Source organism: Medicago sativa, chromosome 1 (assembly GCF_051527215.1).
Source record: "Medicago sativa cultivar Bolivia chromosome 1, Bolivia_mono, whole genome shotgun sequence".
Taxonomy (NCBI): Eukaryota; Viridiplantae; Streptophyta; class Magnoliopsida; order Fabales; family Fabaceae; genus Medicago; species Medicago sativa.
The window spans coordinates 91,693,657-91,763,428 of record NC_140749.1 but is presented as its reverse complement, the minus strand read 5'-3'; the positions used below and the strand labels follow the sequence as shown (position 1 = coordinate 91,763,428).

General features: G+C 33.8%; 4 protein-coding genes and 3 pseudogenes across 5 annotated transcripts; 2 read left to right on the top strand and 5 right to left on the bottom strand.

The window, feature by feature from the left end:
* Positions 1–9,829: 9,829 nt before the first annotated feature.
* Positions 9,830–11,442, bottom strand: LOC146959132 (uncharacterized; annotated as a pseudogene).
* Positions 11,443–18,872: 7,430 nt separating this feature from the next.
* Positions 18,873–22,615, top strand: LOC146959131 (cationic amino acid transporter 7, chloroplastic-like). Its single transcript, XM_085740638.1, has 4 exons — positions 18,873–19,520; positions 19,787–20,135; positions 20,221–20,449; positions 21,765–22,615. Exons 1-4 carry the CDS (start codon positions 18,919–18,921, stop codon positions 22,337–22,339), a joined length of 1,755 nt encoding a protein of 584 aa, XP_085596764.1. The 5' UTR covers positions 18,873–18,918; the 3' UTR covers positions 22,340–22,615.
* Positions 22,616–35,042: 12,427 nt separating this feature from the next.
* On the bottom strand, positions 35,043–38,850 carry LOC146959130 (uncharacterized; annotated as a pseudogene).
* Positions 38,851–40,672: 1,822 nt separating this feature from the next.
* Positions 40,673–45,835, bottom strand: LOC146959128 (uncharacterized; annotated as a pseudogene).
* On the bottom strand, positions 41,693–44,612 carry LOC146959129 (uncharacterized). Its single transcript, XM_085741424.1, has 3 exons — positions 43,199–44,612; positions 42,016–42,219; positions 41,693–41,716 (listed from the first exon to the last, which is right to left on the bottom strand). Exons 1-3 carry the CDS (start codon positions 44,123–44,125, stop codon positions 41,693–41,695), a joined length of 1,155 nt encoding a protein of 384 aa, XP_085597550.1. The 5' UTR covers positions 44,126–44,612.
* Positions 45,836–51,375: 5,540 nt separating the features above from the next.
* LOC146959127 (Pentatricopeptide repeat (PPR) superfamily protein) lies at positions 51,376–53,694 on the top strand. Its single transcript, XM_085740637.1, has one exon. It carries the CDS (start codon positions 51,435–51,437, stop codon positions 53,292–53,294), a length of 1,860 nt encoding a protein of 619 aa, XP_085596763.1. The 5' UTR covers positions 51,376–51,434; the 3' UTR covers positions 53,295–53,694.
* Positions 53,695–54,364: 670 nt separating this feature from the next.
* WYR (inner centromere protein, ARK-binding region protein) lies at positions 54,365–64,586 on the bottom strand. 2 transcript variants are annotated; one of them, XM_085740658.1, is made up of 9 exons: positions 64,299–64,586; positions 61,629–63,799; positions 58,382–59,666; positions 57,813–58,078; positions 57,515–57,721; positions 56,873–57,030; positions 56,450–56,538; positions 56,272–56,367; positions 54,365–54,842 (listed from the first exon to the last, which is right to left on the bottom strand). In XM_085740658.1, exons 1-8 carry the CDS (start codon positions 64,459–64,461, stop codon positions 56,339–56,341), a joined length of 4,368 nt encoding a protein of 1,455 aa, XP_085596784.1. In that variant the 5' UTR covers positions 64,462–64,586; the 3' UTR covers positions 54,365–54,842; positions 56,272–56,338. The 2 variants fall into 2 exon arrangements, with proteins under 2 accessions (XP_085596784.1, XP_085596785.1); XM_085740659.1 differs by having other exon boundaries at positions 54,695–54,869.
* Between the last annotated feature and the right edge of the window lie 5,186 nt (positions 64,587–69,772).

The following is a 69,772-nucleotide window of genomic DNA, read 5'->3' as shown; positions in this document are numbered from 1 at the left end:
TGACACATTCAAATAAAATACTAACATTTATTTCAATTAATTTTTCACTCCATTCACGATATAATAAAATTTGGAAAATAATCTTGGTCACCTAAATACTTAATCTTATTGGATCACGAGGTGAGTCTGAGAGACTACAAATATTTAGGCTAGAACAACCATACAAGTCATAGAGACACCCAAAACCTTAAGATAATGAAGTGATAGATGTGATAAATTTATGATGTGAGAAGAAGAAAAAAATATAGAAAAAAAAAAAAAAGAGTTTTTGAGAAAAGAAAAAATGAGTTGTAGAACCAGTGAAGAAAAATTTATTGTGTGCAAATGTAGGTGCTCGAAATCTAACAATTTATTTTCTCATTGTACAAAAATGCATCACTTATAAATATTCTTGAGGAAAGGATGATTGGAATTTTGGGAATGAGATTAAAATATATTAAAAACGAGGCTAATATTATTAAAAAGCTGGTTACAAGATGAACGAGCTTCGTTTTGAGTTTGAAAAAAAATATATAGTTTGTAAATTGTAGGCTTGGTGGTGGGCGATAATGAGTGCGAACCATTTTTCATATACGTAAACCCAAAGAAGACTATAGATTTATGGGTACACATACACATGTGAGAATAGAATAAGAAGAATAAATGATTTTTCAAGCCTTTCTTGATGTAACAACAGAATCAGCAGCCTCTTTGTGTTTGACCTTTCACTCAATCCCGGAATGCCCGCGAAATTCTTTGTACATTTTCTTTCTTGCAGCTGAATCAAGCCACCTTATAACTTAAGAATCACACATCTTTTGACCTGTCTTTATTTTCAAGGGAGAAATCAAAACCCATATAGTGTGGAGATTAGGCTTTATTCTTTAGTATCTAATACACTCTGCTAGGGGATCCATTAGGTTTATCCATGGATCCTCACTCTAAAAGAACACTTATCAACAACGTTCTTTACCCATGATTAATTGCAGTTGAAAAATTTGACAATAATCTTTAATGTGATCTCCTCTTCCAATCATGTTTTTAAAAGACTCAAAATCAAAGTATAGCTTATAAATTGAGGTTGATTTACTCCGACCTATATACCACCATATGCATTGGTTTTGAGCAAATTTTTTTATCCTCTTCAATCAAATAAAAATTGGTAGTTTAGGTATGTAAAAAAAGTCATAATTTGGTTAGAGTCGGATCATTAGGTTATATGAAGCATAAAATAATTTTAAAATAAAAACATATTGACAATTTACTCCACAAAATTTCTCATATTTAATGTAAATTTAAATTTAGAATTTAAGCAATTGCATCCAAAGGAAACATTTATGGATTCAATATAGGCTAAAATATGGTTTTAGTCCCTGCAAATATGCCTCGTTTTGATTTTAGTCCCTGCAAAAAAAAAAAAATTGTTTTTGGTCCCTGCAAAAATTTTTGTTTTTGAAAATAGTCCCGGGACTATTTTCAAAAACAAAAAATTTTGCAGGGACCTTTTTAAAAAACAAAATATTTTGCAGGGACCAAAAACTACAAAATGGGTTCACTCATCATGTGACACGTATGCAAATCATCACAAAAATGGGGTCAGGGACTATTTTCAAAAACAAAAAATTTTGCAGGGACCAAAAACAATTTTTTTTTTTGCAGGGACTAAAACCAAAACGAGGCATATTTGCAGGGACTAAAACCATATTTTAGCCTTCAATATATTAATATTTTGCAGTTAGTACACACACAAAAAAAAATTCACATTTTCTTTCAATCTGTCTTATTAAGAAATTTGAATTCATAAACTTGATACAATAAAACCACGTCAGGTGATTAGAAGTAGACACAAACTACAAAGTAGACACAAATAATGTATTTTGGGTTCAGTTGAATCATATGATTGATCGGGTTGGCATGTACGTGTGAACACCCTTACTAAGACCGAGTCAATGTTTGTTTTAATTGAATCATAAGCAATGGCGGAGCCAAAAAAAAAAGCTCGGGTGGACCACTAAAATTAATTATAATATATAAACATAAATTAAAGTCGTAATAAACATTAAGTATGAAGTTGAAATGACGGAGTTTGACTAATAAGTTAGGGTGGATACTTAAATAACTAGGTATTTAACAACTACTATAAATTATGTAACTTTTTTTTGTACATTACAACTGTTAACTAAGAGAATTTTCGGTTAACATGACAATATGCCAAGTATAAACATAACAAAAATCACGTAGGCAACTTTTGAAACCGCGAAAAACTATAAACGTTGAAAAATTGTTTAAACTATAATTGAATAATTTAAATTTTTCGGGTGGGCCACTACACCACTTTGCGAAAATTTGGATCAACTGAAATCTAAAATCAACACAAAATTGTATAAAATCTCGCAAAATATACCTATAATCGTTAATTTTTTAATTTTCCCGGGTGGGCCGTGGCCCACCCTAGCCCATGAAGGGCTCCACCACTGATCATAAGTATATCTAAACTAGTTAATCGGACCTCAAATACCTATACGAAGTTTTTCACTAAAACGTTTTATTTGAAAATTTTATCTAAAAACTTATCTTTTGAAAAGAAAAAAAAAAAATTATCTTAAGACCCCTACCTTAGTTATATTCTCACTTCTTTTTTTTCAATTATCGTTGGTTAAACCATGGTTAATTGCGGTTTGACAACTTTTAGGATTTTCGACTGACGTCACAAATCAACACGAGTCTTTTAACCGTGTTTTGTCCTCACTCACACGCTTTTTGGGAAACTTCCTAGAAGGTCACCAATTCCAAAATTGCTCCAAGTCAAACACGCTTAACTGTGGAGTTCTTATGGAATGAGCTACCGAAAAGAAGATGCATCTTGTTGATATAGGTAGTGCCAAACAATTCTTATAAGCCATCTTTCAACCATGTAGTCCCATACCTACACGGCCTCAGGATCCCTTTCATTCCGATGTGATTCGGTTCGTCTAGCCGCTCATTGTCATGCTTTGTGCACCGGCGACCACTCCATGCCCTCGTCAGCCTTTAGTGTTACAATTGGTGGTGTTTAATTTGCTTGAGATTTTGGAGTGTGATCCTCTGCAAGCAGGGGCGGAGCTACGTTCAGTAGTATGTGGGCTAGTGCCCCCATTATCTTTTCATTCGGTATACAAATAATAATCATAACTCACACCTATACAAATAATTACTTATATTTAAGTTTGACTAACTACATTACCCATTCGGTAAAGACATAAGCCAGGCCTTGCACTTGCAGCCCTTGACATCTTAGTTGGTGTTGGTTTTATCCCCTTTAATTATATGATATGATGATTATTATACTATATATTATGGTAAGACTTAAAAGTTTAAATTAGAAGGGATTGACAATGTTTCTAACCAATCTCTAGCAATCAAAAAACATGTTGAATGTTAATTTGTTATTTATTTTGTCGTAGAGTTATTTTTTTTTTAAGATTAAACAAGTAAATGGTCCCCCTAAATATATCAACATTTGATTTTAGTCCCCTTAAAATATTTCTTAGGTTTTTGGTCCCTCCAAAAAAAATTATCCATGAAATTAGTCCATGTTCTCAATGTAGAGCAGGGACTAATTTCATGGATGAAATTTTTTAAAGGGGCCAAAAACCTAAGGAATATTTTAGAATGACTAAAATCAAATGTTGGTATATTTAAGGGGACTATTTACTTATTTAACCCTTTTTTTAACTAGGAAAAGAAGACCATAGAATTCAAAATTCAAGAAGATAATTCTTAAATTTATTTCATAAACTATAAAATTATAATATGTAATTCTTAAACTATATAAAATATGTTTGTGCCTAAAAAAATGAAATCAGTTTCTGCTTTTGTCAACAAATAAAACATGAAATCCATCAATTTAGCTCTTAAAGTATATGAAATCAAACAATTTAATCGGATCAATTATTATATTTACATATTAAAGATTAAATTTGAAAATAGTGTGATAGTTTAGAGATTAAATTGTTGCCCCCACCACTAAAAATTTCTGGCTCCGCCACTGTCTGCAAGGTCTCAAGTTCGATTCTCCCTAGTACTAATTTAGGTGTGTTAATTGACTTTTTTTCTCGATTCTCCCTAGTACTAATTTAGGTGTGTTAATTGAACTTCTGAAAAAATGATCGGTTAATTGCCGCCGGGGTATGTTTGTGAGCAATTTTTGAAGTGAGAAGAGCAATTTTCGAGGCTTTAATCTCGTAATTCATACACCACATGGACTAGGGCCAAGGCTAGAACAGGGCCCGCCCTCGAATTCGAGTAATTTGCTATTTAAGTAGCATGGTTTACTCTCAAGCACCTCATACACACTATTTGAGTAATTTGCTACAGGAGCCTAGAACACAATCATGTTTAAAACAATAGTTAATTGTCATTGGTCCAACAATAATTAACCATCGTTGGCATCTATGTAAAAATATACATTTTTAGAGATGTAACCAAAAAATACATTTTTAGAGTTCAAACATCAACACGTGAGAAGTACACTGAGTTTATTTTATTTGTTCACACATATGAATGATGCTTTTCATGACACCCTCTTTCATTTGATGTGCTACCATTCCTAAACTCGGATTTCACCAATCCTAAACTCGAGGAAAATCAATAATATTTGCTAAATCCAAGATGCATCATCTAGGTTCTTCAGAAAGAAAAAAAAATCAAAACTTAAACTCTTTAAAACAACATCTAGATTTAACAAGCAGCAATGCTTATTTGCGGTAAAGTTGTATTTGTATTTAATGATTAACTGAATGAGTGAAAATGAAAAATGGAAACAAAGTGGAACCAATGTCTTGATGAGCTTGGTGAAGAACCATTTAACGACGAATATATCAAATTTGTTAAATTACACCACCGAAAACTAATTTCCTATAGCGTGTTTTCAGATCAAATACTATTAGTTGTTTACATTCTTTTCACTTTTACTTCAAGGTGACAAAATAAATTGAGACCTTAACCTACATTTGTGTCTGTGTCTCAATAGTTGATTAGGATATATAGTAGTAGACAGTTGGCCTGTCATGTTCATTTTTGTTTTGTACTCCCTCCGGTCCTTATTATAAGAAACAATTGACTTTTTTGGTTCATAGAATAGTTAATGTATCTTGTTATAAATATAGACTAGATACATCACTTACACAATGAACCTAAAAAGTCAACTTTTTCTTATAATAAGGACCGGAGGGAGTACATAATTAATTTTTGTGGTTGATAAAGTAGTGAAATTGGTTGATGAGACAGTGTAATATTTGTGCTAAAAAAAACCCCTCTTTAACAAAAGAAAGTATTGATGTTAAAATGTGTGTTAGAATAACATTTTGTTCTTAATTCAATATGCTTTGGCCAGCCCTTTTTTGATGAGAAAATGCTAGAGTGAGGCGAGTGTGGCCATTTACCACCTCTAATTTCATCATATTTCTAACGTACACATTCTTTTTTTTATAGATAGATGAATCACCATTCAAAAACTCACACATATAAGTGAGAGATTTGAATTCGAATTTAGATCACGGGTGAATTCTAGGGTGAGGGTGCTATCAAATCCCTCACCGGTGGACCACTATAAATAACAATTAGATTAATCAAGTCCACATATCCTATTATACACTACATACACTAGATTACACCTCTATATATTTACCATCTCGCCTCTTATGTCCCTTTTCTACTCTCTCACTGAAACCATCCATGGACATGTCCACAAACAAGATCCTTTGTTTATGTTTATTTTGCATACAAATATGATTATTTATTTGAATTTCTCTTTTGATTCACTATCTTAATTTTTTTAGAACAATTATAATCATTACACAGTTATCACACCATTCTATGCGAAGCGTTTCGTCCATGACCATTTTCAATCTTTCATTTTATCTAGATTTTGCCTGCGATAATTTTTGTTTACAAGTTTTTTTCTTCCTGAAACAACAAGTTTCAAATTTTTATAAGAAACAGAATTATCATTTATAGCGGGGCTTTTGAACTAAGAATTGAAAGATAGAAATAAAAGCATTGCTCACTCTAATTTATTTCTTTTACTAAAATGAATTAAAGAACCCATTTGCATAATTCTGAATATACAAATAAAGAAAAATCAAGAGGTGTGATGCAGTGAAACCCAAGCAGGAAACGTCAGCACATGATCGCATAAAATATAATTGTGTGAGAAAAGGAGGAGGGAAGGGATATGTGATGATGGGTATTGAGGTTTGGGAGAGAGGAGAAGTTTATTTTTAATAAGCAGATAGAAGAGAAGTTAAAAAAAATGTGTGATCTAGTGTGCGTATAGTGTATAATTAGATCTGTACACTCAATTAATCAAGTGGCTCCTAATTGTTATTCAAGGTGGTCCACCGGTGAGGGACTTGGTAGAACCCGCACCCTAGAATCCACCTAGATCACGATGTCCAACCTAACAATTTCAGCTTTTATAAGTTAAGGTAATACTTGTGAATCCAATGCTAAACATTCTAATTCTACTTTTCTCTACTCCGGTAAAGTTGTTTATTGTAGATATATGTTAGTCATCTAGTTACTAGTTAGTTAGTTAGTGCCTATAAATAAGCTTAAGGTGTCACATTTTAACTACTTACCCATGTCTTCATATTAATTTCATAACTTTTCTCTCATTCCTTTCATGGATGTCATGTCCCATAACATTGTTATTGTTATTATTTGCTTTCCCGACTTACTATATTTTATTCTGTTGTTCCTTAAAAAAAAATTCTGTTGAAAAATTATTTGTTTTTTTTTAAGAAAAAAATTATTTGTTTTGAATGGCAGCCAGGGTGTTTGTGTTGTATATATAATAATTAACTTGAATTATGAATTTATGCTGAAAACTGTTATTTGAATTCCATACATGATCACATAAAGTTGTGAAACTAAAGAAATAATTCGTAATTCTCTATGCACATTCTTTATCTGCTTTAAGTTTAAATTTTTCTTTCACAACCGACATTATTTTCTTTCACATCCGGCATCATTTTCTTTCTAGTGAATTTTACTATCAATGTTTTTTCAATTAAATTTCAATTTTGCACCAAGCTCCTGTAAGAGAATAGAATGCTTGTGTTTCTCATTCAACTGAATAGAATATATACAACTATTGTGTAACGTTTGGTCAACTATCTAATTATGATACAACATAATTACAGGAAAATAATTATAGCAAATTATGACAAAATATTCTATTCTATCACACCCCCGCAGTCAAAGCGGGAGGTTCACGGACGCTTAGACTGGTCCGAAAATCATCAAAGAGAATGCGAGGAAGCCCTTTGGTGAAGATATCTGCAATCTGATGTCGAGAGGGAACATGAAGTACACGTGCCTGACCACGGGCTACTTTTTCCCGTACAAAGTGAATGTCCATTTCAATATGCTTGGTATACTGATGTTGCACAGGATTACCAGAGAGATAAATGGCACTAACATTGCACAATACACCAAAGTGGCTTGAGGAATGGAAAAATGAAGCTCCAATAAAAGATTACGAATCCAACATGACTCAGATACAACATTAGCAACACCTCTATATTCGGCTTCAGAACTAGAACGAGAGAGAGTGAGCTGCCTTTTGGAAGACCAAGATATAAGGTTGTCACCAAGAAAAACACAGTACCCAGATGTGGAACGTCTGGTGTCAGGACATCCACCCCAATCAGCGTCAGTGTAGGAGATAAGCTTTGTGATGGGAGATGGTGATAAATGTAATCCAAAATGTATGGTACCCTGTACATAAAGGAGAATGCGCTTGAGAGCAAACATGTGTTCTGTGCTGGGTGCATGCATGTGAAGACAAATTTGTTGAACCGCATAAGAGATGTCGGGTCTAGTGAAGGTAAGGTACTGTAAGACTCCTGCAAGACTGCGATAGAGAGAAGGATCCTCATAAGGAGTGCCAGATGAAGTGCTGAGTTTCTGCTTGGTGTCGATAGGGGTGGCAGATGATTTGCAGGATGTCATTCCAGCACGTTCAATGATTTCAGAAGCATAGGTGCTTTGACTTAGAAAAATGCCACCAGGATGGCGAGAGACAGCAATACCCAAAAAATAACTCAAGGGACCCAGATCCTTCATTGCAAATTCAGATGCTAAGAGTGACATAATTGATTTGCGAAGGGCATGAGTAGATGTAATGAGGATGATGTCGTCCACATAGAGAAGAATGTAGGCCATGTCAGAGTGTTGTCGATATATGAAGAGAGAGTGGTCTGATGTGCTATGTCGAAACCCAATGGTAGTTACATAATCAGCAAAGCGTTGGTACCATGCTCTAGGCGCTTGCTTGAGACCATAAAGTGACTTCTTCAAACGACAAACGTAATCTGGATGATGAGAGTCGCGGAAACCCAATGGTTGATGCATGTAAACAGTCTCAAGAAGATCACCATGTAAAAAGGAATTCTGGACATCCAGTTGATGAATGGGCCAGGATTTAGAGAGAGCAATGACGAGTACTGTTCTAATGGTAGCTGGTTTGACCACCGGGCTGAAAGTCTCGTCACAATCCACACCTGCAACCTGTGACCTGCCATCACCTACAAGACGAGCCTTAGAGCGCTCAAAGGAGCCATCAAAATTTTTCTTATGTTTAAAAATCCACATACATCGAATAAGGTTAGCATCACCAGGACGAGGAACTAAATCCCACGTCTTATTTCTAATAAGAGCATCAAATTCAGATTTTATTGCGGATTTCCAATTCGGGTCTGATAAGGCCATTTTGTGATTTTTAGGTATGGGAGAGATGATGTGGTTTGAGTGAGAAATTGATAAGTTAAATATTTTTCGGGGTTTGATAATGCCTTTCATGCTACGGGTGGTGATGGTACGTGTAGGTGGAGGGTGATGCGGTTGGATTGGTGGGGGTGAGGTAGCGGAAATTGTAGTAGGTGAGTTGATTGAAGAGGTAAGAAGTGAGGATTGTTGGTTTATTGAGGATAGTGGATGGTCAATTGTGGTTGTTGGTGTTGGTTGGTTATGTGCAACCGGTGCGGATATTTGATTTTGCCACTGATGTATAAGGTAAGGGTGCAGGTCATCGTCTAGGAAGTTATAAGAGTGAGGTGAAGGTGAGTGTATCTTGGTGAAGGGAAATTGAGTTTCATCAAAGATAACATGCCTCGAAATTATTAATTTTCTGTTTGACAAATCAAAACACTTGTAACCTCTATGGTTCGGAGGATAACCCAAGAAGACACACGGAGTAGAGCGAGGTTGTAACTTATGAATGGTAGGTGACGGGAACAATGGATAACACAGACAACCAAAAACTCGTAAGTGTGTGTAGGTGGGATCACGACGGTATAAGAGTTGTGTTGGTGACTGATTTTGATGTGTTTTACAGGAAAGAATGTTTAACAGATAAGTTGCCATGTGGAGAGCATGATGCCAAAATGATGGTGGAACAGAAGAATGAGCTAGCATAGTGCGTATCATATTGTTAATGGTTCTTATTTTTCGTTCCGCTTTCCCATTTTGTGACGATGTGTGAGGGCAAGAGAAGCGAAAAACAAGACCATGATTAGTGCAATATTGTTGAAATAGCTCATTATTATATTCACCTCCATTATCACACTGAAAAGATTTTATATTTTGCAAAAATTATGTTTGAATAAGATTTGTAAGTGACTTGAACATTTCAAATACATGACATTTTCTGCTAATAGGAAAGGTCCACAAGAAATTTGTAAAATCATCTAAAAATAGGACATAATATTTATGACCAGCAGAACTTAAAATTGGAGACGTCCACAAAACACTATGTAAAATATCAAAGGGCATCAAAGTAGTAGTTTGAGAATCAAAAAATGGCAATTTAACCTGTTTGCCTAAAACACAAGAGTCACAAATAACATAAGAATTAAAAGGTTCACAACATATGAACTTATTATTGCGTAGGGAATTTAAAACAGACACGCCAGGATGACCAAGACGACCGTGCCAGAGACTGGACGTAAGAGAGACAAAACTGGAGGGAGTGGTGATTGAATATAGATCGCCACGGCTGTCACATCTCATGAGAGGGATCCCCGTCTGAAAATCAGATACAGTAAAACCAAAAGGGTCAAAGGAAACAGAGACATTGTTGTCAGTGGTGAGTCGCCTCACAGAAATTAAATTTTTAATAATTTTCGGGGAATGCAGGACATGGTTTAAGTGAAGGGGTTGGTGAGAGGTGGCAATTTGTGTGTGTCCGGTGCCGTGAATTGGAATTCCATGGCCACTGCCAACAATAACTTTCTGATTTGAATTATTTAAAGGAAAATAAAACGAGAGATTACCACGTGATGCTGCCGTGTGAGATGTTGCGCCAGTATCTATGTACCACTGATTGTCAGGAGTGTGGAGAGACAGGGTGTGCATAGCTGCCTCAATGTCTGTCGGTATCTGAGATGGTGTAGTAGCTGCATATGCCTGACGACGTGATCCTAGGATACCTGACTGCTTCGGAGGACCGGTAGGGCGTGTCCATTGAGATGTGGGTAAAGGACACGGACGCATAGCCTATGGTGGTGGAGTCCAACCTCATTGTTGCCAGGCTGGGTACTGCTGCTGTTGCTGCCAAGGAGGAGAGGACCATGATGGAGGGGCACTGGGAGCTCCAGACTGAGGTCCACTTCGGTTACCACGGCCCTGGTTGCCACGAGAGCGAGAACGATTGTTGGGGCGGCGGTTGCCACGCTGAGAGGTGTCTTCAGAAGGTCGCTGCTGAGTGGTGTGCATGGCAGCATGAGAACCGGTGCTTGCCATTTTAGCCATACCGGCTTCTTCCAAAGTGAGCATGGAGCGAGCCTGGTAGAATGCAGGAAGAGGATTAGTCTGGCGAATCAAGGTGGCAACACTGCGGTAAGCTTCTGGAAGACCATCTATCATTTGAAGAACCAGACGGTGTTTGTTGACAGGAGAGCCGACATTTCTCAACTGGTCAGAGACATTGGGAAAATCCTCCATGCGAGTGTTGGAGAACTCTTGCTCAAGAGTGACAGCACGAGCGTTTTGATTGTCCTGGAAAATATCTGCCAAACGATTCCATGCTTCCACCGCCGTGGAGTTGGGCTCCAAAATAGTAGTCAACAAATCAGTAGAAATGGTGGAATAAATCCACTGAAGAACGGTGGCATCAAGAGTGGCCCATTGTTCATATTCAGCGTCGGTAGGGGATGGTGGTGCTTTTTCCGTAGATGGGACGATGTGATGCAAAACTCAATGTGAGCGGGCATGAATGCGGAAAAGTTCAGCCCACGTTCCATATTGATCTTTTTCCATTTCAAGAATAATAGGAATGTGGTTCCTAATATTGGAGACGGCAAGGGCAGGATGAAACTCAGTTTTTGAACCTTTGAGTACGGTGACCTTGGACTGGCCGGAATCACCGGTGGCATCGGCGGCTGAGCGGTCATTGGTGTTGCTGTGTTCCGAATCAGACATGATTTGTAATGGGAGAGTGACTCACGAACAGAAAACACAAATTACAGTTTTCAAAAAGAAAACAGACGGTACAGTGAAACAAAATGAAACAATTGACCACGAACAGTAACCAGGAACAAAAGCACAACACAAAGGAGAGAAAGGTATGGTATGGTGTGGTGATGTAATGCTCGTCGAAAACGTCGGTTCAGCTATCGGAATTGCGAACAAGGTGAGGAACAAAAGTACACGATTAGTGAAGGGGTTAAACACGATCGGTGAACAGAGGGGTCGCCTGAATGGGTTCGGACGATCGGAACGGCAGAGAGAAGAACACGATCGTGAACGGACCTTCTGTGAACAGCGGCGACGCAGTAGAATGGGAGGCGCTGCGACGGTGTTGGTTCTGACAGGAGGCTCTGCAACGGCGATTGCAAGGAAGAAGATGAAGGGAACACGTGTTTTTGTGTTACGCGTTTCTGTCTTCTCTGTTTTGTTTTTTTTTTTTTTTAAATTTAGAGAGAGGGATCGATTAGGGTTGATACCATGTAAGAGAATAGAATGCTTGTGTTTCTCATTCAACTGAATAGAATATATACAACTATTGTGTAACGTTTGGTCAACTATCTAATTATGATACAACATAATTACAGGAAAATAATTATAGCAAATTATGACAAAATATTCTATTCTATCAGCTCCTATTCTTATATGATAAAAAGAATTTTTCGCTTTCAAAGAGAGCCTTTTTTTGTTCGAGAAGATATAGGCTTTTAGATTAAAAAAAGACTTAACTCATTCTTTTTCCACCCTATCGATTTCTTGCGCGTCCTAATTTTTTTGGATTATATAATCCAAACAGAATAAACACCCCATAAAAGACTTCAAAACACGTTAAAACATTTTGGCTTTTAGAATCCGAATAGGGTGCGCGAGAAACTTATAGGATAGGAAAAGTAATGTCCAACAGACTTATAGAGTGGGCTGTGGGCCAACAAGCCTTAGAGTGGGCTGACCATAAATGTGTTTATTAAGCAAGCCGATACATCTAGGAGATTGCTCTTTATACTTCAAATATTGCTATCACAGACATGTAAATGACATTTAATACCCTCAACGGCAGTTAATTGCCGTTCGCTCTTAGTTTTTCTTTTCAAGCGAACGGTAGTTAACTGTCCTTGGAAGTATTTTTGTCATTTTCAGGTGTATGATAACAAACTTTTTGTGTAAACATCAATCTTTATACATCCAATTTGTCTTTCTCTAAATTATTTAGATTTTTAGTGGTATACCCCATACCTGACGGGTATGCCTCCAAGTTTCTCTAAAATTCATAAGGATATAACTTTGCTAGAATAATAACATCCAGATCAATTACTAGTTACTAGCAACATGTTCACAAATTTAAAAAAATGTCTCAATTATATTCTTTTATGTTGTCTTCTCTTGATCAACAATGATAGCATCCAGATCTTGTCTAGAAATACAATTTCATTTTACGTAAAATATATATTCACTCAAAGGCATACAAGTAATATCCATGATATTTAATTACTAGTCTGAAATTAAAAAGCAAATGCCATAGAATTGTTTGCCAAATAAATGGTGTGAAATGTTGAAACTCTTCAAAATGTTCACCTCCATCCTTGGTTATTTCAGTTGACAAATTACAAATTTCAGCACTTAAAAACAGCTATTAATTTACTTTTGTATTAACATAAACGGTTGATCGGCAATTATGCATCGTTTCTTCAGGGTTTCTAGTTTTAACTCTTGTAATCTCCCATCTTCTTTGCACACTGATGAAATTGAAATGGAGTGGTGCCTGCAAAAATACTCCAAAGCATAAGGTTCACAAACTAGCTAGTTTAATTATATAGGAAGAGAGGAATGCATTATGCCAACATAACTTTCACTTCAGAACTCTTACTTTTTGCATGTACATTATAATTTCCAGTTTTATAAGGCCTTTTTTTCAACTTATATAAAGCTATTTTCTGATACATCTATTTGCAATTAAAGATCTTGACGGACAGACTCTCCAATAATTTTGTGAAAAATTGTTTATTACTGTACTTGGCGATTTCCAAAATAAGCACGTGGAGAAGTAAAATATATGTGTGTACCCATGAGCCATGAACTTCAACCTTTTGTATTTATTCTTCTTCTAGCCACACAAAGCCCCATTTCACTTTAGAATGTGTTTGGATTAACTACTGTCAATAACGCCTTTAGCAACATATCTTTAAATATAAGTTGTTGTACTAAAGTCATAAGTTAATCGAGTTAAGCAAAAGGTTGGTACAAAAATAAAAACAAGTAAGGACTAAAATTTAAACGGGCTTTAGTCATTAAAACAAAAAAAGAATGATAAGTAAAAAATAAAATAACAACATTATTTTCTAACTCGATAAGTCAGTTGCCGAGCTTGGTAACGCAGGCTTGTGACCTAAGTAGATGTTGGAAGGTCTTTGATGTGTGAAAAAAAAAATCAATTGAATTATGGAACCAAAAGATGGACGGAAACAGAAATTAGTATATAATAATAGTGACAAATTAAAGAGTTAGAACATTACATGCTCGCAGAGCAACAATATCAATTGTTAAAGAGTTTTACATAGGACAAATGACATGTGTTTATAAGTGGAGGTAAGTTAAATTACACCTCTGCCAAGTCTATTTGATGGCCCAAATTTCAATCTCGAAATAAAAAATTCTCCCTAGACACTTTGATTTTGATTGAAGGGTTTCAAAATGCTGAATAGACCTTACTCATTCAACTTGACTGCACTTAATTCAAATTCATCATGCACTATATACTGATGAAGTAGTGCAATATCAGATGTAACTACGTCCAGTTTCAATCAAATAGTTTCTTAACGATAATGATAGTATTTATAGCTATAGATAAATAGATAAGCCACATATGTAAAGAGAAAATTGTAGTAAGAAGACAAGTTTCTGACTCTTTTTCTTTTATCATTTTTAATAATTCACTGAGGACTCGTTTCGCATTCTGATTCTAATTCTAATGTTGTGGAATCCATTAGCTACTAATTTAGGTTATGCAGTCTACTAATAAGGAAAATAGTTCAAATGGAAAGACCTTATTATAAGTGAATTTCATCAAATCTCATATACTTAAAAGTTTAATTTTGATGTAATATCCGTGCGATTTTTTTTTGCACTACAGACAAATCACAAATTATATCATCTACAACTTTTAACATAACCATGAGTGAAGTACAATGTTATCAAAGAGTTGTGCCATGCTATTCTCATAAAATCATCATGTATAACATATACGTATCTAGAGTTTTCAAGCAAATCACATGTTTTTTTTTTTTTTTTGTTACAAAACAAATCACTTGTCTAATATTGTTCTAAGACACAAAAAGTCTCTCATTGCTCGGGAGTCGAATCTAAACATAAATAATTTATAAACAAACACTCGATTCAACCCATTGGTACACCTTTTAAGTTTTAACAAATAATAAAATTGTGAGGTTTCACACACAAGACCTATTCCGGAAAAAAAAATTGCTCAGCAGATTTGAGATCAAATCAAATAGGCTTAAATGCACTTTTGACCCTCTATGTTTCAAATAGTTGCGATTTTGGCCCCCTAAGAAAAAAAATGGATATTTTGACCCCCTATGTTTTGTTTCTCTTTTTTATTATTTTTCATTTTTCCAGAATTTTTTAATATTTTTTTATTATTTTTTTCATTTATTTTATTTAAAAATTGATTTTTTCGATTTTTTATTTTTTTAATTAATTAATTACACACGTGGCATGCCACGTATGCGTTGACTTGGTCAAAATCAGCAAATCAAAAGAGAAACAAAACATAGGGGGTCAAAATATCCATTTTTTTTCTTAGGGGGCCAAAATCGCAACTATTTGAAACATAGAAGGTCAAAAGTGCATTTAAGCCAATCAAATATCAATTCATGATTTGAAGTTGCTTGTTGAAAAATAAAATATACCAAACAAAAGTTTAATTTTTTAACCAATATCACAACAAGACTAAAAAAAATGCAAACAAGATTAAAGTATATTAAAAAAACACATGATTAAAAACTACCCCTCCACTATGAGCTGGAATCCAAGCAAAAGAAGTACGTCGTTGCTTCTCCTCACCGCCCTGATATAGAGAGAGTCTTACCTAAAGTATGACATCTAATTAATTAACTTATATTTTTTAATTCACTTAACTTTATTAATAGGTAGGTCTAGGTATTCACTTAACTTTATTAATAGGTAGGTCTAGGTATATGTATATTGCAATATGTAAATCAATTACTCCAAACCAACCCGATTACAAATCAAGACACGACTCTCTGTCTTTCTCTTCTCCTCCCTCACGTTTTAGAAATATAAAAATATGTAAATGGACATTATCGGAAGAATCATACCATATTTATTAGGTCTATAAGAGAGGTAGATATATATGGTGATGTTGTTCAAAAAAAAAAGATATATATGGTGATGTATTTAGCACGAATAGGGAGTTACTTGCAAATTGTTAGCGACAACATTTGACAGTAAAACATATCTTTAAAAGTCAATAAGATGGAGAATAGAGTGAGCCTCAAGATGATTTCATTTAAAAGTCAATGATATTTTAGTAAATTTATTCTATAAAAAAATTAAATCGTTTAGATGGGGTGGGTTGTGACCCACCTAAGCCCTAAAGGGGCTCTGCCACAATTATCCACCATAGAACATTTGTAATATTGCTCCATCAGTCTATGTTAGCAATTCCCTATTTTAAGTATAAGTCTTTCTGTTACGGTTTGAATCGACTTTCAAGTAAAATATTATTCAATTTTAAAATTAAATTACATGTTCACCAAAAATGCTAAAGGGTTGGACAAAAAACGCAAGCTCGACGAAGAAAAGGGGTAGACATAAATAGCAAAACTATGGGGAATACCGAGACACATGTTCTTCCTATAGATACAAATAGTGGAGAACGTGGCCATTTGACACATGGTGCGTTAAAACACACCAATTCGATGGAATACCAATTATATAAGATCAATTAACTTCAAACCATTTTCAACAATAAAATCCGAAGTCAATTCAAAGACATTTTCAAAATCAAGTTTAGAAAACTGGGAGTCCACCTATTAATTTGTTTGGACTCTCAGTGTCACACTAGTTAAGCATTTATTTATGTTTCAGATTTGTTCGGACTCCACACCACAAGTCATTGTGAGCCACCGTCTTAAACGATAGTGAAGAACACATATAAGCTAGCTCTTAATATTTTTTTTGGTTGCCAAAATATTAGTAAGAAATTTTCACTGTCGTATAGCAGTGACTAGTTTAACACTTTCGTCATTTATCTTTTTTCTTTTTTCTTTTTCAATTTCATAATTTTTGTTATAATCAGGTAACACTTCCACCCCTATGTTAGCAATCCCCCACCATAAATATAAGTGTTCGCGTTACGGTTTAAGTCGACTTTCAAGTAAAATATAATTCAATTCTAAAATAAAATAACATGCAATTTGGTTGAGATTTGATTGTTTTTTCAGCTGAGTTTGAATCCGATCGCATTAATTCACTTTTTACATATATATTTATTTATGATATCTATAATTTTAAACATAAACCCATGGCCTTAAAGAGAACAAGTTAGGGGATATATTCTTTGTCGATACAAACCCAGGCTTGTTAACTTTTTATGACGTTAAAGGTGAAACAAACTATGTGCTGATATACATCAACTTTTAGGTTGTAAGGGTTTGTCACCATTCACAGTTGGCTTGCTTGAATCTCTGCCATGGTTCCGGTCGGTTAGGGTTTCACCTTTGAATTTTCACATGAAGCCAACCATTGAAATTAAACACCTGGGTGTTATTCATACCCTTCATTCAATATCCCCTTCTCTTCTCCTCCTAGCCATCCTTTTCATGACGTTACATATCATTAATATACTCTTCCGTATTTTTGTCGTTTTCTTATACTTTTACTTTATGATCATATGCATTTCTGTACTTTACAATCTTTTTTGCATCCATTCGGGATTTCACGCGTAGTAAGTTTTTATTGTTTAAGAAATAAATTGTTTCATCTCCTTTTACTCTCAAGAGTAAAGAGTAACTTTATGTGAACTTTACTGAATCTGGAAAGCTATTTTAAAATAAGCTTAAAATGTTGAGAATATACACACTAGCTTATTTTCTTTGTGTGTACAAACTACAAAGACATGTTGTTATGTGACGTTTGACAACGATCTAATTAACGACATGTTTCGTACATGAAAGTGATTTTTACATACATTGAAATTAATTGGAATCAAAATAATAAAAGGACTTGTGGATTAAGTTATCCACTTAATGCATAGCATGGTTAGAATTTTGTTTCTTTGGTAAACCCGGGCAGAAATTTATTATGGCTAAGGGAATCAATTTTTCTAAATTTAAGGAAAGTCCTCAGAAATTTGACTTGTAATAAAAGTTTTGAGCTGTAAAAGGTATAGACTTCAAATATTATTTCCTAGTTAAGGCAGTAAGCAAAAAAAAAAAATGGTCATATTTACTTACATTTGAGAGTGTCATGAATATCATTTTCAAATTGAATGAAATGAATGTATTATGCGACCAACATTGGGTTAATCTAAGTGGTAAGGGTTTGTGTCCTATAAGTAAATATTTTTTTTAACAAAAATAAAAAATGGTTAAAGGTTCATTTCATATCTCTTGCGAATGGGAAAATTTGATTAGAAATTTGCATATGAAGAAAATGGATTGGGAGGAAATCAAAATTTACCTTATGCACGTCGCAAATGATGTAGTATGAGGAGTGCTAGCAACACTCTCTTTTCAACACTTTCTCCAACACTCACTTTCTAATTAGCTTAAATTATGGTGGGTCTCACACTTTGGAAATGGGTTCCACTTAAAGTGGTGGGTCATACATTGGTTTTATCCAATAAGAGAATGTGTGTTGAAGAGAGTGTTGAAAGCAGTGAGAATCCACTAGTTTGATGTCACAATTTGTAGCTTCTATGTTTTCATGTTAGAATGATATCGAAACGCAAGAATTCATGGTTCAGCGCCCAACCAAACATACCAATAGATTTGTCATGTATTTTTTTTTTTTTGTAGTGATCGGAATTTGAACCTCAGACCTTTTATATAGTATGCATTGTCACTACCAATTCAGTTAAACTCACGGGGTCATAGATCATGTATAAACTGTGCTAGAAACTTCATAATTAAAAAATAAATAAAATGAATGAATTATGCTAGGAATATTTATATTATTAATTTGACCAGGGGAATGAATATTTATTTATAAACGTAACAGTATGGTAAAATAATAAATAGCATTATCCTTCCCTATGATTTGATACTTTACTGGTTACTAGTTCAGTGAAACTGTTTTTGCACTTTGTTGCAGAGAGGTTATAAAAGCTGTCTTTCAAACCCATCCATAACGCACATCACACACACAGAAAAACAAAACCAAAGAGCGCACGCAATGACAAGCCATGGCTCATCCTTTTCGAGCCTCCGAAACTATCTCCAAGCCGTCGCTAACACTCCCTCTCGCTTCGCTCGTCGTGGCTTCTCCGTCTCCACTTCTTACGAAGAAATGAGCCGCGTTCGAGCTAGGTCCGGTACCAGCATGCGCAAAACCCTCCGTTGGTTTGACTTAGTCGGCTTTGGCATCGGCGGAATGGTCGGCGCTGGAGTCTTCGTCACCACTGGCCACGCTAGCCGTGTTCACGCTGGCCCCGCCGTTGTTCTATCCTACGCCATTGCTGGTTTCTGCGCTCTCCTCTCTGCCTTTTGTTACACTGAGTTTGCCGTTGATATGCCGGTCGCCGGTGGTGCTTTTAGCTACCTCCGTGTCACATTCGGTGAATTTGCGGCGTTTATAACCGGTGCAAATCTCATCATGGATTACGTCATGTCAAATGCCGCCGTTGCTAGAAGTTTCACCGGGTACGTCGGCACTACAGTTGGTGTCTCTTCTGCTAAATGGAGGATCACAGTTCCTTCTTTTCCGAAAGGGTTTAACCAAATCGACTTGGTTGCTGTCGTCGTTGTTTTACTCATCACAGTCGTTATCTGCTACAGGTTTGTAACTGATCCTTCTTGATCAATATCCACCACTAAGCACAGTCACAGACAACATACACGGTATGATAGTCTCTGATAATTTGAGAAAATGAGTTATTTGAATGTGTTCGTGTTCACGTGTGTCAGTGTTGTGTCTCAGACATCGGACACACTTTGATCAGAGGTGCCGGTGCTACTGAGTTCATCGTTTACAATGGAGCACAATTTTCTTTTTAAAAATTCATGAACATTTTATTTATTTTTTATTTTGTTCAATTTTTCAGTACGAGGGAAAGTTCAGTGGTGAATATGATATTGACGGGGTTGCACATACTGTTCATAGCATTTGTGATAGTGATAGGTTTTTGGAAAGGGAGTTGGAAGAATTTTACGCAACCAGCTAACCCGGAGAATCCATCCGGTTTTTTTCCGCACGGGGCTGCTGGTGTGTTTAACGGAGCAGCAGCTGTTTATTTAAGCTACATTGGTTATGATGCTGTTTCAACAATGGCGGAAGAGGTTAAGGAGCCTGTGAAAGATATTCCTATAGGTGTCTCTGGATCTGTTATTATTGTCACCATTCTTTATTGTCTTATGGCAGCTTCAATGTGCATGCTTCTTCCTTACGATATGGTAATTGAAAATTTGTCTGGTTTTCAATTATATGATGTAATGTATTATTATGTATGGGGGTATTGATATTGATAATATGTTATAGATCGATCCTGAAGCACCGTTTTCAGCAGCCTTTAAATCCGACGGATGGGGATGGGCGTCAAGAGTGATAGGAGTGGGGGCCAGTTTTGGAATATTGACATCATTGATAGTTGCTATGTTGGGTCAGGCTCGTTATATGTGTGTCATTGGACGTTCTAATGTGGTCCCTGCTTGGTTTGCTAAGGTCCACCCAAAGACATCCACTCCTGTCAACGCCTCAGCTTTTCTTGGTATGTTCCAATGTGCTTGCTTCCTCTGAATTATATAAGGTTTTTCATGTTTAAGTATATGTTGTTTGATTGCTGTGTTTTTAATTCCTTGGCAACGTGTGTGGATGGTGTGATGTTAGTGTTTTCTGAATGGTATTCACAATCCTTCACAAAGGAAAGGGACCCACTTCAACAATATAGCCTCTGGCTGAGATTTGATCAGGGGATTTGTGTATTTATTCTGCTGGATTGTGATAAGATTTTATGTTTCCTCATTAATGTGAATGGGTTCAGTGTAGCTCTCCACATTGTCACCTTCATTATGAAGCCGATTGAGTGTGTATCTTTTGCGTTGGCCGGAATCATGAGACTTTAGCAAAAACTATAATTTATAGCTTCAACAAAATTAGGGTGCCAGCGTAATCTTGTAAACATATACCAGACTTATCCTAGACAATTCTGTTGTAGCAGCACCAAATGTGGTACCTCTTTTGATAGAGATTTAGTATTGGTTAATCCCTTTCTTTAGGCTCAACCACTATATAGGTAGATTGAGGCTTTAACCTTTACCAAAAAAAGTGGCCAAAAGAGAAGTGCTTTTAAGTTTTAGCAGTTAAATATACCACTTTTCACATGGATGATTGTGAAAAACTGTAGTTGCCTTAGTATAGAATTATTTTTATTGGAAGTGAAACTGGGTAACGCACTTCAAAACAGTGCTGAGTTGAAAAAGTTATCATTCCCATATGGGTGTCACATGTTTTCTAGTGTATTTTGTATTACTACTATGGTAGCCTCCCCACCTCGGTAAATACTATCTTCTGATTAGATAAATGTAAGGACAAAGACAATTAGGCAACTGTATGTTAAGTGTGTTGCTCTGTGGCTTAGGATGAAAAGATGTGAATCATTCACTTATGTTGAATATAATAAAATAATTTTTTGATTGTGACACCTTATTTTCTTTTTCAACTCAATAGGGAATAATAGATGATTTCAGGTGGAAGATATTGGCAGTTTTTAATTTTTAATTGATTCCATACCTTCACTATTGGATGAGTTGATTTATTCCTCTTGATTAGAATCATTGACGGATGATTATGACCTTAGCTCTTTGTGTAGGCTACGTAAAGTTGGCCTCAATCATGTATTGGATTTCAATGATTTTATGCTATTCTATGTTGTGTATTGTCTATTTTGACCTCTTACATTGTACTATCAAAAATTCTTTTTCATCTAACTAATATTATGAGTGGTAGAATAAACATGATGACATTAATTTGCTTTTTAGGGATAGTCACATTTTTCTGATATCCGCACATAATGTCAATTTCAGGGATCTTCACAGCAGCAATTGCACTTTTTACTGATCTTGATGTTCTCCTCGATCTTGTGTCAATTGGCACACTCTTTGTATTTTACATGGTGGCAAATGCTGTGGTCTATAGACGTTATGTGGTGGCAGGGACAACAAATCCATGGCCAACAGTGTCTTTTCTCCTCTCATTTTCCTTCACTTCCATCATGTTCACCCTTATTTGGAAATGTGTACCAACAGGAGTAGCAAAAGCAGGGATGTTAAGTGCTTGTGGTGTACTTGCTGTAGTAATATTGCAACTTTTTCATTTCACTGTCCCTCAAGCTAGGAAGCCAGAATTTTGGGGTGTACCACTTATGCCATGGATACCAGCAATTTCAATATTTTTGAATTTGTTTTTGCTGGGATCACTTGATGGGCCATCCTATGTTAGATTTGGAGTCTTTTCTGCTGTTGCAGTGCTATTCTATATTTTCTACAGTGTTCATGCTAGCTTTGATGCTGAAGGAGATGGTTCTCTTGGTCAAAAGAATGGTGAAATCCATGTGGAGTCAAAAGAAAGTGTGGACCTGGACCAAAGTTTCAAAGTGTAGTAGATATATATATATAATTTAATTATTATATGCTTACAAATTTCAATTCTAAATGACTTCAACTTTTTTGGATGGTCAATGTTCACCAGAAACAAGTGGGGAGGAAGAATTATGTGACATGAATATTAAATTTATTAGAATATTAGAACAGGCTGCAACCTTTGTAGAAGTGGCGAATTGTATAGTTAAAAGGCAGCTTAGGTGATAATCCCTTTTGTAAATTCTTTGGTTCATGTCTTCATCCAAAAAAAAAAAAATCTTTGCATATCTTATAAACTCTCTGACTTCCAACAGCTAAATTTATTTATAGTAAAGAACAAGATGACAAAATTGTGGCACATGAGTGCATGTTTTGGTGATAGATAACTGATGTGGTTCAAAATTAAGGTTCTAAAAAATTGTCAAAGGTCCTCATTTTGCCTGGGGCATCAAATTTTTTAATCCTATATGTTATTGTAATGTAATTGTAATTGAGGTTGCATAAGTTGTGTTTGACTTGAACTCGCTGCAATATAATACATACCTAGAATCACTATGTGATCATGTTAACTTTGATGGTTGCATAAGAAAATTCTCTAGTTCATTTTAGCCACCAACATCTTGTGCTTCATGAATTTGGTTGTCTGCTGTCGACAATCCACCACATTCACGAAATCGACACATTGATGGTTGTTTGAACGAAAGATCGGCGATTCATATTTCAATGCAGATTTTTTAATTTTATCCAATAGTTACCTATGTGTCACACTATGTGAATGAGAGCATTGTAGAGACGATACAATCCAAATTTGTCTTTCAATGTATACCCTCAAAAGCTAGTTTCCAAATTCGTACACCCTCTAAAAAGCTAGTTTAAAAGAAAACAAGAATTGTGCCACATGAACACAAGTTGGGATATGCTAGATTTATGTGATCCTTGTGAGCATGATTAAGGGTGTAAATGGTATCATATCATATCATAATAATCTTAATAATAATTGCATTTGGAATTTATCTGAAAGGACCATTATTAGGGGTGTTCAAAATATTCAGTTAACTGAACCAAACTACTAACTGAACTGTATTGAACCATATTATAACTGAACCACTTAAAAAAGTTTTGAACTGAACCATTTTTTAAATACCAATTTAAGTTCAGTTTAAAACCAGTTTTGAACCGGTTTAAGTTTATGAACCGTTTTTTCTAAATATCACAAAAACAACCTCAGAAGCCCAAATTCACAAAATGCCAGAATGGAACCCATGGCAAAATAAAACTTTTTGATGGAGATTATGATTATGATTATAGAATTGAATTGAATTGAGAGAGAGGAAGAAAGTAACCATGTTGGTGTTGATGGCGTTGAGAGAGGAAGGTCGATTGAGAAGAGCGAGTCTGGAGTAACCATTTCCTTCAACCAAAACCTGTTGAGATTGAACAAGATCATGATCCACCGTGTAATCTAGTTCCTTGTCTTACTCAGTTTCAGAGACAACCGAACCTAAGCGTGTGTTTGTATCGGATTCGAAGGTAGAAAATGGAAATTCCAAAGAGATTCAAAGGAAAGGTTGCGATCGTGACTGCTTCAACACAGGGAATTGGTTTGGAAGGTGCTTCTGTTGTTATCTCTTCTCGCAGACAGGTTTTCTTCCTTTTTCTTATTTGATTCATTCATTCATATTTCTCTCAGAAACTATGGAAATTATTACATGAGAAACCGGTTTAAAACAATAAACCAGTTCGAAACCGGTTCAAAATAAATAAACTGGTTCAAAACTGTAAACCGGTTCTGAACTGGTTCTAAACCGAACTGGAACTGGTTTGAAAAATTAACCAGTTTTTTTTAAAGTGGTTTTAAAAACTGAATTGTATCCATTAATGTGGTTCAGTTCCAATGCAGTTTAGAACCATGAACACCCCTAACCATTATGCTATGGCCATGCGGTCTACTTTAAGTGGAAAAACAAGGCAATTAATATAACACAAAGTGGACTTGATGTCATTCTTAAAAGAAGAAATATTAAAGGGATATCTAATATGCATATGCTGCTATTTAATAATTGATGTTGATTCATTCATCATTAGCATAAAATAAAATGTGAAAATTGAAATTGAAAGAAGAAAATATGAGAATCCAAGGATTAACATGACTAAATTTGATAAACACGAATTCCGTTTATCACATATTGTGTAGTCACATCTTGTATGTAATGGCAAAGCATTCATAAATCCACCTTCCCTTTAGAGATCCACAACGGATTTAGCATTTTTGTTTGGTTCCTTCAATATGAGTCTTCAATAAAATAAAGGGTATTCATTTTAGACAAAAAATATTGGAGTTTTTGATTGACACAAGACAGAAAATATTGTAATTATTTGGCATACTAAATTAAAGGAAAAAATGGGGTATTCATTTTAGACAAAGAAATATTTATAGTTTCTGATTGACAAAAGACAAAAAATATTGTAATTATTTGGCATACTAAATTAAAGAAAAAAAAATGGGAATCACGTGAATCAGTGCTAGCAAGTAGCACCCCTCAAAACTTTCTTGTATAGAAAAAATATCAAAAGTGTGTATAGGGAAAGAAAAAATAAAAGAAAAATCAACTACTACCTCCGTTCCAATTTAATTAACACAATTTTGTTTTTCACACATATTAAGAAAAATGTATAAATAAAAGGGAAAGTGGAATATATTGTATTGAGAATGATAAAAGTAGTATTATTTAGTGTTATATTGTATTGGGAATGATGAAAGTTGTATTGAAAATTGAAATGAGTCAGTTATTTTGGGACACTTTTTTTTAGAAAATGGGTCAGTTATTCCGGGACGGAGGGAGTACCAAAATGGTGCTTTTAGCTTTTGTTTTCGTCACATAAATTAGTATTTGAACTTTCTCAATCACTAATGAGATGTGACTCCTTCCATTAGTGTCAAGATTTTTAAATTATATCAATTTGTGCTGTAAACCAGAATCTTGCAGAACGAACAGGAAGGAAGTTGAATGAGGAATGCATACATATATCATTAACTATATGAGCTATTGGCACTAACTAGCTCCTTGTTTCATTCACCAAACGATCCACTAATTATTCCACGAGAAATGATATTTGTACAACCATTTTGGTACAATTTTTGGACAACTTTCTCTCTCATACTCAGATTATATTCTTATTATCTCTCTTCCTTTTCCTCTCTCTATTGTTTTGGACCAATGAAAAGAGAGAATAACAAGGTTGTCCTAAAAGTTGTCTTAAAAAGGATGTACAAATATCATTACTCTTATTCCACCGATCATAGAATAATTTATACTAATGAATTTATCATTAACTAAAGTACTTAATTCTTTCAATCCAGCCTTGTTCAATTTAAATATTAAGTTTCACAGCTACAATAAATTAGTAAACTTGAAATAACTTTTCAATTAAAACTAAGAAGAAATGAGTATAAATATTATGTTGGAAGAGTCGTTAACATACTCTTTTAAAAAAAGAATTTAAATTTATTGTATGTTTGGTATAGCATTTTAGGATGATTTATCAATTCCCAATGCAATATGAACGCTGAAATAAGGAAGCTACTAATTGGAGCTTCAAATCAAACGTACGTTTTAAAAGGCTTTTGCTGTGAATACAAACAGGCACTTAATCTCTGAAGTCGATCAGTTTGTAAGACAACATAATTTCATATGAAAATTGATTCGGAGAAGCCTCTAATAATAGATGATTGGTAAAAGTGTTTGTGCAAGACGGTTTTTGATGGAGGGGAAATTGTTCTCAGTACAGAGGAAGAGATTATCTGACGAGGGAAAAGGAGTCTATAAAACGGGTTAACACTCTGATGTTTAAGTCAGTGATTATGTGAAACCAAATGTGAGACATGAGAGGTCGTTAGAGATTAGATTAATGACTCAAATTCAATGAGGCGCATAAGAAGTCTTCAATCTTACACATATCGGCGAAGGTTATAGATTAATAAGTAGGTTGAAGTATAATTTCAAATACGAGTATAAATTTTTAAATAAGGTTGGGAAAATTAGTATTTACAAATCAGTTTTGTAAGATTGAGTTACATCCAACCCAAAATTCAAATATTAAGGGCCTGGTTGAAACAGTTTTTGTTTTCAGTTTTTGAAATATACAAGTCCTCTTCTCACAATAATTATCCTTTTACATGTTTTAGTTTTTTTTGCCCCAAAACTAAAAAATTCAAAACAGTTTCCAAAACTATAATTTTAAAAATAGTTTAGCAAACAAGTTTTTAAAAACTAAAAAAAAGTTTTTTAGGAAGTGTTTCAAACAGGCTCTAAGTGTACCACAAAATCTACAAAATGATCACAACAACACAACCATGCCTTATTTAACTACTACAGTAGTTGGTAAGTTGGATGATAGTGTCCTCAAAATGACAAAGCAGGTATAAGGACAAAATAACATGGGCCAATATGTCTGCATCATGTTTTTCTTTTGTGTACTAATTGTGAACTCTCTTTGTCTGCTACACCATTTGTTTTGTTCTTTTTTTATCCTAATTACTTTTTCATTTCCCATCCTTGATTTCCCTGTCCTTGGCCCCATCTTGGCCGGTGGCATCTTTTTTATTTTTGAAGCCGCATTCATGTCTGCTATTCACTGTTACACCAACAATGAAAAGTAGTAACAGATAGGGATAATTCCAACTAAGGATGAATTAAACTTAACATTAATAAAAATAAGGGACAAAACTATTACTCATTGAGTAATCCACATCAACATTCCATTCATGTTGTGAGGCTATTGGAAGAGATCAAGAGTCTTTATACTGATTTGAGAACTATTAGATTTTGGGTTTGTGAACATACAAGGACTCTCATCTTTGTTTCTTTGTTACTTTTTTTTTCAATTGGCATGTCAACATTTTCATTAATTAAATGTGGTAACTTAAATTATTTAATTATTGGTCCTATGAGCTTGTTTGGTTCTATGCACTCAATTAATTGATTCTAATTTGAAGTTAGAATTTGTTCTGTATCTTGCGACTTTTACGATTGATTTTGACTCTTAAATTCATTTTTCAATTCATTTTTCTTTGAAGGATTTTCAATTCATGTTTACATGAAACCAACTTTTAGTTAAGAGGATGCACTGTTTTTTTTCTTCAAAATTCACTTTAACATCCAATGGATGGAATCAATGTGAGTCTCACTATTTTATATGTGACCAATTTCTTTCTAAGAGAAATGATATTTTGACAACCACTTTTTGACAACTTTTGGACAACTTTCTCTCTCATATTCACATGATGTTGTTATTCTCTCTCTTCTTTTTTCTCTCTCCATTGTTTTTGACCAATAAGAAGTGAGAAAAACAAAGTTGCCAACAAAGTTGTCATCAAATGGATGTCAAAATATCATTACTCATTTCTAAAGCATAGAAACCACATTGATTTAACTCAATAAAAATGTTGAAATGAGTGTTGAAAAAAGAATGTTGTTAGTACTCTCTCTAATGAAACTATTTTACATAATCAAAATTCATTCAAAATTAATGTGACATGGTTAAACCAAACACACGAGCCTAAATTCAAGTTGAAATCAATTATGAGACAATTAATTGTCCTTGAGAATATTCAATATGGAACTTAGTATCTCGCATTCCAATATGGAAATCATCGCAAATTTAAGAAGTAAGAAATTCAGGCTTTTATTCACCACACGGTGCACCGCGAATGTAAATAGAAGTTAAATTATATGTCATCACGACTTTAGATCAGTTGGTATAAACAATACATAATATATGCAATGTCTAGAGTTTAAACTCAAGCCACCACAAAAAAGAAGAAGTTAAATTATATGTCTTGAATAAATTTTTCCTCCTTCAAAAATGGAATTAAACATGAATTGGGTTTGATAAATTAGTTTTGATTAAAATTTAATTTAAGGTAAAATAGTTTATGATTGAATGTGTTCACATAAAAGTGAATTGAACAATAAAATTGAGTTGGAAAATCACATTGAAAAGGCAAAAGCTACAAATCTTAAACATATTAAAATCAAGTTTTTTCGTGATAAGACCTACCTCAAATGACAAATGTCCATATTGATATATTGGTCACCTTCATGTGAGTTCGAACACAGGACATCACCATTTGTGTGTGAGTTTTAAGTTGTGATTGTCAATTCGTCTATAAACAAAATAAAATTTGTTCTATCCAAAATTAAACATAAACATTTATATAACAGTCCCAAGAGGTTAGCTCAATTGGCAGGGACATTGCATAATTTATGTAGGGGTCAGAGTTCGAACCCCGGACATCCCACTTCTCCACATTTAATTGTGTGAGCTCTAACCACTTGGCTACTAGACAAAAAAAAACATTTATATAACAAAATTATTATTGCTATATGTCTGTTTGGTAAAAATCAAATTGAACAAATTTGAGGTAAAAAAACACGTGTAAGATGAAAAAAACAACAAATCTTAACTCCAAATTCAAATAAATACGGATGATACTAGACAAAAAAAAACATTTATATAACAAAATTATTATTGCTATATGTCTGTTTGGTGTCTGTTTGGTAAAAATCAAATTAAACAAATTTGAGGTAAAAAACACGTGTAAGATGAAAAAAACAACAAATCTTAACTCCAAATTCAAATAAATACGGATGAAAAGTAATTATAATAGAAGATCTCGAAACATTCCAAATTAATTTTGAGTCTTTAAAATCACTTTTACCTCGCCTAAAATTGAACTCAAACGTACAGTATATGTATAGAGAAATGATATTTGAACATTCATTTGATGACAACTTTCTCTCTCATACTCACATTATTTTTTACTTTATCTCTCTATTGCTTTGGTTTCCGTGCAAGTACCTACTTTTTCTTTGTAAATGATGGTTGTCAAATAAGTTGTCAACCAAATTGATTGTTTAAATAACAATCCTCATATGTATATGCAGGGCTATCCATGATATTTTGAGTGTCATGTACAAAATTATGATTTCGGCATCATATTTTTTTTTTATAAATTTCTCATACATAAATATAGTAATGTTGTTTTTTTTTTTAAGGAATAGTAATGTTGTTTTTGAAATGTTGTATTTTAACTTTTAAGAACTTTCAAAATTGATACTTTCTAATAAAAAATTTGTTCCGACTTCCTTAACTAGTAGTGTTTTTCATATACTCGTAAGATCGACATTAATTATAATCATCTATTAAAATATTTATTCCGTGAACATAGTTCAGTTGGTAGAGACATGCATTGTTATATGCAGGGATCGGAGTTTGAACCCCGGACAACCCACTTATTCACCTTGAAAAAGGTGAATTCTAGCCACTAGGCAACTTGACAAAAAAAATATATTTTGTGGGTAGGGGTGGAAATGGGTTAGGTCGGGCCGGATTTTGTAAGACCTAATCCTGACCAGTTTAAAATTTTATAGGATTGAGTCTGACATATTATCAATAAGGTCTTACGTGACCTTTCTAAAGGCTTGATGAAGTCTGAAAGCCTATTTAAAAGCTTATTTTAGAGTGAGACCTAGCAACACCTATAAGCCTACTACTAAACAGTCTCAAACTTATGAAGGCCTAAAGCACACAAATAGGTCTGCTACTAAATAACGAAATCTTACAAAGTCTAATCATACATATCCATCTGTTACTGAATAACCAAATCATATGAAGACTTGAGTTTATGAAAAACTTCAACAATATCAATAATTGAAGATATATTATATATAAAAAGTTTAATAGACTGACTTGACGGGTTTAATAGGTTTTTTTTTGGAAGCTTTAGCCTGATCTATTTAATTAAATAAACTTTATAAAAAGTTTGAGTTTGACTTTTATATTAACAGAGCTGGGCCGAGTTAACCTTAAAATAGACTAGGCCGTAAGTCCCTGTTGGACGGTCTGACATGTGGATCTATTTGTGGGAGAAATTGATTGATTGATAATATACATCAGCTATTATTATTCCATTTATATTCTTATAAAAATGATCGAAAGAGAACACTTGTTAGCATTTCTCTTGTTTTAATTACCGGCTGCCTTGCAATTTGCACAGTTGAGCTCTCATTTTAGTTTGAGTAATGATATTTTTACATCCATTTGATGACAACTTTGTTTTTCTCACTTCTTATTGGTCAAAACAATGGAGAGAGAAAAAAGAAGAGAGAGGATAACAACATCATGTGAGTATAAGAGAGAAAGTTGTCCAAAAGTTGTCAAAAAGTGGTTGTCAAAATATCATTTCTCTTTTAATTTTTGGATTAGTTTGGATATATAACCCGTGTTGAAGGCATCTTGAACACAGTCAACGGGCATATGGTGGATTCCCACTTCCCATTTCCCAATGTCCTAAAGGTTGACTGTGTTCAAGATGAATACAAAATTATGATATGTTATCGAATAACTAAATGATGAATACATATCCAACCTAATTTTAAGGTTGCCGTTGTACTCACCTAAATTTTATATACCGTCTGTATAAAATATTTTCTCACATAAATAAATTTTAATCGCTCACATTTATAATTTACGATTAAAGTCATGAGAATCTCAAATCAGTTTTTATAATTCTTTCAAATTATACAAATTGGTTAATACATATTTTATAAAATTTACACATTAGTTCCAATTCCTTCTTCAAATTTTGCAAATTGGTTCATATAAAATTTCAAAATAATAAAAGTCTATCTAAAATGAGAGTTAAAAATAAAATAAAAAGCGTATATATAATAACTTTGAAATAAAAGTTAAGAATGAAGACTTTTATTACACTATCCATATTAAAAAGCTAGAAATAAGAGAATCGAAGCATTCTGATATACTCAATTTATCTTTAACAAAATACTTTATGAATCTATTCAATTTAAAAATTCTTTAAATTTATAATCCAAACAATAAAATTTACCCTAAAGAATTATGCACCTTAAAAAATTATACTCTCATTTCATTTCTTTGTCATACAAGATTTCTTCTGGTTTCACATGCAAAATGTGCACACAAAGTTATCAAGTAGTAGGTCCAACCGAAAATATCTTATCAAGAAGCAAACAAAAAATTTGAGTCACCGTTGAGATAAAAAGTAATAATATTATTCATTTTCACGCAAGTTGCATCCTATCTGTCTTGTTATTTTTTGCATTTTAGTAATGTACATCGCAAAAAGATAGGTATGTGATGGGTTGGGTATCTCATATTTGTTTCTTTGTTTTAGCCTTTAGTTTGTTAAGATATTGTTGATCATATGAAAAGACTTCCTCAATATATATAAATTCAAAACAACTTGCGTATGACTTTATAAAAATTAATTAACCAAAAATAAGTCAGTGTGGAGTAGAAGAGAGTGGGAGTTGAAGTTGGGTTGGTTGTTCATTTGTCTACTCACCTTTAAAAAGATAAGGATGTGATTTTGATTGCGATGTGTTCTCACAACCCATATACTTCTTTTTTTTGTTTTTTTGTACATTTCAGATTGCAACTTTTGATCTTTTCATCTCTTTTATATTTGTCAGTTTTTGCCGTGAAATTATTAAGCTATCGTATTCGTGCCGTATATGATAGGTCTTTGTTATTGTTTTAACCTATACTATACTATATTTTTATATCAATATATCAATTAGAAAACTGAAGAATGTCAATGATGTGCTCGATAAAAAGTTATATTTAGGTAATAGGTACACCCATATTTCCACTCAAAAAAATAAAAAGTACACCCGTATTTATAATAGTTCTTGGTTTGAACTTAATTTCTTTTTCATGTAGATTAAGAATGTGACCAGCTGAGTATGATACTCATATCTTTAACACTGTTTAGCCGCCATTTTGGTGATATGCTTTGTGATTGTTGGCCTCTACTCTATAAGATAAGTTAAGGCAAGCAACTCTTCCCTCTTTCATTTTTCTGGTGTTTGAGAGCAAAATTGAAAGTGATTGTGAGAAGAACAAAATCCAAAGATGGAGAAGGGACTAGATTTCTGCTCTTTATCCAAACATGTTTGCTCATTCCCAAAGTAAATGACATTTTTGCCCTTATGCATGTTAACTCACGTAGCGTGAGTTAACTCACGGCAGTTATCAGGGTAGCGTGACTTAAGTCACGCAGCGTGATTTAAGTTGCGCTACGTGACTTAAGTCAGTTTCCAGCAACACAGAACCTCCATTCCTCCATTTCTCAACTTTTCAAAAAATGAAATTTTCACCCCCAAATCCGAATTTCACCATTCTTGCGCCATTCAAACCGACGAGACATGACGCCTTTTCAGGACGTGTGCTGGTACTCCGGATGGATCATGGTCGGCAGACAGAGGATGGTGCGTCACTTGCCGGAGCGGGTGCGGAGGCAGTACGGACATGTTCAGAGGGTTCCCCGACCTCCTACTACGGTTATGCCTCTTGCCCCAGTAGATGTGGCTGCTGCCTTCTTGGAGTTTGCTCTGCATGTCGTTTCCTAGCAGCAGAGGGGTCGCCAGGTCCCGGACGACGAGCCTTGTAAGCATTCAGATACGTACATTAGGTGGTTCTACCGTGTATCCCAACCTTTCATCGTCAACCCTGCTCCATAGCCTGACATTGTCATGCTGAGACCTGTCTACTAGGATATTCTTGTTGACCAGGAGTGGGCCAGACATCCTCCCGCTCCATTGCAGGTCATCAGCAGCATCATAGGCAGAGTGAAGCAACCGTACCGATTATAGCGTGTTTGAGCAGCAACCGATTCCAAGGAGGAGGTCTATGAGTCCGCAGGAGCAACAATAGGGTCTTTAGTTTATGACTTGTTTTTTTTATGACTTTTTGGATGTTTGTAGTATTTTCTTGACATTTTGGTTGTACTACTTTTACATTTGCACGGTTGGGCTTATTTATGACATTTATGTTATTTTTCGTTAAAATTGTGTTTCAAAAATTATTCGTTCTCTAAATTATTCGTTCTGGTTGAATCAATGAATGGTTGTACCATAATTATTATTGAATAATTGCATGTTCACTAAACAGGGAATGAAGGAACAAAGGCAGCAGCTACTGCCACTGCCACTGCCAGTCTGGTCTGCAGCGTGCATAGCACCAGCACCAGCGTGAGTTAACTCACGCTACTGTTAAAACTAGTGTGACTTAACTCACGCTACTCATTGTATGTTTTGGTGGATGCTCTGTACCAGTGTTAGAACTAGCGTGACTTAAGTTGCGTTTCGTTTTGCACTAGCGTAAGTTAAGTCACGCTACTTATGTTAAGTCACGTACCGTTTGCACTAGCGTAAGTTAAGTCACGCTAATTGCGTTAAGTCACGTACCATTTTGCACTAGCGCACGTTAAGTTGCGTAAGGGTAAAAAGGTCATTTACTTTGGGAATGAGCAAAACAGTTTGGGTAAAGAGAAGAATTCAAGGGACTAAATTGATCAAGTCCTTTGCACTAAATGAATTAAACTACCTATGGGCTTAAACTTGTTTCAGATAGAAAATAAAACCAAAACACTTCCTTAGTTTAGAGAGACACCCCCTTCCAACACTAAACACACCTCCCTCCCAATTTTATTTATGTGGAATATACTTTTTTTTTTGGACACCAGCCCATTTCGAACCAAGTACTGAATGGTGGAATCTGAAGCACCAACCAACAGGTCTTTAGTGAGTGGATATTTATGTGAAATATGTGATCATCCTCTTCCTTACACACTCTTTTCCTTTGGAAACCCTGACCCTCTTCTTCTCGAGCGAGGACTACCCTCTTCTTTGATGCTCACATTATTTATTTTTTTTTCATTTGGCACTTGTTTTCAAAAAATGGTGTTATGAGTTTACTTTAAAGGATTTTTCAAAAATTAGCCTTTGTGAATTTTTCTCTTTTCAAAACTAGTATCTAAAATTCTTAAAATATTTTAGAAAAGGGTTTTCGGTATTCTTTTTAGCATATTCAAAAAAATTAGTTTTTGATATTCAATTATTTTCTAAGACGACCATTAACACCCAATTTTCATCGGATAGTTAAACAATGAGAAGTGCTATACATAGCGAAACTTGATTCGTGAAATTTCCCGACCATTTAGGTGTTAGATTTCTAAAAGATAGAGTGAAGCATACATTCCGATTTTCCTGGGATACATGTGAAATGTGAGGTTTTGGTTTGAGGAACCAATAGGATCCATTCGCAAGGTTCACTATGAATTTACTTGCGAGATTAAACATTGCTGTTAAACAATTTCGCGAACAACTAAAAAATGTTTGTCACTTATGATGAATTTGTATTCTTGTTTTATATGTCATTTTACTTTTATTTCTATTTTAAGTTGGTAAGAAACAAAATTCAAGAAAAGTTGGTAAGAAACAAAATTCAAGAAAAATTGTATTACAATAATAATTTTGATAGGTATTTGAGTATCTCCTCATTCAGGCCAAATTCCAATATTTTGAAAATTCTTAAACAATCATTTTTTACTATAGATTGATCTATTCATGATGTACACTTTAAAAAAATGATTATATACGTTAGAATATTTTTTATCGTTACAAAACAGTCTTGCAAGAAATGCAAGAATATTATTTTTTAAAGAAGAAATGCAATAAAATATTCTTTATTGTTTTTTTTAAGAAGTTAAAATGGATTAAATTACTAAAAGCATGGAGATTTCAACACAAGTAGTGCCAAAATCCCAGCTGAAAGAGTCAATTACAAGTAAAAATAAAAAATGGGGGAGCCAAAACAAGCTCAAAAAAGAAAGCTACTCTGTTACAAAAATATTCCCAAGCAAGCTAAAGGATTCAACCACCACGAATGGTAGGAGAAAACAAAACTAGAACGATTTGCTTTCAGCCACCAGTAAGATTGAAGCTAACTTTATCTAGCAATTGATTAAAAGAAGCTTCTTTTTGGTGAAAGATCCGAGCATTACTTTCAAGCCAAATCACCCACACACAAGATAGCCAAATAAGGTTAAGAGATGAGTGTTTGCTATTTGAAAAACCGCTAAAGGTGCCAAATTGATATGAATGGTCTGACACATTTTCAGGAAACACTATATTGTAACCAAGCCAGTGAGAGATACCATACCAAAGTTTACCAAAAAAATCACAAGAGAGGAATAAGTGCTTTGCATCTTCTATTGTACCGCATCCACCCACGCATAACTGAGCATTCGGATGTAGAATGTGTCTTTTGATTAGATTGTCCGTTATTGGTAATCTATCACGTAACAAGCGCCGAGCAAAGAGACTGATTTTCAGGGGCACTTCCTTGTTTCAAATTTCAGTAATGTGAGAAACCGCCAAGTTGTTGATGGTTGATGTTAACATATGGTTATAAGCACTTGTGACATTATAACTGCTGGAGGCATGTAAGTGCCAAATCCACCTGTCAGGATTAGTAGGCTGCAAAACAATATTAGATAAAATATCACAACATTCCCGTACCTTCTCCTCCTCCCAAGCTAATAACCGACGCCGCCACTGCCAAGCTACACCCTCAACCCCCCACCCAAGAGAATACATTTCAGCCACTGTTGCCATTTTATTAGTAGCAAGATCAAAAAGGCAACTGAAACTATTCTTCAAAACTAACCCGTCAATCCAAGGATCCCACCAAAATAAAGTTTGGCCACCATCTCCTACCTCCCGCCCAACATTATCATCAAACCACCGCCCACCTCCCACACCAGCCCCATTTTTAACATTTATCAAATTATTCCACCAAAAAGAGTTAAACCTTCCCTCCTCTGCAATTTTACCTCCTACCTCGTCGTATCTGACTATAAAACTCTATACCACAAACTCCTATTCTCAACCCTCATCCGCCAACACCATTTACCAAGTAAAGACAAATTAAATTCCCTAATCCTCCGCACTCCTAAACCGCCTTCCTCCTTTTTGGAACAAATAATGTCCCAGTTAATCCAAGAAATTTTCCTAACCTCCTCACACCCCCCCCCCCCTCCCAAAAAAAACAATTAAATAAAGATTCAATAGAAGAAATGATACCTGCGGGCGCTTTGAAGAAGGAAAGAAAATAGACCGGAAGAGAGGACAAGACAGACTTTAGGAGAGCTAAACGGCCACCCAAAGAAAGATTTCCACTCTTCCAACCCGATAATCTTGATTTAATACGATCAATCAATGGTTGCCAAAATTTTAATTTTCGAGGATCACCACCTATAGGCAACCCTAAATAAAGAAAGGGGGCTCTGCCCAATTTACAATTAAGAACAGATGCTGCCTCAGCCAACCAAGAACCATGAATATTAACACCAAGTAACATACTTTTGTGGAAGTTCACCTTAAGACCAGATGTCGCCTCAAAGAGAATAAGCAGAGCTTTCAGAGATCGAATATTAGCCCAACTTCGTTCCCCAATCAACAAGGTGTCATCAGCAAATTGTAAATGAGTGATGGAAACATGATTATTGGCGCCCACCTTGTAGCCAGAAAATAGGTCAACCTCTACTAAAGCCTTCATCATGACATTCAAACCTTCAGCGGCTATTAAAAATAGAAAGGGTGAAAGAGGGTCACTTGTCTCAACCCCCGTTAAATTTGAATTCATTTGTTGGGCTACCATTCACAAGGACAGAAGTTGAGGCCGTAATGATGCATTCCCTAATCCACTTACGCCATAAGGTAGGGAAGTTCATTTTTTTCATGACTGCTCAAGGTAGGACCAGTCAAAAGCCTTCTCAAAATCGACTTTGAATAAGAGCAAATCTTTTTTCAGGCGCTTAGCATCTTCCACAATCTCATTAGCGATGAGAATACCATCAAGAATTTGTCTACCATGAATAAAAGTTGATTGTGTTTCAGAAATAACACTAGACATAACCCTTCGCAATCTATTGGAGAGAACTTTGGAAAGAACTTTGTAGAGACTTCCAAAAATAGAGATTGGTCTGAAATCATTCAGGCGCTGCGGGCACTCGATTTTTGGGATTAAAGCAATAAAAGTATTATTGATGCCTTTTGACAACTTTCCATTCCTGTGAAAATCAGATAAGAAGCGCATAAAATCATCACGGAGTTCCGGCCAAAAATCCTTAACAAACCCCATATTAACACCATCTGGTCCATGACTTTTAAAACTGTCACAATCCCAAACAACTTGCTTAACTTCGTCAACTGAAAAAGGTTTGGTTAGCTCAACACACTGACTTACATTAAGCATATTAAAATTGAGATTCTCAATGCAAGGTCTTTCAGCAGCCGCGGATTGAAAATGAGATGAGAAATGATTGAAAACTAGTCCCCGGATTCCTTCAACACCCTCAACAATAGCGCCATTAGCAGATAAGGCAAATATGGAGTTTGCTCATCGCCTAGAGGACATAATGTTGTTAAAGAACTTAGTGTTAACATCTCCCTCTTTCAACCAAAGTAATCTAGATTTCTGCCATTACATGCTGGTTTTGATACGAGATAATGAGCGAAAGTCTGAAGATAGAGAATGAAGCTCCTCAATTTCCTCCAATAAAAGATCATCCTCCTCCCCTTTAGCATCTAAAAAAGGAAATACGGTCTTGAACGTTGCTTAAGTGGCCTTCAAGGTTTGAATGTGATTCTGATGCCAAGTGTTCAGGCTTCCTTTAATCATCTTCAGTTTTTCTTTAAGAACAAAGCCTCCCCAACCTTCAATATGATAAGATTGCAAATTATCTCTAACAAATTGTTTGTAACCTGGTAAGTCACCCCAACACTTCAGCATACGCCTAGGACGAGGGCCCCAATTTTCTTCATCCATCGACAACAAAATGGGACAATGATCAGAAAGACCGCGATTTAAAGCACGTTGCACCATATTGGGCCATATGGCGCACCAATCTTCAGAAAGAAATGAATAATATTTAACAATATTTGAATTTCCTTTCTTTTCTCAAAACTCCCAAACCCTCTTATATTATAAGAAATGAATTTCATTTTGACCATCAACACGCAAAGTAACAACACAAAAATTAACAACCTGATGAGGAGACCGCAACATTAGCGTGGCTGCCCTCAACGCCAACATTACCTTTCATTGTCTTCCTCTCCAAATTATTAGGCCGAGAGAGAACTTGGAACATATTAGAACAATCACCTTTGAATTGTAAATTGATAGCTTTGCCAATATCTACGATATCTTTGCCACGACCATTTGATTTATCATGCAAAGAAATCCAATTCTTCCAATCTTCCTCGGATGATGTTGAAGATGATTTCGCATCCAAACATTCTTTGTTCTTGCTGTCAATAGAACAAGAGGGAGCTGCTGATTTGTTGTTGAGTTTCTTGAGCATATGAATTAGATTTTGTCGATCTTTGAGTGGCATACGGGCAATACGACGGAGGCTAAGAAGAGAAGGATTATGAGTAACTTTATGCCGATGTTGCATCACCTTATTCTTTTTTTTTATATGTGAAAAAACAACTCCAGCATCACCTACATGATGATCCTTGATCCAATAGAAACTCCAAGAACCCGAAATTGATGTAGATTTTCGAGTGTTGGAACAAGAGGCTGCCTTTGTTGGAATAATTTTGCTTGTTGCACCATTACGAACACCATTTGGAAGAAGCATGAGGGCTTGATGGTTGTCCTTCTAATTCTTTATTGTTACAAACAGCCTCGTTAAAAAAAATTGCTTTAAGCCTTTGTTGAGTCCGTCCAGATCTTACTCTTGAGCTTATCATGGGTATGAATTTCAGGTGGCATTTAATATGGGAAAGTGTAAAAAATTTCATACTTAAGAAATGAATTTCAAGTATGTCGTTGTTTGCATCAAAAGAAGTCCCTTCACACAGTTTTCACGATAGTCGTTGCATCAAAAGAAGTCCCTCTAGCTATTATTATAAAAAAAAAAGTAGTAGTCTCATGGAAAAAAAAACCTACTTACTCAATTCATTACCACATTATGCACTATTTTGATCCAATTTGACGGTTTTTTTTTTTTTTGGCAGAGCCTGCTAACGTGTTTGAAAAGATTATTTTCCTAACTACTTATTTGAATTTCCTTTAGCCGTAAAAAAAAAGTCATCAAATCTCACTTCGTTTCACAATCGCATCATGTCATGCTTCTCATTCATGATAATTATTTGCATTTCAATCTACAACACAATGGATATTTTGAATGAGCTGTTTCCTCTTTCTAGTTCTTGTGCTTGAACAATGACGACTAGTGCTGTAACAGATCTTATAACAATTATCCGACGAATGTCTCCTTAGAGTGGAAGAACTCACACCAGCAACGACAAGGTCATACAAAAAACTTCTATTTATTAATTTTTTGATTTTGTTTTGAAGGGAACTTCTATTTATATTAGTTAGTCCTAGAAGATTAAGAATATAATAATGAACGGTATTTTCGACAATAAAAATATCAAAGACTCTTAAGTAGCTTAAAGTATCATAAATCAATTCTTTTCATTGATACTAGAACGTAGCTTTGCAACTCAAATACGATCATATTTTGAAAAACATGCCTCCAACTCTTTCCATACATCAGAAACATTCTCAATGAAAACAATAGATTGTACAATTTTTGAACACACCCAATTTGCTATCCAAGAATTGATGAGATAATTGCAACGTTCCCATGCTTGACGGTTAGGATCAACAAGAGTAGGAACAAGGATGCTCCCATCAACAAGCAATTGCAGAGAATTGCAAAAAAAAAATAAAAAATAAAAAATAGAGAAAAACTGAAGAATTTTCAGGAAAAACGAAAGTGTGAGCCACTTCACAAAAGGCTTAAGATGCCATAATATGAGATCAAGAACGAAGAGAATTGAGAGAAAAAAGTGCATGTATTGTATTGAATTAATGATTCAGAAATGAAGTTAGTTACAAGCTTAACTGTTTATACCCTAACTAAGCTTAGTATAAATGGTGGTCTATTGAGTTGATGAGCTTGCTAAATGGCTTGTAGTAGCTGGTTGAAGTTGCATTGGTGAAGTAGCAATGTGAGGCAATGTATCCTCCAATACTAATCTAAGAATGTATACTCTTAGTTCAAATACTCTTACAAACCATCAGAATAAATTCAAAACATAGTTTGTCAAAAATAACAGGAAAAATATATTATGGGAAAAAAATTAACTAAAAAAGTAATAGATCTATGCAAAAATAATAACATAAAACTTTTTTTAAAAAAATTTGGCTGGTCAAATCCTGCATCACATTGTTTTTTTATAGCGTGTTATTAGACAGAGTGGAATAACTTGAGTAGTCAAATCCAAAACCTCAATTGCTTCGGTTTAAAATAGCGGGTTAAACGAGTTGGCTCATCTCGGCTCATTTTGCCACCCTTAACTGATGAACAATCTATTTTATTTCATAATGACAAATGGTACTAGAATTGTAGACACACTAGGACGTGTAACATCGGCACATCTTGCCACTTATTAAACGCATTTTCCAAACCTTGGAGCTAATCTGATACTTCTCTTATACAATGCAGGTAGTTCTATTCAATCCTCCTCCTTCTCGTCATCAGAAATCCAACCACGGCAAGGTGGTGCACCTCTTGTGACAAAGCTTCCCAGTAGGTTGCAAGGACATTGTCTTAGGAGTTTCTACACGAGGGATGATAGTAGTATACAAGATGTTCAAGTGATGCTTCAAAACAAAATAAATTGAATTGACAAGGATGGAAAGTTTATTACCATATATCCATTGTATTATGGTATAGTCTCTATAAGAGCCTTGATGAGAACTTGGTTGTTAATTTCATTGGTTGCTGATACACGGCCTACTGCCTTAATAGAAGGTGGATTACTAGGTTGGCTGGTAGCGGCTGAAGTGGCAATGGTTTTGAAGGGAAGTTCATTAACGTACAATTTTGCTTGAAATTTTTGCAGTGTCTACAACCATAATGGAAAGTTAATTACTAGGTTTAGTGTCAACGACCTGACTAGGTAATGGTGCATCATCGGACACTTCCATGTTAGAGCAAGGTAGGAGGAGGGTTCTGTTTGAGGAACCAGAAGGTGAAGCCTCATTGGAACCATTTCTTGGATTACCTCTATCAAACAATCCTTCACACATAGCAATACAAGAGCACAAAATAAGAAAGAACAATGACCACAAAATAGAACAATGTTGATCAAACTTATATATGAAATATAGTTATTAGATCAATGACAATGGGCACCCTGTGAGTAAGGTCTTATAGTACCCGTCTCATATCCACTTTTGTAAAAAATGTCATATCCAAATCCATATATCATCATAGACAACAATTTTAGTATCCGTCCTCAATCCTCATGCCGAATGGACATTGAAGTGTTTGTACGTGTCTTTTAACAATGAAAAAACAATAGAAAAACATAACAACTAAATTTAAATATGATCCAAAATATCTCAAATCAACACATTCAAAATTTGTATGAAAATGTAAAAAACAATTATCATAAATTTGTGACTCATGACCTCCTGTTCTCCATATCCTGAAAAAAAACAAGACAATTCAAGTTAAAAAAGGTTGTAATTATATGTTAAAAAGTTGTAAAGTCGTAATAATAAGTTGTCACTAAATTTGCTTTATTATTTAACCTCATTCAAAATTTTGTCTTTCACTTGTAATTATTGGAATCGGTTTTACTTAACTCTGATGATTTACTTCATTTTCAATGTCCTCTATTACATAAATACTAACGGTACATTTTGTTTGCTACATCTTTTAAAAACATTTTCAAAATACTGTATGAATTGAATTATTTTTAGAATGAAAACAAAATAGATTTACCTCTTCCTTTTTTTTGGCTTTCTGTGCCTGATCTTTTTTGATAGCATCAACTAGCGTATCCACATATTGTTTAGTGGCTGAGTCCCAATTAAGCGGAGAGCATGAATCCTTCTTCATACTCTTTGAATTTTGCATAAGCTCATCCACAGTATATGTGGTGGAATAATAATTACTTGCAGCTTTATACTTTTCAGATCTGGAAGCCTGAAACAATATTGAACATAGAAACCAACTCATTGCATTTGCATCCCATAACACAAACTAAATATTGATTTTGTGACACAACAAGATTCATAACTAGAGCTGAGCAAATTCAGGGACTTAAACCTAAAGATACAATTCAAAGTGTCACAGCAGACAAAAGAGAATTTCAAATAAATAAATTGTGATTATTGTCATAACTACTATACCACTAAGCAGAGTCGGCTACATGATCAAACACTGTCATGATGTTAAAACATATATTAAAATGTTTTAATTCATTGTAAAGAATTTGCTTGCCGAAGCTATTGAGAAACAACATCTAAAAATGCTGTTTCCCCCAAGATGGTTACTAGAGTTATTATTTAGGGTTTTGTTGGCTTTTAGGATTTATTCTTCATTTCTATTGGAATAGGCTTTACTTAACTTAGATTAGATGATTTATTTCATTTTCAATGCCCTCTTACATAAATACAAAAGATACATAAATAGCTCAGATGATTTAAATTTGATTAAGGATAACATGAAAAACGCTACTACTATCAAGGCTAGGCCACAATATATGTAGACTGAGTTTTAATCTTGGATTCTTCTGTTTCTGTTTCAGTTTCATTACTCTATCCTTTGCAAATATTTCAAATAGAATTATAAACTTAAAAATCATTTTGCTTTATATTTTCCCTAATTTTCAGAACAGAAATTTTATCTAAAATAGCTTTCAAAGGATAGCTTGATCATCCAATATAGTAAAATTGGCAAAGTCTCTGCTAAAACAACGCTGCATGAAAGTTACATCCGTAAAGATGTTAACCACCACTCCTTGGAGTACAATTTGATATCAAATATTGAATGTAATCAATTTGATATCCGTAAAGATGTTAGCGCAAGATACAAAAAATGTGTATGTACTATTGAATGCTAAAAAATATTTTCAAAACACATCAATTAAAATATTTTTAGAATGAAAACAAAATAGATTTACCTCTTCTTTTCTCACTTTCCATGAAGGCCCTTCCATTTCTTGGATTTCGCTGGCGTCTACTATTGCATCTGCTGGCATACGTGCCTGTCTTGTATCATCCGCTTGATCAAATGCCGAACGTTGAACTCCAATGACAGCCTCAAGATTGTCTTCTTTGATACTTGAGGTTCCACTTGCAGGCCTTTGGCCCATAGAATCAACTAGCTTTTCAATTTTCCTTCTCTTATGCTCAGAGCATGGATGCTCCACATCATTAGTGAAACCTTGTGTGGAACTTTTGAAATTATTGAGGTCAGTTGAAAAACTGGTAACTTCCCCGCTATTGAGCGGTGGCTGCCTTACTAAGTCGCCATTTTGACCCCAGGAAACGGTATTTGGGGCCTGTTGTTCCGAATCAACATTCACTTCATCGGTAGGAGCACCAAATGGGAACCTAACGTTAAAGTTTGTAACACTTTTGTCTGTATGTTTATGCAGACCATTGTCAATAACTGGTTCAGAAAAAGAATCTTCCGGAACTTCCTGCACGTCATCATCGGGTAACTTCAATGGTTCCGACAAAGCCAGCGGTTCTTTATCTGGTGACATTCCCTGGCTTCCTTCTTTCAAATCAGGGCTAGATATTTCATCCCTATTGCTCTTTTCACCATCATCCAAACCAAGTTGCTTAGTGAAATCAGGATTCTTCCGAGCCTTATGGTTAACATTCGTGACTCTAGACACCAAACAAGAAGGATCCTTATCAGCTAATCCATCAACATTGTTGAACTTCTCGGATGAACTTTTCGATCTTGTTATCCGACCAGTGTAATTAAGTGGATCGTTTTCCTTATCTTCCTTCACTCCAGAAGAAGAACCTACACTGAAAGAGTTGAACTTCTGGGATGAACTCTTAGATCGTGTTATACGACCCGTGGAGTTAGACATTGAATCCTTGATACGCTGCTCTTCCTGTAGTATATTGTGATCATTGTCAGAACTACTATCATCAAATATTAAAGGAAAATGCTATGAGGTACGATATAAAAGCAAACAACCTAGGCACAATCTCTTGCTTTTTTATCTAGCCTTTATTCCAACAAATCACATATAGAGACTGGTTGCTAGTTATTCGTTAAAGTTTGCACATGAGTTTCTTTGCACCAAAGAGCATAGCTAAATATTAAAAATTGGATCTCCCGCTCAAATAAATACGGACTCCTAATAAAAAAAATGTATTTTTTTTTTAAAAGAATTATCATTTATTTAAACTGTAAATAACATAAAATTAAGGCTAGGCAAACAAAGTCATCTTTATAAACTAAGTAAAAGTAAGTTTGTATGGGAGTAACTAACTAATTTCAGTTGAGTTTTATTAAACAATATAATTGTTCTGATATTAAAAATTGGGCGCTTAATAAAGAGAAACGCCGATAACGAAAAAGTAATGATCGTGTCAAATAAATATCAAGGATATTGGTCCTTGTTGCTTAAAAAAAAGTGTATTGGTACTTGTTATCTAAAAATAAATTAGTACTATTATCAAGGGAAAATAGTAACAAACTAGTACTAGCATGCATGATTAAACTTAAATTTTTTGAAAGAAATAATTATTTAAGGGACTTATTTTGTGTTGTTAATACAAACAAATGACAAGAAATTTAATGCATATAATAGTTTTCTATTTAAAAAAAAAAAAGTAGTTTTCGGCATTTAGTAGAGAGCTCTGAAATGCATATTAATTGTAAATTTTATAAAAAAGAATTATAATGGCCTATTGGTTGTGTTACTTGTGAATGTAAGTGAGACTTTCCCACTAAGTTCAATCCCACGTTTTTCTATGTTTTATTTAAAATAAATTAACTAAAACTAAAATTCTTAAGTATAACATAAATTCAAGTACTAGTAATTGAACGCAGGACTACACACCTAAATGCATTTCGGTTTAAATTGAACCATTGTGAGATGCCTATTTTTTTATTTTTATCTTTTACGATATAGAACTAATACCTTTGGTCTTTATATTAACAAAATAAAAAATTTGAGGTCCCAAAATTGGGTGAACCAACTATTTAGCTCGCCTTGCATTTGCTAAGGGTCGGGCCTGACTACTATACCACCGGTTAAATAACCACATATCATGAGCTTTAAAATCAAAACGTGTTTAAATAATATAATAACTGTTTTAATTATACAACATAGGTTGTGTGAGTTGCTTGGAGGATAAGCAAAAGTAACAGAGAGTGGGTTACCTGATCTTGTTGTTGTGCTTCAAGAAGCTGATCAATGAGAAGTTGGTAAGCGTCGCCTTCAATGAAACCCCAGCCATCGTTGCTATCATAAACCTAAACATAAATTAAGCAATAATTAATATAAAAAATAATCAAAGGAAATTAAAAGTTAATAAGAATGATGATTAATTGAAGAAATAAAAGGAAACAAAACCTTGAGTAGTTTGTTAACGGTTTGATGAACGAGTTTTTTATCAAAACCTAAAGGAGTCATGGCGTCGAGAGCTGCATCCATTCTGCTCTCACCTTTCTGTCAAACAATTAAAATCAGGACAAAACTCATGAGAACAAAGAAGAGAATAGTATAAAACTATAAAGGTGAATCAGAATTTGGAACAACCTTTAAGGGACGTCGTCTTGGTGCCATTGGAAGGAATGAAAGAAGATCGAGGTGAGCGCCGCAGAGAATAGGTTAAGTGAAGGAGAAGGAGAAGCTGAAGAATAACACAAAATTAGGGTTTAAGGGTGAAAAACCAAACTTATATACTTATTACAGCATCTTTAAAAAGATTTTTTTTTAATTAATACATATAGCGATCAAATAATACCGCGGTGTCAAAATTATTTTGACATCAAATCTTATCCATTTGTTTCATTTAATCCAAGGCTTAAAACACTCACAAAAATAATTTTTTTTCGATCCACAACTATCACAAAAATAATTGATACACATTGAATACTCTCAAAAAAATCTAATTGAAAAGAAAATTAATATCATTAACTCATACTGTTTTTTTTTTTTTGGAGTAAATTAACTCATAATCTTATTATTATTATTTTATTTTATATTATATTATTATTATTTTATAAAAAGCATCATAAATTGATAATGCTCATTATTGGTTTAACCGGTGCAATTTTTTTTTGTACGATATAACAACTTTTTTTTTTCAGAAGACAACGAAACATATTGTTGTTGAGAGAAAGAGCAAGACAAATACTCTTAAACTTAAGACACGATGAGCGAGGAAATAATACAATCAGCAGCAACAATACAAGAATCGTTTGGATAATTTTTTGCTGTTGGCATTTTTAATTATAAAAAATAGAGTTAAATATGTTTTTGGTCCCTATAAATATACCAACTTTTCATTTTAGTTCCTCAAAAAATTTCCTTCAACTTTTAGTCCCTAAAATATTTTACATCTTCACTTTTGGTCCCTCTTTTAAAGTAAACTCATATGTAAAATTCATATTTTTGAATAAAATTTTGCAGAAAAACTCATAATATTATAAGAATCTCTCCCAAAAAAAAATTAGAATTGTTTAGCAAAACATGAATTTAATATGAATTTTTATATTTTTGACGGTAAAAAAATCATATTTAATTTATGGTTTGTTAAAAAATTCTAATTTTTTGGGGGAATTTTTTTTTACAATATTCTGCACATTTCTGCATAATTTCTTTAAAAAAATACAAAAATTAACTTAAAAATAGGGACCAAAAGTAGTGATTGAAAATTTTATAGGGACTAAAAGTTGAAGGAAAATTTTAGAGGACTAAAACAAAAAGTTTGTATATTTATAGGGACTAAAAACATATTTAACCCTAAAAAATATATATTATGGGCATGAGTGTGAGTGACTCGGGCAGCCATAAGTATGAACATTATCGTGCTTTTTATAATTTCTTAAAAATAATCATTTTTTTTTGTCAAGTAGCCTAGTGGTTAGAGCTCACACAATTTAATTGTGGAGAAGTGGAGTGTCCAGAGTTCAAACCCCGGCTCCTGCATATAATATGCAATATCCCTACAAACTGAGCTAAGATCACAGAGATATCATGCTTTTTATAAAAATAAAATAAAATATGAGCATAAAAAAATAAAAAGTGTTATATCGTACTAAAAGAAATATCAATGCTTTTTATTTATTTCCCCTAGTGACTATTATAAACAAAAGTTAACATTTTAGATTCATTTATTAAATAATGTATGTGGTCTATAATAAAGACCATATACATCATTATTTGAATGAATCTAAAATATAAATTTGTGTTTATAATAGTGATCGGAAGGTGTAAATGGGTGAAAATCCTTCCAAAAAAATGTAAATGAGTGAAGGAAATAAATTGGGAGAAACAAAAAGGGAACAATTGATTGTGAATAAATGATAATAAATATTCTTTTTAATTAGGTGATAGAGAGTATTTGGTATATATAATTATTTTAACTAGCGAAAAGATGGGCACTCACGTGTCTGTATTTCCGCTACTTTTATTGCGCTAACATTTGAAAATTATAAACGGTGTTTTCTATTAAAATTTGTTTGGATAAATATTAAAAATATAAATTCTTTTTGCTTTCAAATTATAACAAATCAAACTAACCATGATTATCTTTTTCAATGACACCAACAGTATAACAAAAAAATATAATCTATATTCTTATTTTTCTAACGACACCAACAACAATCTTTTGTATAGAATAAGTTGTTTAAGCGTATAATTAGGATAAAGAAAAAGTAAGTATAGATATATTCATCTAGTTTGTTACAATTTTTAAAGGATAAAGGAAAAAGTTAGGCATATATATACTCATATCTTGTTTGTTACAATTTTATTTTAATATTTGAATTTAATCTTATTTATTTGTTATATGTCTTATTTGTATTGAAACTTGGGGGTAATTTTGGGCAGGAAAAACTCAACCTAAAAGAGGCAAAACATGTTATATATATATATAACTAGCGAAAAGACGAGCACCCACATGCTCGTCTTTCCGCTTTTTTTATTTGTCTAACATATGAAAATTATGAACGGTGTTTTGGTTATTAAATTTTGATTTTTGTTAAATTAAAAATATAAATGTTTGTTGCTTTCAAGTTGTAATAAACAAAATTAACCATGATCATCTATTTCAATGACACCAACAATATAACAAAAAAAATATAATCTAATTTTTTTTTAATGACACCAACAACAATCTTTATTATAACAAAAAAAAATTTAAAGGTATAATTGGGATAATGAAAAATTAAGTATAAATATACTCATCTAGTTTGTTACACTTTTTAAATGATAAAGGAAAACACACACACACACACACACACACACACAGAGATATATATATATATATATATATATATATATATATATATATATATATATATATATATATATATATATTCATATTGTGTTTGTTACATTTATTTTAATATTTAAATTTATTCTTATCTATTTATTACATGTGTTATTTGTATTGAAAATTGATGGCATTTTTGGAATAAAAAAGTCAGTTCAAAAGAGTTGAAAGGAGTTATTTTTTATATATATAGTATAAATATAAATGATAGTTTTAAGTCTATGAATTAAATGAAACAAATGTATAAGATTTGATGTGAAACTAATTTTGACATCATACTATCCTTTTACAAAAGTGACTGGGTTGTATGAAGCTTTTGTGAACTTGCTACACATGTAAGCTTTTTTTTTCTTTTCAATCATCTGGTTATAAAATGAGATATAAAGAACAGAATCAAGTATGAAGAATATAAGAGTTTTTGTATTACTCTATTTACAAGTGTATTTTTATACTAAAACATTTTTTTTAAGAAGATAAATTAGTCCACACAAATTGACACTGAGTGAAATCGAATCTAAGACCTTGAAGAACCGTACACTCCCAAATACTAAATTAATACCACCAGGTCGACCCAAGTGGATTTTTATACTAAAACATAAGTCATAATTATATGACACAAAAAAGTAAATGAATGATCAAAGATACATTTTAGAAAAGGGTCATGTTAACTAGTGCCCCCGGGGCACTGGTTAAGGAAGTTAAAAGAGAAATTTTTAAATTAAATATGTATAATTAAAGACCGCTAACAATCAATTCACTAATGAAAGTTATTAGAATATGGAATATCAAGGTTGGATATCTCCATCGAGGATATGCCTCATTAGAACATTACTAGTAAAAAGGCAACGGAAAAAATTTTAGTTGAGAAAGAAGAATACACTATCATTGTACATAATATATTTATTCCCCCTCCCCCCCAACCATACAACCAACTCTGAGACGACAAAGATCAATCTTTTATATCAGTTGTTAAAAAAATTCTAATTGTGAATTACTTTATGAAAAGGTTCGCAAGATTATCACTATATTGTTAAATGCTTATATCACCATTCTTCTGAAGATCACGAGTGAAAAAGAATTGAGGAGAAATATATTTTGTTTGATCTCCATTAATGTAACCCTCTTTCAATTGAACAATGCAAGAAACTTGCTATTCCACTTTGGTCGGAAAAAGAAAAAATAAAAGAAAAATCAAAATTTATTTTGCGTTTGTTTACTTTAATAAAATTAAAATAACTATTTTTTAAAAAAATAATTTAGTTTGTTTATATATTACTATATAAAAAGAATTTTTTGTTGCAAGATTAGTTAAATCTTTTGATCCTTATTTTCTCTCTCCACTAAAAAAATCTATCTTTTGAAAAGTTACTTTTAACAGCTTCTCATTTGAAGTTGTTTTTAAACTTTTTGAAAATCCTTTTTATTTTTTTACAAAATTCGTTGACCTTTTATCCCAATTTTTTGGTTGAACTTATTATAATATTGAAACCATATATTAACCCATAAACAAATTCTAATACTTTTAGGGTGTATGCTATGTTGCATAGGTATGGGTATGGTACCCGCTACGATACGGATAACGGTACACGAGAATACGTCAATTTAAAAAAAAATTAAGGTACGGGTACGGGAACGTCAATAAAATCATGAATTTTATTATATAATATAGGATTAAATATGTTTTTAGTCCCTACAAAATCACAAGTTTTGAAGTTTAGTCCCTATAAAATTTTAAAGGTAATTTTAGTCTTCCATAATTTAGTAGTTTGTAAGAATAGTTCTTATTTTGAAAACTTTTTATAAAAAAATTACATTTTTAGTCCATCAAAATAATCCCTATAAAATGCAAAATGGGACTAAATATGAATAATTTTTTTGTAGGGACTAAACTTGAAAGCTTATAATTTTGTAGGATCAGAGACATATTTAACCCTATAATATAAAATGAGAGAGCTAACTTCTTCAATTTACGACAAAAACCTCACAATAAAAGTTTAAATAGTAAAAAAGTTTAGTTACTTACAATAACAAAAAAAACTCATATGCACGTATAATACTATATTATCATATTACTCTCTCCATTCCTTTTTAAGTGTCGTTTTGGAATAATAACCCTAATTTTAATCCACCAATATTCTTTTGTACACATTTTATTTTTTCAATAAATCTAATGTGTTATCTTTATCTCTTAACAAACAATTGCTAGTTATTTTTTCTTTCTTCAACAAATTCTTATTTTTTTGCATCCACTTCATCTCTCTCCCATAACAAACAATTATCAATAATAAAAATATTGTACACATATTTTTAATAATTATAAACCAAAATAAAAATTATTCCAACTTCAAATTAATCAAAAGTTAAGAAAAATTTAACCTTACTCTAATTCCTTTAATCGAAATTAAGGCTTCAACTCTGGTTTCAACCACGTAACATAAATTTGAATGCTAAAAATAACAAAAAAAAAACTTAGTTAGTAAAAAAATAATTCTAGTTTTTTAAATATATAACATTAATTAGTTTTATTGAGAAATAAAAGAAGTGGTTGAGAATGAGTATAATTGACAAATAAAATAAAAAAAAATAGATATTTCCTTCTATTTTCTCTTACTCTTCCCATGGTTTCCTTTCGGTTTAATTTATCCCTCCAGCAATGGTGAAAGCAAGCAAATTTCTATTTATTTTATTTTATTTTATTATTATTTTGATAAAGTGTTGTGTTTTAATTGGATGGGTGTAAGGATGACATGTTGGGTGAGAGTTCACCTCAGAATTTCTCTTGACAAATTATACTCTAAAAATATCAAATCACATTTATATTTATATTTATATCGAAATTTATATATAACATTAAATCCGGAGTCATTTCACACTTCATCTCTCATGAATCCTTTGAGAATTTGTCACAGACTCTGTAATTGTGCTTTTTCCATTCATTTGAGGAATTTGTCTATTGTTTCCCTGCCCAAACCAGACCCCTTAAAGGTAGTTCATGTTGATGCCGAATCTACCCGTGTATCGAACTTGCAAAACACACTGCAGTTATGTGCTAAAACAAGATCTTCCATGGCTGGAAGGGCATGCCATGCTCAAATTATTCGTGTTGGATTCGAAACCGATATGTTAATATCTAATATGCTGATTAATATGTACTCTAAATGTTCTTTAGTTGACGATGCTCGCATTGTATTCGATGAAATGCCGGTTAAAAGCGTAGTTTCATGGAACACAATGATTGGAGCACTTACCAGGATTGCAGAGGAACAAGAAGCACTCATGCTTTTTATTCAAATGCTAAGAGAGGGAACATTGTTTAATGAGTTTACCATTTCCAGTGTTCTGTGTGAATGTGCCTTCAAATGTGCTATACTTGAGTGTATGCAGTTACATGCTTTTTCAATTAAGGTTTCTGCGGATTCAAATTGTTTTGTTGGAACAGCTTTACTTCATGTTTATGCTAAATGTTCTTCCATAAAAGATGCGAGTAAGATGTTCGAGAGTATGCCTGAAACAAATGCTGTTACATGGAGTTCAATGTTAGCGGGGTATGTGCAAAACGGGCTTCATGAGGAGGCCTTGTTGCTTTTTCGTGATTATCAATTGATGGGTTTTGAGCACGACGCATTTATGATATCGTCTGCTGTTTGTGCATGTGCAGGCCTTGCAACTTTGATTGAAGGGAAGCAAGTGCATGCCATTTCTTGTAAATCTGGATTCGATTCAAACACATATGTTACTTCTTCCCTTATAGACATGTATGCAAAATGTGGCTGCATAAGAGAAGCTTACATTGTGTTTCAAGGTGTGGAGTTGAGAAGCATTGTTTTGTGGAATGCTATGATTTCTGGGTTTGGTAGACATGCTTATGCACTAGAGGCTATGATCTTATTTGAAAAAATGCAGCAGAGAGGCTTCATTCCTGATGATGTAACATATGTATCTGTACTAAATGCATGCAGTCATATGGGTTTGCATGATAAAGGACACAAATATTTTGACCTCATGGTTAGAGAGCATAATCTTCGGCCGAGTGTTCTTCACTACTCATGTATGGTTGACATTTTGGGTCGTGCGGGACTTGTTCACAAAGCTTATGATTTGATAGAGAGAATGCCATTTAGTGCAACTAGTTCTATATGGGGTTCACTTTTAGCTTCTTGTAGAATTCATGGAAATATTGAGTTTGCTGAGATTGCAGCCAAGCATTTGTTTGAAATGGAACCGGATAATGCCGGTAACCACGTCTTGCTAGCAAACATATATGCAGCAAATGAAAAGTGGGAGGAAGTTGCGAAAACGAGGAAGCTTCTTCGAGATAGTGAATTGAAGAAGGATAGGGGTACAAGTTGGATTGAAATTAAGAATAAGATTCACTCTTTTACTGTCGGTGAAAGAAATCATCCACTAATCAATGAGATTTATGCCAAGTTGGATAGTTTGGTGGAAGAGTTGGAAAAGCTGAATTACAAGGTTGATACCAATAATGACCTGCACGATGTAGAAGAGAGCAAAAAACAGATGCTTTTGAGGCATCACAGTGAGAAACTTGCAATCACCTTTGGATTGATGTGTTTGCCTAGTAATATACCAATAAGGATTATGAAAAACCTTAGAATTTGTGGTGATTGCCATAATTTTATGAAATTTGTTAGCAAGTCTACAAGCCGAGAGATTATTATTCGAGATACAAACCGTTTTCATCACTTTAAGGATGGATTATGTTCTTGTGGAGATTTTTGGTGAACTTTGTGGATTCTGATATGTATAATTCTTTCAGTTAACTCCAAATAAAGGGAGATGAAGGCTCAACATTGATAATCATCAATTCATCTGTTGTATATCACAGAAGCCTTTTATTTTATTTTGACGCAAATTGTTGTTTTGAGTTTGTCAGTTTGTTGCAAAGTATGAAGGATGAAGTTTAGGTTAGCTTTGGAGTAAAGTTGGGGTATCGAGGTGACAGATAAAGCTATTAGGTATCTTGTGGGAAGCAGAATGTCCATGTAAAGGATAAAATGTACTATTAAAGAAAGATTCCAAAACTAATGATCTTACTCTTGAGCTTATCATGGGTCTGAATTTCATTATAAGGGAATGGATTTCTGTTGTGCTTTGTTGCATCAAGAAAAAGTCCCTTCATTGACATTGTAGTTTTGGATGTTTTTTGCTTTACTTTGCCATAGGTTACATACAAATCTAGACATTAGTTAGTAGTTAGTACCCCTGAGAATAATGTCCAAACACAATACATTTGTATAATAGTTAGTTAATGACAACAACTCGATACAATTGTATAATAATAGATAAAGACAACAATATATTGATAAGTGTACATCACTTGATCAATAACTCTAAAAAGTAATTTTTTTCTTATAATAATGATTAGAGTGTGTACATATTTTGAATGAGCTATTTCCTCTCTCCAGTTCTAGCGTTTGAATTTTGACGACTACTAATGAAACAAGTTTATTTTAGAGCATTTACTTGATATATGCCTCGTTAGTGCAAGAACTCACACTACGACGAGGTTATTCAAAACCTTCTTTGTTAGTTCATACAATTGTCAAAAAAATAATAAACAAAACGAGCGTGCATTTTATCTGCTCAAATTTAAACGAGTATTTATACATAAACACCCATAATTTTCAAACACCTCATTTTGTTTTTATCTTTAACATCTATCACAAGCTCTTGAATTGGTGTATGGATACACAAATCATTATCCAGCTTAAAATATCCGAAACTTTTTACTAGCTTAGTTGATCATAAATCAACATATTTTTTAATATAAGAATCATAAATCAACATTCACATTACTACCAAAGAGCTTGTACATTCTATGCATGCCAATCAACGTTTACATTCTGACGTAACAGTTGTCATGTTCAAGGGCCTTGAAAGATATAACTCCTCGCTTCGGTTTGTCTTAACAATTTAACAATGAATTTCATACATACATACATACATATACAGAGACACACACACACACACAGAGACACACACACACACACACACACACACACACACACACACACACACACATACATACATACATACATATATATATATATATATATATATATATTTGACTTCTTTTACAATTAACAAGGTAACTATACAAAAGGACACATAAAAAAAAAAAAAAAAAAAAAAATCGTAAGCAGCAGCAGACTTGAGGGTGCATCAAAATATTGATTGGAACTCATTGCTCAACTCCAGAAAAGATTGCGCAGGGATCCTCTAATCATCTTTGCAGCTACGCCTTAATCCGTAAAGATGCTCTACAAAAAACTGCCACAAGTATACAACAGACCAAGTCTATTATTAGATTAGATAATTATACATTATAAAGTTGTTTCTTCATCTTCATTAGAAGGTTTTTATATTGTATAAAACAGGCAAAAACCATTGGCAAGTCATTTAGTCACAAGTCCTCAACTGTACATAAAGCGTAGCTATGAAACACTAACACGGACATCAGACACAACATGGACATATAAACATTCGTGCAAATTTTAAAAAAATTAATAAAATGTAATCACATATATATGTCGGTGTCAGGTTTTGAACCACCTTCATCACAAGTGTAGAAGTGTTGGTGTAACAAAGTTGTAACTTGTTTTTCATTAATCTTAGCCATGTTGGCCAACAGAGTAAAGAGTAACTTGGCTTCTTTTAAAATTGAAAATAAATTAAGGCGTTATTTTTAATCAACATATTTTTTAATATAAGAATCATAATTCAACAATCACGATCAATTATGTTCATTTATCTATTCTGTACATATACAAGAATACATAGATTTTTTTCCCTTTTAAAATTTAACCTTCATTAAAAACATTTTATTAACTATTTTATCTATTTTATAATATTACTTAAATTATTAATTAAAAAATAGTTAAATCTCATGAAAAAAGGAACAATTATCCAACTTGAAACAAGTGGAAGATTTCTAGTTACAAATTTAAAAACCTTCCACACTTTTCTTATCGAAATTTAAACCTTCCACTATATGCACACGAATTCCTTATGCGAGATGAACTGCAAAAAATAAAAAATTCTGGTATCATTCATGTCTCTTTTTAATGTCCAACAAAATTGAAGTGGTGGCTAAAGTTGGAACTCTATCCACGTGGATTGGGATTAGTCACGGTGACTTTAGTGCATTTTACTAAAGTGTTTCATGAGAGATAAGATGAAAGAGAAAGTAGCTAAGGTGAGAAGTTTTATATTAACGGCATGTCTACAAAGTTAGCCAATCTCAATCTATATCCACATTCCACAGCATGTCTTCAAAGTGTCTGAACCAAAAAATTAGTTTTATATTATTACATTGGAATATAGTGTGACATATGTCATACAAGTGTTGGCATCTAACACACATCAGACACTCAAACACACCTTCAGCATGCAATTAATGTCCTTTTAAAAAAAACATGCAATTGATGTTCGGGAAACAAAGTATGACATAATTAGTATAATCGCGATAATCAGTTTGAGTTCAACTTATTTAGTGATGTGGGCTTGCATTAGTAAATATGCAATTCTTCTAAGGAAGATAGCAATGGCAATGGCAGTATTATTTACAAGTAGTCTCCAAACTGAGAATATTAAAACAAAGTATGACCCTTAGAATAACCAAATGCTTACCAAGAATTAAAAGGAAATACAATGTTGTTTTCCATGCAAACAAGGTATAAGATGTCAAGAGACAGCATACCTTAACACAAAATCCCTTATTGTGAAATGCATGGAAGAATCACTACGTCCTGATTCCTGAGTTGGTACTATAACAGAAGCCTCCGAGGTAGGAGAACTATAAAAGAATGCAATTGGTGCTTAGTTTGTAGACAACTAATATATATAAAATAAATAATAAAATCAACATTTGAAGTTACCTTTTGCAATATCGCAAAAACTTTGCCGGGGAAATATTGTTTCCGGGTCCATTTTCTGGGAAGAAATAATCATTGACAGGCTATGCTTACTGCAGAAAGCAACCAAAAAAGTTTTTAGGTAAATGGATAAGCCGAAATTTCTTTATTATTTTGTTATCAAGCAATAGTAAATCTATCTGGTGCATTATTTCCAGAACCCAAACAGGGGTACCTATTTTGCACAATTAATATTATTGGTGCCAACCACATATTGCTTTTAAAGCTTTTATTTAATTTATTTTCCTTGTTACAGTTTGAATTAAAAAATGCTCCACAAAAGCACATGCGCCATGAAAGGTTGAAAACCCAAAAATCACATTGAGAGAAGGCACCATAACATTATTAAATGGGTACGCTACAAAAACTTGAACAGTCACAACAAACCTTGCCCATGATGGCATAAACTTGTTATTTGGTACATCATCATCATCTTCATCATCATCTGATCTATATGGAGACATCTCGTATGATTGCTCTTGAAGTGAGTTTTTGATGATAGAGTCATTGTCTTCAACAGCTTTGATCAAATCAACCATTTTCGCCTATAAAGATATTTAAATCTCACAATGGTTATAAAGGAACCAAATGACACATATTAAAGAATATAAGACTCCAGAAGATCATTGTAAAGAATAGTATTCAGTCAAGCCCTGCTAAGCACACGTACAAGCTGAAGTCATTACACGAGAGAATTATGTTTGGTTAAACAGTTTAACACCAAGTGGATAAATCATATCCTTCAAAAACAAAAGTGGATAAATCATATATCCCTTCAAATAATTGTTGAGCACTATAAATACTAGGAAACAGTTGGCTTTAAACAATTAATATTAACAGCAATTAAAACAAAAAGCATTGGCATTATTTGACTGACTAAAAAATAAGCAGCCTGCATTGTTAGAAGAAAAGAACTTCTTGTATAGAACTGGAAAAGATTTTTCCTAGCCGGGACAAAACTGCTATGAAATCCTTCCAAGTATGATTGTTAAAGATAACATAGAATAGAGCATCAGAAAATCATTTTACCTTTCCTTTATTGGCACATTCGCTCACAGATTCTGACTTATCATAACAGCTTTCCTTGGTTATGTTATTGGCTGAATCGCTGATGGTCAAAGGTTCAGTTTCTGAAATTTTCTGCACATTGCCTTGTCTATTATTCTCTTGCAGTAGCAAGTTGTTACAATTGTCTCTTCCTTCTATAATTTTCCTGCTTTCATGGACTTCTTCACCCTAGACCAGAAAATCTATATATTAGCCTTTTCACAAAATCAAAAGAGAAAGAGAGATAAAAACAATTTTATTGACAAAAGAGGCATTTTACTGCAGCTCTAGCTTTCTTCGCATGTATCTTCCCATGCTCTTGCAGCTTCATGTCATTAACAGCCTTCCTTTTTCTATCTTTCTCCTTTTTCTCTTCAATTTCCCTTTGTTTTTTTTCTTTAGCTGCAATTTCTTCTTCCTCCTTCTTTTTCTTCTGCTGCTCCATCATGAACTCCTTCCTCTTCTTTTGCTCATTCGCTTTAATGTCAGCATTACGCTTGGCAGCCTCAGCTTTAATCAGAGAAGGCACTTTGATATTTCTCTTGCCTACATGTTCACATGTTAAGGTTAAAATAACTATAAGAAAGATCAATCATTTGTATTTCTATGTTAAGATGGTAATTTTGTACTCATTGTTGTTACATAAAAGTTCAGGGCAGAACCATGGCGGAATAGGGTGGCGTATTTTGTGCCAGCCGCCATAAGCAATTTTTGAAAGCCATGGATCAAACCCACATTTATCTGGTGGAATTTTGGTCATCCACCATTGACAATATTGTGCGCAAAATCCAAAAGAGGCAACCCATATATTAGAAAAACAAATTTCATTTTTAAATAACTACCATTTACCTGTAAAAACCGCTGCCGCTTGTTTTTGCTGCACTAATGGAATAAAGGAAGTAAGATTGGATACAATATTACTGCGTGTAGACTTCCCTCCAGAAAAAGTGGGACATCGTTGTTTCAAACTAATTTTTCCAGATAAATTTGATTTACTGGATCTTTTACGTACTGATTCGGAGTTTCTCTTGGCACCATTTACTGGATCTTTCATACTATTTTTTCCAGATAACTTTGACCTACTGGATCTTTTACGTACTGATTCAGAGTTCCTTTTGGCACCATTTACTACAATCTTGTTTTCCTTCCCCTTATTTGCAAATCTTATCCCATTTCCATTCTGCATGTCAGGTTTCTTTTTTATTTTATTGGGAGTCCCGTCAAAGTTAAATTCTGAGCTCAAAGAATCCTTACGTCCACTAGCTAATGCATCTTGTAAAACTGATGTTGAAGGGTTTGCATTATCTACAATCTTTATTTTTGACTCGGCGTTATCTACAATATCAGCTAGTAGTCCCCTGGCAATTGACCTTGTTATTCCTTCTGAACCAATGCCTTTTTGGAATGTACCAGCAATCTCATCAACATTTTCATTTTCTTCACTAATGCAGGGTAGCTCTGGTTTTGAACTCTTACGCTTTCCTGAACTGCCGAAATTCGAATTAAATCGATCCCAAAGAGTTTGTACCGAAGATGTAAACCGACCATTACAATTTGGTCGGCAATCAGAAAGGGACCTTGGACTCCCATCATTCGCAGGACGGGAAGTCCTTAGACCATATCCCTCCAGAAGTCCATTAGGTAAAGACTGATAAAGGTTTGCTAGGCTATGCAACTTGTATGGAGTAGAAGAATAGCATGATGGAGAATGTATGAATCTAGATCTACCAAGTGATGTATAATCTCCGGAGTTACTAGGAAGACTCATACTTTCCAATTCCATTTCGTCTCGAGCAGTGCATGGTTGCACATTATCTGTTTGCATAAGGAACCCTTCGAACTCTGGTAAAGCTTCGCCTGTACCAATCAAATTCAAATCTTGTAATCCTGGAGAAACAGACAAACCGTCTGAGAATTCAGTATCACCTCCGGGATTGATTCTTCTACTTGAAGTGCTTCTTTCAACACAAGTCAGATGCTCTGCACTATCTTGTCCAGAATTAACCTCAAGATGCCATGACCCCGCCTTCTCGTCCATGCTGAACCTCATTGAGTCAATACTAAAACTGAAGGGATTTGCTTCTGGCAACATAAGGGTGTCTGAGCTTCGGCCTCTTCCATCCAATATAAGTTTCTGCTAACAGGAAAATCATTGAAGCACAATCTACTCAGACAAATCAAGTAAAATGGAAAAGCAACTTTTATAACTATACACCTGCACGTATTAATTTATATATTCGTTGCAGAGTAGGAGATTACAGAATTCTATCAATGTTCAGTTGGCAGTGCAGCTCTAGTTAAATACAATGATTTTAAAACAAGCTAATGACAAATAGAGAGCCAGAAAAAACTTGGCAGATATTTAAGTGTAATATTTATAAATCAATAGAAAAATTCATTCTCATTTGCCTCAACTTTTATTATTCAAAATCCAGCTCATGGAAAATAGTCTTTCACTGGTTATCCCCAAACAATAACTTTAGAAACTAGCCTGATAATGAAACTGTCTGATTTTAGAAGAGATGGCTCATGCTATAAGGCTGTGAAGTGTCACAATTTATGACAAGGAAATGAATAAAAAACTAGTTGATATTCCTTTTAATACAGACAAATTGAAAATGATATATATGTACACAATGAAATTCCAGTCTAAAGAACCAATGCCAGGTTAAATCAGTAGCTTGCATGTTTTCAATTTCTCTTTCCTAAATTAATACCAGCTTGCATCAAAGTTACTGTTACAGTTGATAAGATTCATTTCTATTAACCAACTGAGGATGCTCCCTTGAACCTCTCCCTTTATCCTTGTTCCCTCCCATCCTCTAATCTAAGTAGGGATCCTCTTCATTTCTCAAAAGAAATGAAGAGTTCCATTACTATAGTTTTGAGTATATATTTCTATAGTATCATTGCATAGAACTACTATATTTCAATACAAAAGGGTAATCAAAACTCAAATTCAACTTTTCCCCTTGCTCAATTGCTTTAAAATGTGTTGTTTACTCTCGGCTAATTTTAAACAACGAAGATGCCAAAAGTTGGAAGAAAAATAAAACAATGTGAAAACATATATTAAGATTTTTTTTTCAATTCAATGTAGATAATTTGCTTACCGAAGTTATTGGGAAACAACAGTTAAAATGATGTTTCCCCCTAGATGGGATTACTAGAGTTTTTATTTAAGGCTTTATTGGCTTTAAGGATTTATTCTTCATTTCTATTGGAATCGGCTTTACTGAACGCAGCCTATTTATTTCATTTTCACTCTATTACATAAATACTAAGGCTTTGTTTGGGAGTTTGGAGGGGAGGGGAAAGGAGGGTGAGAAATATATAGAGAAATGGAGAAATCTTTCGCATTTTTTGAAAGAGCAATTTTTTAGATAATTATAAACTAATGCTTATTATTAATTAATATATTTTTAATTTTAAGAAAATTATAACAACATAGATCGAATTTTAAAAATTCATATAAACCCTCCAATACAATTTTTGAGTTCCCTGAAATGAGGGGGGTTTTGTATTATGAATAAAAAATTAACCCACCCCCCCCCCCCCCCCCCCCCCCAAATACCCTCCAAACTCCCAAACAAAGCCTAGGTATTGCTTCTATATTTGATTAAGGATAACATGAAAAAAGCTACAGCTGTACTACATTTTTCAACTAGTACAAAACAAGGCTAGGCCACAATGTATGTAGACTGAGTTTTAATCTTGGATTCTCTAGTAACTGGGCTATCTTCCCACCGCTCTGCTGTTTCATTACTCTCTATCCTTGCAAATATTTCAAATGGAGTTAAAAACTTTCTGCTTTTTATTTTTATAACTTGTGGTATATAAATTTTATTTAAAATAGCTTTCAAAGAAATGCATGATCATAATAAAGTAAATCTGGCAATGTCTCGGCCAAAACTGCATGACAATTACAGCGGCAAAGATGTTAACCAAGACTCCCAGACGTACAATTTGATATTAAATTTTGAATGACACCAACTCTGTTATCGCAAGATATACGGACAATTCATATCTACTTTGGGTGCATAAAAAAAAAAATATTGAAATATATTATTTATAATGTAGAACATAATATATTTACCTCTTCTTTTCTCACTTTAACTGAAGACCCTTCCATTTTTTGACTTTCCTTGGTATCTTCCATCACATCTGTTGGGCTATTACTAGCATGTTGATCTCCTATATCATCCGCCTGATCATGTGCCAAATGTTGAACTTCAATGACAGCCTCAGGATTGTCTTCTTTGATACTTGAGGTTCCATTTGCAGGCCTTTGGTCAATGGAATCAACTAGCTTTTCCGCCAAGAGTGTAGAGTCAGGAAGAAATTTCTCTTTTTCAATTTCAACCTTCCTTCTCTTATGCTGAGAGCATGAATGCTCCACATTATTAGTAAAACTATCTGTGGAATTTTTGAAATTATGGCAGTCAGTTGAAAAACTGGTAACTTTTCCGTTACTGAGCAGCGCCTGCGGCAATAAGTCACCATTTTGACCCGAGCAAATGGTATTTGGGGCCTGTTGTGCCAAATCAACATTTGTGTCATCAGTAGGAGAACCAGATGAGAACCTAGCGTTAAAGTTTGTGACACTTTTGTCTGAATGTCTAAGCAAACCATTTTCAGTAACTGCTTCAGAAAAAGAATCTGCCAGAACTTCCTGTATGTCATCGAGTAACTTCAATGGTTCTGACAAAGCCGGCGGTTCTTTATTTGGTGACATTCTCCGGCATCCTTCAATGACAATGACAGCCTCGGGATTGTCTTCTTTGATACTCGAGGTTCCACTTGCAGGCCTTTGGCCAATGGAATCAACTAGCTTTTCTGCCATGAGTGTAGAGTCAGGAAGAAATTTCTCTGTTTCAATTTCAACCTTCCTTCTCTTATGCTGAGAGCATGAATGCTCCACATTATTAGTAAAACTATCTGTGGAACTTATGAAATTATGGCAGTCAGTTGAAAAACTGGTAACTTTTCCGTTACTGAGCAGCGCCTGCGGCAATAAGTCACCATTTTGACCCGGGCAAATGGTATTTGGGGCCTGCCGTGCCAAATCAACATTCGTGTCATCAGTAGGAGAACCAGATGAAAACCTAGCGTTAAAGTTTGTGACACTTTTGTCTGAGTGTCTAAGCAAACCATTTTCAGTAACTGCTTCAGAAAAAGAATCTGCCAGAACTTCCTGGATGTCATCGAGTAACTTCAATGGTTCTGACAAAGCCGGCGGTTCTTTATCTGGTGACATTCTCCGGCATCCTTCTTTCAAATCAAGGCTATTTATTCCATCCCTATTGGTCTCTTCGCCATCATCAAAAACAAGTTGCTTAGGAATCACAGACACAGCGAAATCAGGGGAAAGCCTTAAGACGGAAGCATCCTCCCTAACCTTAGTGTTGGCAGTAGTGAGTCTTGACCCCAAACAAGAAGGTTCGTTATCAACTAATCCATCAAAATCAAGATGAACTTTGGCATTAGTTGCAGCAGATCTGTGCTCGGCATTATCAGTGGAATTCACATCAGATGCTATATTTTCTTGGACATCCAAGTCCTTTTCAGCCACATCTGCTTTAATGTATAATGACTCTGCAAGTAAAGACCCACCGTCTATACTGGAAGAGATCAACTGCCCTTCTTTTGTTTGACTAGTAACAGCCCTTGTATTTCTAGAAGCACCAACTTCAGCAATGTTCTCCTTCTCTGCAGAATTCACTGAAATTTCTCCTTCTCCTTGGCTGTTGGGTTGAAACTCATTGACCAAGCTTAAATCCTTGATATGGTCTTCTTGTAGAGACGGCGGTGCAGAACCTGTAGCTGCAGCAGTCCAATCACCAGCATTATCACCATCTCCTGACAACCGTTTGGATGCTTTTGCACTGTTACGTTCCTCGAGAGCCTTCTGCCTCGACCTTGACCTTTGCAACTTTGCTAGTGACACTACTGGGTCATGGAAACTCTCAGAGACTCTTGGTTCTATCTGATTCTGAGGTGAAATGGCCCCTGAATCCAATTCTGGAGGATCACTTGAAGCACATCCAGCATTGTTGACCGAGCAATCCGGCAAAATTGAAAGCCTGCGCCCCGTATCACCGTCATTTTTAAAAGCACAGACTTCATTGCGTAAACCAACAGGATACTGAACATCATTGAAAACAGCATCCAGATTGCTGTATAGACTGCATTGTTGACCAGTGAAAGGAATTCCAAATTGTGTTCGTGATAGTAAACCTTCAGACACAACTTCATGTCTGTTTAAATCTGTATACAATGCAAAAAGATGTATAACAAATCAGGATCAAATTTCCCAACGTAAAATCGGCTTAGAATTTGTTGCAACAAAATAAGTGACCTTACTAAACCTTATTGTGCAAATTAATCTTCGTAATAATAATAATTAGCCACTATGGTATTTGACAGATTCTTCTATTGAAACTATATAAAACAGAAAACAAGAAAATCCATATCGTAACTGAAAATTAAAATATCATTCATATCAATGTGCATAGATTTAAACCACTAGATTTCAGATTTTCAAAATTAAGCAAAATATAAAATGCTCCACTTAACAGAATCAAGGATCTAACAGAAAATAATAACAGTTGGAGTTAATTACTATCCAATATCACTATAATGCATGTAAAATCTTATAAACCTAAAACGAAATGAAAATTGCAATTTCTCCCTCATAATTTCACTGTAAACCCTAATTCCTGCTAACAAGTGAAAATCGAGAGAGAGAGAGAGAGAGAGAGAGAACCTTTGGGATCTGAGTGAGTGAGCCATGGAGGAGGAGGAATTCCGTTGAGGATGAGTTTAGGAAGAAGGTGATGCTCCCAAAGACGAGATTCCTGACGAGCATGCTCGATGATTCGCTTTTTCCGATCGAAGATCTGAACGAAGTGTTTCTCGATCGCCGACATTGTTCACAGCGTCGATGATGTCAGCACCGGAGGGTGGAGTGAGAAGAAGAGAGATAGGTATGTGTTTGGCGCATTTCGAATTTCAAATTTGGGGAAATTTAATTTTTGGAACGTTGGATTAGAGTAGACGATAAAGTGTTTCCGTTATTGCTATATCACACATCATCATTTGGGTTTAAAAGTGCATATGGTTATTTCATAATATCAATTTATTTTTTTTTTACAAAAGTAAATGTAAGATTGATAATACCGATACAATCAAAATTCAAAATCGATAAAAAAATGATGAATATGTGAACAAACTTACATCATCAATGTTTTTTTTAAGAGCTTAAAATGAAATATATTACCACAACAAAAAGTCTTCTCTAGCACAAGGTGTGTTAGGAAAAAACATCAGAGTATATTTACAATTGAAAACAAAAAAAACAGCGATTATAGAAAGCAAAATAACCTTTAGTTTGTGCCCAGAATGGTGAATGGACTAAGCCACCAACCATGATAATTGAAGGGAAGAGAAGGAAAGTATCTATGCATACAAATATGACTATGTTTAAGTCTTTAGAATACTCATGTCTCCAGATCTGTGATATTGACGATGCCAAACTCGTTGATTAAATTTGCACTTGCTCAAAGCTAATCCTTCAAATGTATGGAGCTTTTATAATGAGAGGTGAGAGCATTAATTATTGACCATTGAATTTGAATGGACGGTTAAGATTAGAATGTGTTCAGATTTAGATAGAGCACTTGATTTTTATTTTTCTACGCGATCCTTCTTCTTCTTCATTCAGTCCGGCAACGCTTCATGGCTTCCCATTACTTTCTCTCTGAATTCTTCCATGCACTTTCTCTTTCGACAAGTTGGGCTAATAAAATAAATTATATTTTTGCAAAATTATTGTTATAGTTTTAATTATCTCAATCTACACTAATTAAAAATTTGCTAGTTTATTCAACACAAGATCTGGCTATAAAAAAATTGAGGAAATAGAAAGCCATGATAATCGATATCACAAGAGGAGCGTAAGTGAAGAAAAGTTCTGAATCAAAAAGGAACAAGGGTTTATTATTCCAATGGGTAGCTACATCTGGTTATATCTTATTTTTAGCAAAGTATGGAGCAATTTTTCTCCAATTTTTCACAATTATTTTTACTTATTGACAATTACTTTTAATTCTTCTCCATAGAATTATAAGAAAATCTATTGTCAAATGAATAGAGGAAGAATGATAGTCAGTGAAGTGGTACAACAGAGAGAAGAAGAGTCGTATACTAAAAAAGAGGGAGCACATTTCAATCTTAACCGTCCATTCAAATCTAATAGTCAATAATTAATGCTCTCACCTCTCATTATAAAAGCTCATCTCATTTGATAGTGTATATATATATATATATATATATATATGTGTGTGTGTAGAGAGATGTTTTATTAAAATTTTATACACTGGTAGTATGTGTGAGTTTCAATTATTGTCAAATGCAAGAGTCTGATTGTTATGGATGAACTTGGTAGGGCTACTTCTTCATCTGATGGGTTTGCAATTGTTTGGAGTTGCTGTGAGCATCTTTTGTCACTTAAAGCGTAATTGTTGCTTCTTTTTCTTTTTTGTATTATCATAGGCAGTTTTAATAAACTTTATGGCATGGAATTCTTATAACTAATAATAAATCAAAGGTTTCCGTTAGTTTTTCAATTTTCCATTATTTCGGTGGAAGTTAAATTGGAAAAAAATAGCAGACACTGAAACACTCGAAAAATTAGAGCTAAAATTTCCTTCACTGCTTTGGTATTGAACTGTTTATAGTAAGACAATTGAAGACTGCAAAAGTTTTCCCCACCAAAGGAACATGTTTATATAATGGACCTTCATGTCTTCTAGGTCTTATTTTTTAGGCTTAATTACATATTTGGTCCTTTAAATAATTATGAAATTTCACTTTGGTCCTTTAAATAATAAAGTCTCAAAATGGTCCTCTAAATCAGCTCTGTCCGCCAATTAAATCCACTCCGTCAGTTTTTAATTGAAAAACGTTAACATTCATCCCCTTCATCATCAAACCCAGAAAAATCCATCTTCTTTATCACTAAACCCAGAAAAATTCATCATCTTCATCATAAAAATCCAGAAAAATAAAAAATTGAAAAAACTCAAAAAAATTAAACATTTCCTTTCATCACTTCATAAAAATCAATAAAAACTAAATCAATTCATAAAAATCAATAAAAACGAAACATTGGATCCAATCAAATCTAACCAAAGCCTCTTCATTTTCTTTCCCCCTATACCTTTTCTTTTCCAGAAACAACACAATCACAACACAACAACAAACACAACACAGCAACAACACACAACACAGATCCTCATCTTCCATATCTAAACTCCCACCCTTTCACGCTTGCTTTGTTTCCTTCAACTCCGCATCAATCACCTTCGTCTCCTCTCCAATTCAACAGCACCGCAGCCACCACAACTGTCGTCGTCGTCTCCTCTTCCTTCAACACCACACCACCGCATCAGTCACCGTCGTTTTTGTCGTCGTTTCCGCCGTTGTTCCCTCTTCTGTCTCTCTCTCTCTCTCTCAGATTGCTTTCAACCCAAATTGCATCTCTCTCAGATTTCTTCACACACCACATTGGGTTCAATTTCACTCTTTATTTTCTCTCTGTTTCAACCCAAATCAACAAGGACAAACAACAGTGTTTGATTTGAAATTGATTTACTCAGATTTGGAATTGATTTTCACAAACAGGTTCAGTGCAATCATGTTTCTCCTTAACCCAACTGAGTCTCACGAATTTGAGTGGAAACATAAACCCAGATGGGTTTGTGTGTTGTGGATTATTATGTTGAATAAGAAAGGGATAAGAGATGAATGGGGAGAGTGCGAGAGATAGAGAGAAGAAGAAGGGGAGAGAGAGCGAGAGATAGAGAGAAGAGGAAGAAGGGGACAATGTGGTGGTTTCTAGAAAGAAGGGGAGAGAGAGCGACACATAGGAAGAAGAGGAAGAAGGGATTAAGATATTGGCTTAATAAACGTGTATTTTGTCAACTCATCATAACACATCTACATTTTTCCTTTTTCAGATCCTCCAAAGACCAAAAGTGAAGGAATTTTAAATATTGCTTTCAGCAAAAAATAATTCCATCAAAGTGAATGACATCAAAAGTTTAAAATGTAAGATAATAAACTTAACACAAATGACACCTAAAAATTAACAAAAATAAATCATCGTAATGCTGGGACTTCCTATGAAGCTTACGTTGAATTATATTCAACATCAGACTAAAAGAAATCACACAAATGAGATTGACACCACATATTTATCCAAAATCTTTAGATACATGTATACGAGTTATTTCACTTATATGTTATTCATCATCTACTCTTCCATCTATTGTAAAATTTTAACTCATATTAAACACATTAACATCTCTCTCTCTCTCTCTCACACTCTCTCTCTCTCTCCCCAATGTGCGACTCTGTGTCCTTAATTATGTGACATACTACACAGTCAAATAAGGTCAAATTGAGGCACAACGTGGTCAAAAAGGTGGATTGATGTAATTTAATGGATTGGGGTTTATGTTCCTATCTTTCATGAGAATAGAGATAAAAAAAATTAAAAAAGAGAGAAGATCATGAAAAATAAATTTGAGATTAAGAGATATGATAGTGGTAAAAAAAAAATAAGAATTGTGTGTTTTGCCCATGAGGTTATAACAAATAGAGTGATTTTATATCTATTGAAGGAGTTTGAGATATTTGGGTAATCAATTTACCAAAAAATCAAACTCAATTAAAAATACGCCACAACATTTAAAAATGTTCAATAAACATGTATTTTGTCAACTCAACATAACATATCAACGTTCTTCTATCGTGAAATCCCAACGAAGACCAAAACTGAAGGAAGTTAAAATAATAGAGATTGATATTATAAAATATTGCATAAAAGCGAACAACATCAAAAAACTTCAATTTAATATAAAAATTATACAAACAACGTTGAAAAAACTAACAAAATAATTCATCAAAATGTTTAGAGTTTCATGGCCACCTACAACGAGGTAGATCATCACAAAGCACACAACTGAGATTGACACCACATCATCGCCCAAACCCTTAAAATATTATGTATATTGGTCATCTCACTTATATGTTTTTAAAGATCTACTTGCATATATTGTGGAATTTTAAGTCACAATTGGCACTTTAACATATCTCCCATAAGTGTGAGACTCTTACGCATGAGGTCTGGTGACATAGTCAAATAAGGTCAACCAGAGGCACAACATGGTAAAAAATATGGATGTAGGTTTATGATCATCTTTCATAAAAAAGAGAAAGGAAATTAGAAAAAGAAAGAACATAAAAAATCTATTTAAAGATAATAGAAATGATAAAGGAAAAAAGAAGTGTGTGTTTTATCCATTCAAGTGTTAGGAATATAGCGGGTTACTGGTAATTTTATGAGATATTTGAAGATTTATTAGTAATTATTTCACCCAAAAAGAGAATCAATTAAAAAAATATCACATCATTTTTAAATGTCTGATAAGCATGTGATTTTTTTTTTTTTTTTTGAGGGAGATAAGTATGTGATTTGTTACCTTAACATAACATGTCTACATTTTTCTATTACTAGATCCCACCAAAGACCAAAAGTGAAGGTATTTAAAATAGTAGAGATTGGATATTTTTTTCTTTCATGAGAGTGAACATCTAAAAACTTATATTTAATATAATAAAATTAAACTAATGACATCCAAAAACTAAAAAAATAGTTCATCATAGTGTTTGGAGTTTTGAGCGAGCTTATAATGGATTGATCATCATATTTGACTAAGAGAAACCCCAAAAATGAGATTGACACCACATCTTCACACAAAACCTGAAAGACATTATGTATATTGCTCATCTCACATTCATAATTCTCAATATACTTTTGCTTCCAAGGTGGAAGTTTAACTCACACATGACACATAAACATATCTCTAATATGTGTGAGACAGTCCGTATTTCTGATCTGGTGAGAGAGCCAAATAAGATCAGAGGCGTAACATGTTAAAAAATATGGGTTGGTAGTGGTTTAATAGAGAAATGTTTTTGTTCCTTTCTTTCATGAGAAAGGAGAAAGTATATTAGAAAAGAGAAATGATATTTTGACAACCACTTTTTGACAACTTTTGGACAACTTTCTCTCTCATACTCACATGATATTGTTATCTTCTCTCTTCCTTTTTCTCTCTCCATTATTTTTGACCAATAAGAAGTGAGAAAAGCAAGGTTGTCAACAAAGTTGTC

Coding starts and splice junctions, on each gene's coding strand:
- LOC146959127 (XM_085740637.1), top strand. CDS start 51,435: ATGAATCCTTTGAGAATTTGTCACAGACTCTGTAATTGTGCTTTTTCC.
- LOC146959129 (XM_085741424.1), bottom strand. CDS start 44,125: ATGTCTAACTCCACGGGTCGTATAACACGATCTAAGAGTTCATCCCAG. Junction 42,220..43,198: donor GGAAAGTGAGAAAAGAAGAG/GTAAATCTATTT, acceptor ATATTGTTTCAG/GCTTCCAGATCTGAAAAGTA. Junction 41,717..42,015: donor AAGCCAAAAAAAAGGAAGAG/GTAAATCTATTT, acceptor GTTTTTTTTCAG/GATATGGAGAACAGGAGGTC.
- WYR (XM_085740658.1), bottom strand. CDS start 64,461: ATGTCGGCGATCGAGAAACACTTCGTTCAGATCTTCGATCGGAAAAAG. Junction 63,800..64,298: donor CACTCACTCAGATCCCAAAG/GTTCTCTCTCTC, acceptor CATTGTATACAG/ATTTAAACAGACATGAAGTT. Junction 59,667..61,628: donor TTAAAGTGAGAAAAGAAGAG/GTAAATATATTA, acceptor TCCTGTTAGCAG/AAACTTATATTGGATGGAAG.
- LOC146959131 (XM_085740638.1), top strand. CDS start 18,919: ATGACAAGCCATGGCTCATCCTTTTCGAGCCTCCGAAACTATCTCCAA. Junction 20,136..20,220: donor TGCTTCTTCCTTACGATATG/GTAATTGAAAAT, acceptor AATATGTTATAG/ATCGATCCTGAAGCACCGTT. Junction 20,450..21,764: donor CAACGCCTCAGCTTTTCTTG/GTATGTTCCAAT, acceptor TGTCAATTTCAG/GGATCTTCACAGCAGCAATT.